Raw genomic sequence first — 72,089 nt, 5'->3', positions numbered from 1 at the left:
GCTTGGGGAGGTATTCGACCGGTATGGACTCAAGCGTGTCCTCGTCTCGTGTGGAGGCGAGTTTTGCGAGTGCATCGACATTGGTGTTCTGCTCCCTTGGGATCTGTTCTATGGTGTATTTTTTGAACTGATATGCTACCATTTTTGGATCACTAGCTTGGTATTCACCCTTCACCTGAAACACTACCAGCTATGAGTCGCTAAAGACATGCAAGTGGGTTACCTTTAACTCCTTAGCTAGCCGCAAGCCGGCCAACATCGCCTCATATTCTGCCTCATTATTGGAAGCTTCGAATGCAAATCTCAAGGCACAATACATCTTGTGCCCTTCAGGTCCAGTCATCACTATGCCAGCACCGGCTCCCCCTTCGTTAGATGCCCCATCTACATGAAGGCTCCATTCTTCAGGGTGCTTTTCCTCTTCATGCGCCGGTTCATTCTCTTTTATTTCTCCCTCCTTTTGGGGTTGGTATGCAAACTCGACTATAAAATCTGCAAGTACCTGCTCGATGATTGAGGTCCTTGGGGGTGTAAGTGATGTCGAACTGACTCAATTCAATCAACCATTTTAACAACCTTCCCAAAGTTTACGACTTGTGCAAGAATTGACGCAGAGGGGTGTTTGTGAGCACCCAATAGGGCCTCAACTTTCGAGATGCCACTATCAAGTCATATGCTAACTTCTCTATTTCTTGGTACTGAGCTTCTGCGTCTATTAACCGTTTTCTCACATAGTACACGAGCTGCTGGTGCTTCTTTTCCACCTTGACCAAGGTGGTGCTTATGGCATGCTCTGATATAGCTAGATACAAATACAACTTTTCCCCTTTTTCTGGCTTGGCCAAAAGGAAGGTGTTCCTTTAGCTTGGTGAAGGCATCCTGACATTCATCATCCTAAGCGAACTTTTTGTTCCCTTTCAGGATGTTGAAGACAGGGAGGCATTTGTCAGTAAACCTGGAGATAAACCTATTGAGGGCTGCTACTCTCCCCGTTAAGCCCTGCCCCTCCTTTTTGCTTTGTGGTGGACTCATTTCCAACAAGGCCTTGATTTTTTCAAGATTAGCCTCGATACCTTGGGAATTCACCATAAAACCCAGGAACTTTCCTAACGAAACTCCGAAGGTGCATTTGAGTGGATTCAACTTCATTCTAAACTTTCGAAGGGTGTCGGACATTTCCATGAGATCTTTGGTGAGCTTTCTCGCCTTCTTTGTCTTTACCAACATATCATCCACATATACTTCCATGTTCCTTCCTATTTGATTTGCAAACATTTTGTTCACCAGCCTTTGATAAGTGACACCTGCATTTTTTAAACCAAAGGGCATCACTTTATTGCAATACAGCCCCTTGTCTATTATGAACGAAGTGTGCTCTTCATCAGTCGGGTTCATGGGTATTTGGTTGTACCCAGAATATGCATCCATGAAGCTAAGTAGTTCGTGTCCTGCTATGGCGTCTACTAACTGGTCTATCCTTGGAAGCGGGAAGCTGTCCTTAGGGCAGGCCTTATTGAGGTTAGTAAAGTCCACACAAGTCCTCCATTTTCCATTGGGCTTCGGGACTAACACTGGGTTTGATACCCATAGTGGGTAAAATGCCTCCCGGATGAACCAATTTGCTTTCAACTTGTCAACTTCCTCTTTTAGGGTCGCGTATCTTTATGGGTCCAGCGCTCTCCTTTTCTTCCTCACCGACCTTGCCTTTGGATCAAAGTTCAAATGGTGGCAAATGACCGCTGGGTCTATTCCTACCATATCCTCGTGACACCAGGCGAATACGTCGAGGTTGGCTTTCAAGAATTCTACTAGCTTCTCCTTCACGTCACCCACATGGTTTTTTTCTACCTTCAACTTTCTCAACGGCTCATTCATGACCGTTACTTCCTCCAACTCCTCTACTGGTTCAGCTCTGGGCTCTTCTGTGACTCATGGGTCTAATTCATGCAGGTTTGCGCCTTCATGCACAACCATTGCCATAGGCGTTGATGCCTTTGTGGCCATGCAGAGGGATGTGTTATAGCATTCCCTCGCTTCCTTATGCTCTCCTTTCATGCATGCTATTCCCTCGGGAGTTGGGAATTTCATAGCTAAGTGGTATACATAAGTTATCGCCTTCAATTCTCTTAGGGAAGGTCTCCCTAATACCGCATTGATGGCTGAGGCACAATCTACCACAACAAAGTTTTCCATTATGGTGGTTTGTCTGGGATGTTCTCCCATAATGAGGGCTAACTCGATTGCCCCTAGGGGCTGTATTGAATCTTCCATAAATCCATACAAAGAGGTACTGCAAGGCTTTAGGTGCCAGATGCTTAGTCCCATCTTCTCCAGAGCTGGGCGATATAAGATGTCCACAGAGCTTCCGTTATCCACCAAGACCCGATGCACCCTCATGTTAGCAAACTGGATAGTCAACACTAGGGGGTCATTATGGGGGAAATGTACACCCCGTGCGTCTTCCTCAGTGAAGGTTATTGAGTCATTTTCACCCTTAAAACTCTTCGGGGGACGTTGCTCCAAACTTAAGACACACGGTGGTGGACTTCATCTGGCCTCCCTGGAATATTTATCTCGTCCCTTCCTTGATTCGCCCTCGAATCCTGGCCCTCCAAAGATGGTCCTAACCTCTCCTTGTACTTTCGGGGCCACCTCTTGCACCCGCGGCGAGGATGCTCCTTCTTTCGGCTTTTGGTTCTCCTTGCGGACATATCTGCCCAAATGTCCCCTGCGGATAAGCTCCTCGATTTCTACCTTCAAATGGTTGCATTCCGCAGTGGTGTGGCTGATATCTTTGTGATACTGGCAATATTTGCTGGGGTGTCTTTTGGACTGGTCTTTTTTCCGAAAGGGACCTGGTTTTCGTTCATAACGAAAATATGCTCTCTTGCATGGGTAAGGTCAGTATAAAAGGTGTAGGGGCCTTGTTTGTGCTCATCAGAGCACTGATGCTTCCGGGGTCGATCATCTCTCGTTCCCTCATATACCCTCTTCTTCTTTGTACCACTTTGGCTTTCTCGGATTGAGGGTTTTGGTGGCGACTGGCCTTTTCTGGCCTTGAGGCTTTCGTGACCATTTTCCACTCAAATATATTCATGCGCCCGCTTGTAGAAATCATTCAAGTTTGTTACCTCGCTCTTGAGCATGTTATCCCATAACTTGCCTCCTGCGCGTACTCTATCTGTGATGGCCATTTTCAGGTCTCTACAGTCCAAACTCCCTACTCTGGGCGCCTCCATATTGAACCTGTGAATGTAGCTCTTTAGACTCTCATTTTCTCCTTGCTTCACATTGGCGAGGCTGTTGCCCGACATCGTGTACTCCCGCACGGCGTGGTGTTGCTGGAGAAACTCATCAGAAAAATGTTGCCATGATCTGATGGACCCTGGTCTAAGTCTCTTGATCCATCTGTACGCAGGTCCTTTCAATGTGACTGCGAAGCAATGGCATCTGGCCCCGCTACTAATCCCCCTTAACTTCATCAGGTCGTTAAATGCATCCAGATGGTATTTAGGATCTGTGTTTCCTTCATATGGGGCTCCTTGAAGTTGGCTGGAAGCCAATGGCTTGGATCTCCTTGATTAAGGGTGACTCATGGTTGAACTCATCCTCTAAGACCCGTCCTCCAGAGGCGTTGATGATTTTGCTCCGTAGGCTTCTCATTTCTGTGTCCAGGTCTTGTCTCCTCTTGTTCAAGGAGTCTCTCAGCGTGGATGGGTTAGGATCCCCCTTTCCTTTGCCTTCCAGGGGTGCCATAGGAGGCGTGATTCTTTTACCCACCCTCTTTTTATTGAGTTCCTCTCGTAAATATGAGGGTGTTCTCCTTGAGGTGACCTCGACATCGTTACCAGGGGCAGCGTTGGTCTTCGGCTCTGGCCCCTGGGGCTGCTTCGGTTGTTCGGGACGTTCGTATTCCTTCGTCCGGGGGGTGTTACTGGTGGAGAGTCGAGTCCTTCCGTCGTCTACTGGGATGGTGGTTTCCACCCCCTCTCGGCCTCTCTCTTTCTACTTAGGGAGTGTTATGTTTGATCTCCCCCACAACAGGCCATTTAGCACCTCTTGCATGTTTTCCAGGGTGGTTTCTAGCCTCTGGTTCTTACGGTGAAGTTCCCGTATCTCGTCTTTGTATAATTGAGACTTAGAACTCGAGCTCACGGAGTGGACCTGAGGATGCTTGTTAGGCCTGCGCGTCGATGGGCCTGGATCTTGCAGACCAAAGTTTGGCACCTTCGGCGGCCTTGGAGGAAGGAACTCACCAGCACCCCTTCCTGGGGTATCCGTTGGCCTTGGACGATCCTCCTCAGGTAGGACCACTGAGGATGAGGCTTCCCTTTCATCTCCATGAACCTCAGGCTCCTTTGGGGCCTCCACGTTTGCGGGTGGAGGAGGATCCTTCATAGAGGATTTTAGCTGATCTTCGTCGAGATGGACTTCCACCTCTCGCGGCTCTCTTAATCGTTTTGAATGTCGTGACATCTTTTTCTTATCGGAATCGATGGAAGAACAGTGGCTTGATACTTATTCTTCCAACAGACGACGCCAAACTGTTGACGGTGAGAACTCGTCAACGAAGTTAAATTAGAAAAATCAAAGTATAGAGGTTACCAATGAAGAACTTCAAAAATTTAAACAGAAACTTAGATAATACTTGCAGAAGGAAAATGGTGAAAAGAACTTGTATTTCTTATGGTATGGTGCTATAGTGTTTTTTCCAACCCCCCTCCATGTGGAAGTAGGATTCCTTTTATAGCGGACTCTAATGGCCCCTGATACATTATGGTCCAGGGGACCAAATGGTACACAGGTACACTGCCAGGAGAGTGGTCTCATGGGTTGTGGTGTCGGCTCTTGTACATGGTCAGCTTCTGTGGGGATGTCTCCACTATTTGCCTAACACTAGTGTCAGAGATGGGCTGGTGAGGACCACAACAGGCACCTCATTTGTATGACCACTACTTGTCTGCTGTGGTCTTTAGGGTCGGTACCCTGGGGAATTCAGACTCATACCCCGTGGGCCACGCGCGTGACATTGGCGCGCTGGTGCGCGGGGGCGGGGCCATTGGCGCGTTGATGCGCAGGGCAGAGGCGCGAGACGCTGGGGGCTCGTGAGGCCATCTGCTGAGGGCCAAGGGCGCGAGGTGCTGGGGGCTCGCGAGGCCATCTGCCTAGGGCTAGGGGCGCGAGGCACTGGGGGCTTGCGAGGCCATCTGCCAAGAGCTAGGGGCGCAAGGCGCTGAGGGCTCGCGAGGCCATCTTTCGAGGGCCAGGGGTGCGAGGCGCTGAGGGATCGCGAGGCTATTGGTGGGCGTATGAGGTGACGCACATTGGTGTGTGAAGCTAATGGATGGAACGCACGCCCGGACAAGACCCTTCGGGCTCTCATCTAGATGAGGTAAGGTGGGGTGCACCGAGAGGAGGCGCGAGGCAAGGGCCTCGCAAGACGCTTCTGCGTGAGAAGTGGCCTCACTGGGGGCGCCCAGAGTAGGCAATCACGAAACAACGATGGCCTAAGGGTTATCACATCTCAATAATGTATTTAGACATTCATGGGCCTACGCATGTATTTTGGGTATTTTACATGCATGAAATTTTGAGCATCCACACCTTCCTTAAAAGGAATTTCGTCTCGAAATTCTTTCTTACAAAATAATTCAAGGTATCTTTCTCTCATGTCTTCCTCCAACTCCCATGTTGCTTCTCATTTCGTACTATTCTTCCACAGGACCTTAACTAGTGGAATCCTTTTGGATCTCAGTTCCTTGATTCTCTTTTCAATAATGCGCTTAGGCTGTTCATCTTAACTCAGGTCCTGCTTCAGCTGTAACAGCTCATAACTCAAAACACGAGAGGGATCTGACACATAATTACCCAACATCGAGATGTGAAAGACGTTATGCGTTTCAGCTAATGCTGGGGGCAGTGCCAAATGGTAAGCAACTTGCCCTACTCTACCCAAAATCTCAAATGGACCTGTAGATCTGGGGCTTAACTTCTCTTTCTTTCTAAAATGCATAACACCCTTCATTGTCGAGACTTTCAAAAAAGCAAACTCTCCCACTGAAAACTCGATGTCCCTTATCTTAAGGTCAGCGTAGCTCTTTTGCCTCCTCTGCTTGGTAAGAATCCTTTGGCGAATCCTTACGATCGCCTCACTAGCTTCTCTAACTGCCTCGGGGCCTAAAATAAGCTTCTCCCCAACTTCTTCCCAGTGTAAAGGAGATCTACACTTGCACCCATAAAGCACCTCATAAGGAGCCATCCCAATAGTAGATTGGAAACTGTTATTATAAGTGAACTCCATAAGGGGTAAGTATCGGTTCCAAGACTCTGAAAAGTCCAAAGCACATCATCTCAACATGTCCTCTAGAATCTATATAGACCTCTCAGACTGCCCATCTGTCTGAAGATGAAATGCAGTGCTAAACTTTGGCCTTAATCCCATAGCTCTCTGTAGTCCCTTCCAAAAGTTTGGTGTGAATATCGACCCTTGATCAGATATTATCGACTTTGGCACCCCATGAAGTCTCACTATCTCACTTACATATAATTCTACATATTGGTACGTCGAGTATGTGGTCTTAACTTGCAGGAAATGGGCAGACGTAGTGAGCCTACCAATTATTGCACACACAGAATCATGCTGCTTGGTGGTCCTGGGTAACCCTACCACAAAATCCATTGCTATATCCTTCCATTTCCATTCAAGAATGTAGAGCAGTTGAAGTAACCCTCCTGGCCTTTTGTGTTCTACCTTTACTTGCTGGCATGTCAAACATCTAGCAACAAACTTAGCGATATCCCTCTTCATTCTATGCCACCAATATAACGCCTTAAGGTCTTGGTACATTTTCGTGGACGCTGGGTGTAAGGAATAAGGTGTTGTATGCTCCTATTTCATAATACTTTCCTTAATCTCAACATTGTCAGGCACACAAATCCTATCCTTGTATTTCAGCAATCCACCGTTGGACATTGTGAAGTCACTGCTCCCATTTTCTTGTACCACAGCCTCTTTCTTAATTAAGGCTTCATCCACCTTCTATCATTCTCGAATTTGTTCTAGTAGGGAGGATTGTTACGTGAGGTTTGCTAGAATTCCTGTCACAAGTTTGATGCCTACATTTTGAATCTCTTTCTGAAGAGGAATCTCTATTGTATGTAGTGCTTAGACAGTACCATGTCCCCCCTTACTCAATGCATCTGCAACCACATTCGCCTTGCCTGGGTGGTATAGAATCTCACAATCGTAGTCCTTCACTAATTCCAACCACCTTTGTTGCCTCATATTCAACTCCTTTTGTGTGAAGAAGTATTTTAGACTTTTGTGGACAGTGTATATTTCGCACTTGTCCCCATATAGGTGATGTCTCCATATCTTTAGTGCGAACACGACTGCTGCCAACTCAAGATCATGAGTGGGATATCATTGTTCAAAGTCCTCGAGTTGTCTGGAAGCATAAGCTACTACCTTCCCATCTTGCATTAACAGACACCCTAAGTCGTTCTTTGATGCACCAGAATACACCAAAAATTTCCCACCCTTTGTGGGAACACAAAGAATAGGCACATAAATCTACTTGTCCTTCGTGGTTTGAAATATTTCTTCACATTTCTCAGTCCATGCAAACTTCTGAGGTTTGTGGGTTAAGTTTGTTAAGGGTATGGCAATCTTTGAGAAACCCTCGACGAACTTCCTGTAATAACCCGCCAATCCTAAGAAACTTCGAACTTCTAAGGCATTCTTCGGCTGGGGCCATCTCTATGGCCTCAATCTTTGATGGGTCTACTGCTATTCCATTCTTGAATACTATATGCCCTAGGAAAGTTACCTGTTCCAGCCAAAAGTCACACTTAGAGAACTTAGTGTAAAGTTGATGTTCACGTAGTCTTTTCAGAATCAACCTCAAATGCTCCTCATGCTCCTCCTTGGTCTTCGAGTAAATAAGGATATCATCTATGAACACTACCACAAAATTTTCCAAATAATCCTTAAATACCCTATTCATCATGTCCATTAATGTTCCTAGGACATTAGTGAGTCCAAAAGACGCACTAACAATTTGTAGTGCCTGTAGCGAGTTCTGAAAGTCGTTTTCGGAATGTCTTCCAATTTCACTTTCATCTTATGGTACCCGGATCGCAGATCAATCATCGATAATAATGCTGCCCCTTGCAGTTGATCAAAAAGATCATCTATCCTAGGCAAAGGATATTTGTTCTTAATGGTGGCCTTATTGAGTTCTCGGTAATCGATGCACATTCTCATGCTCCCGTCCTTCTTTTTCAAAAATAGGACTGATGCTCCCCATGGTGAATGGCTAGGTCTTATGAACCCCTTGTTCAATAACTCCTGTAGCTAGTTTTGAAGTTCCTTCAATTCCATAGGTGCCATTTGATAGGGCGCTTTAGAAATCGGTGTTGTCTCTGGTGCAAGCTCGATCACAAACTCGATTTCTTTGTCCAGGGGTTATCCTGGTGATTCCTCGGGAAACAACTCCGGGAATTCACAAACAATATGCACATTTTCTGGTTTTAGTTCTGACTCCTTGGATTTATCCAACACATTAGCCAAAAATGTCGAACAACCATGTTGCATCATATTCCGTGCTTCTAGTGCCGATATTATGGGTGTTCGAAAAACTGCTGCTTCTCCATTAAAGGAAAAGATCTCTCCTTCCTTTGGTCTAAACCCCACAGTCTTCTTCCGATAGTGTATCGTCGCCCCATGTTTGGATAACCAATCCATGCCAAGTATGACATCATAATCTGGTATACTCAGTTCTATTTGGTCTGATGGGCACTCCCTCCCTTCTATCGTTACAGGCGTTGACAGTAACCATCTAGTTGACAATATCATGTCTCCCGATGGAAACATTGTACTAAAGCTATGCTCAAACAATTTATAAGACATACTCAGCTTATCAATCACATTCATGGAAACATAAGAATGAGTCACTCTAGAATCAATAAGGACTCTACACATCATACCAGATATAGGGAGCTGACCTGTGACTACGGTGTTGCTATTGGTTGCTTCATTCTGAGTTAAGGCAAAAACGCGTGCTGGCACCAGATTACTGTTACTATTCTATCTCGCCTTACATTGTGGGAAATTATTCCTCAGATGTCCTGCCTGACCGCACTTAAAAAATTTATCGGTACCGTCCTGACATTCTCCCGGGTGTCTTTTCGAGTATTTAGGACAGATGGGGTGCTCTACTCAGTTGCCTTGATGATTCCCACGGTTCCGGTCATTAAAGCAATTGTTGCGGTTCTGAGTGTTGTGACTCTTGTTATTCGTGGCCAGAGGTCTGGGTCTCTTATCAGTGCCACTATTTTCCCCTTCATTAGCTTTCCTTTTGTTACCCTCGTTGAAGCCCTTGTTTCTGTAGTTCTCTCTTCTAGCAGCGTTATCCTTCCATATCTGATCTTCCAAATATTCAACTTCAAGTTCTCTATCAAGTACTTTTTCATAACGGACCACTTCAGCACTGGTCATCATAACATCCCTAGCGATCATCGGCTTGAGTCCCCTCACAGACCTTTAGACTCACAGATTTCAGTTGGCACAACTTCCGAAGTAAATTTTTTAACCTATTGAACTTCTGCGCATAATCGATGACAGATAGGCTTCCTTGTAACAGAGTTACAAACTCATCTACCTTGGTTGCTAGCACGGCCGCACTGTATACTTTTTGCTAAAAGCCTAGATGAATTCTGTGCAAGCCATGGTATTCAAGTCACAAGTCTGTTTAATTACATCCCACCAAATTCTTGTATCCATTTTGAGTAAATAAACTACAGATGAAACTCTCTGATGATCATTTAATTTCATATGATTGAAGATGGCCTCGACCGATCTTAACCAATTCTCTGCTGCAATGGGATCAACTTTCCTCTCAAAGGTTGGTGGAGCTTGCTTTCTGAAATGTTCATACACTAGTTCAAACCCATAAGTTATCGGCAGTTGTGGATGCCAAAAATCCACCAAATAAAAAATCTCTAGTCCCTGGTTGGAACATAGGGATAAAGGTCACTTAGTCATGCTATTGGGCTCGAGCCTGTAGGCCTTGTTGAATACAGGAGATCATCTCATGAGAAACAACACGTTATGAACCACAAGGTTTGGCCATGCTAACCTAAGGGGCCACAATGAATACTGCAAGAGGATAGGTGCACAAGGCCCTCACATAGTGAGGTCCGACGTGCCCGCGCAAGGTTGACGTGCTCATGGGTCAAGATGCACTCACACGCGTAAATGCTGCCAAAGACACCCGGGACATACACCTATCAGCATGCAAAGGGCACCAAGTACCCAGGCATCTCACGAGACCCCCCGTCTCGCGAGCCTATCACCCACACTTCACGAAGAGGCACTTGGGGTGCTACGAGTGTCTCGCGCCCATGACCCGCGAACCCACCTTGCACGTCGCAAGGAATAGCCTCGCATTCGGAGGCACACCGCACGCCAAGGGTGTCGCACACCCATGCGTCTCGCGCAAGAAGCGCGCCTCGCGCCCGGCGTCTCGCCCCCAAGCCTCGCATAGCGAGGCCATGCGCCTCGCGCCTGGCGTCTCGCCCCTAAGCCACGCACAACGAGGCCATGCGCCTCGCGCCCGGCGTCTCACCTCCAAGCCTCACACAGCGAGGCCATGCGTCTTGCGAAGCTGTCTCGCGCGCCTAAGGGCCTCGCCCAGGTGCGTCTCGCGTGGGTGTTCCCGTGGCCTCGCTCAGGTGTGTCTCGCGTAGGCATCCCCATGGCCTTGCGCCTCATGCAGCCGTAGTCTCCGTCTCGCGAAGCCGTCTCGCACGCCTAAGGGCCTCGCTCAGGTCCACCTCACGTAGGAGTTCTGAGCGCCTCGCCCAGGTTCACCTCATGTAGACATTCCCATGGCCTCACGTAGCCACAACGTGGGTCTCGCGCTAAGCAGCCCTCTGCCACGCACCTAAAGCCTTACGGCATGGGTCTCGCACCAAGCACCCTATGGCCTCCCACCAAGGGTCTCGCACATGAAGGCTGCAAAGCAATGGTCTCGCAAGGTGAGATCCTAATCACATGCATAAGCGTCATGCCACACCGCAGACGCAGTAGGCCCCATTGAAGAGGCCTAACCTCCTTTCCTGAGAAAAGCGCCACCAATGGGGCACCACTCTCCCTGTGAGTCCCATGAGATGTAAAGTCAGAAAGGGCATCATAGCGATTCGACATGAAGTCAGGAGAGACATGGAGTGAGCCTACAGACCAAGAAGAGTCAGAGTACGGATACGGTGTCCATGCTAGACAGGTAATGGTAGTACAAGAATGGTACATGGTCAGGACTCCCTCAGCACACTTATGAGGTCCGTACCAGACAAGTGGTGGAGGCATAATAAGGCACCAAGACAGGAGCACTTTTGCAGACCTCTGACACGTACTAGAGCAGACCATCACTCTACCAGCACCACTACCACCTGTGGTGTTAACTTTAGCAGTGTACTCGTGTACTAATTGGTCCCAGGGGACCACCATGTATAAGGGGGCCATTAGAGCCCAGCTATAAATATAGCTTGACCCCTCAGAATAAGGGGTTGGAAAATTGATTGTATGTAGAGGCTATTAAGCAATATACATTATTTACTCCATTGTTGATATGTGTTTATACTTCCATAAGTTCATTCTAAGTTCTTATCTAAACATCGCCACACTTACCTTTAAGTTTTCCAATCTAATTTCGTTGATGAGATTTCACCGTCAACAGCAATGGTGCAGGCGGTGGTGTTGGCGGCTGAGGCTGCGCCACTGGCACTTGACGCACTTGGGGCATTTGGGGTGCTTGGCTAGCATGTGCCAATTCCTCATCTCTCAGCCTTAGTTGTTCTCTCAACCTTGCTACTTCCACGACCAGGTCCACAGATTGTGCTGCTGGAGCTACAGGTTGAATTGATGGCATTCCCTTGTCAGGGGTTGTCGTGGTTTTAGACCTTGTGGAGACACCCTTTCCTTGGCCTCCTCCTCCTCTTCCCTTGCCTCCTCTTCCTCTAGTGAACATTATGAGATTCTAAGGCAATCAAAGGAAAATCATAAGGAAGGAACATCGCATAATAGTTTGATAGATATTTGCAAGAATCATACATTCAAGCCACATCATTTAGAGTTTGCAAAAAATTATTAAACCATAGCATTCAAAGTGATCAAATTATTCCAAAATTTTTTAAAAATCCCATAAAATGTTTAATGGCCAATATAAATCCTTTAAGGTCTAAAATAATCCCATCTTATTTATTAGCATCTCATGGGACGATTTACGCGACATACTCTAGTCCTCAACTGTCGATTCATCCCCTGAACTGTAATGAAAGACGTCTTCTGGGATGTGAAAGTAGCCGAGAGTGCTCGCCATTATCCTCATCCTAGTGGTCACATGTGGTATAGCTCGAGTTACTTCCTCAATTGCCAAGGCTCGTTCCACATCGTGTACTGTCTCTAAGCGCTCCTCTATCTCTTCGTCATCCGTCTTCACCAAGACTAGCTCCTAACGACTAAACTTATAGTTGTCCATAAGATCGTAGATTACGTATTCCATGGTACTAAACTCCAGGTCATCTTGAATGACGTCCTGCCATGCTTTGTCCAACTGGAGTAGGGCCTCAGAGTACATTGACAGTGCTTCCCTCAACACCCATTATTGCTCTCTAGGCCAAAGTAAATTTCCTCTTCTGTTCATGATCCTTTGAATACCATCACAAACCACCGTTGTTGTTTTAAATACCGCAATCTGCCAATCGTAGGGTTCCTCCTCAAGCTGGACCTTGGGTATTGCACGGATCTCCTTGAGTAGTCATTTCTTAGTAGTTTTCAAGACGGGAGGCATCTTACTATAATGCAGTTATGAAATTATAAAATTAAATAAAATAAGAAACAAGTAATATCACATAAAACAAATACTTACGACGCGGTGAGGTGAGATTTTCCCCTCTTTAGCATGTATGGGGAGGGTCCTAGGAAACATGGACGTCTTGTCTCTGATACCATTTGTAAAATGCACTAATCTAATACTTTATAAAATATTTGCATGCTCCTAAGTTTATAGAAGAAAAGCCACTGATTATAAAAATCCTAGCGGGGCCTTGCTAACATGCAAGTTGGGTCCAATAGTTTAAAAGAAAATAACAGTTTCCATGTAACATTTTAAAAATAATTAAAGTTCAAGTCCCACTGATATGTTCTGAAAATTTAAAATAAACATAATATTATTTTGTAGAAAATGGCATTTAAACTGATCGTTTCTCGTCCATAGGATGCCCCACGCCATACACACCCTGGAAGGGAAAGTAAGGGGGTGAGCTAAAAGCCCAGTAAGGAAGTACAAATAACACTCAAGTAAAATACGACAAGACATATTCATACTCATACCTCGTCATACATCATAATCATCGTCATTGTAACAATTATCATCATAAACATAAACATAATCATCATAACATAAACATCATATACATAACATCATATCTTTGTGAACATGGCCAGCTAACTTGTCCATGTCACATCTTGAGGTAAACAGGATCTCTGGTCCTTGAATAACCTCGGCGTGTCCGCCCTATGAGTTACGTCTTCTTATCCTTAGTAACTTGGGTTACGCCTTCTCATCCTTAGTAACCCCTTTTTGTTGTGTCGCATTCATCACGCTAACAACCATTACTTAACATACAACAATCAAATGACACATAAATCTAGTCATATCGACACAAAATAGCATTTTATAATTCATATCACAAAAGTATCATCATTCATAAAATTCTTATTCACACAAGCCAACCTTACAATTCATTGCATAAACAAATAGAATTCTATCTAACTTCCTTACCTCAGGTCAAAGCAAAGCACAACTGACAAACTTCACAATGAGTCTATATCATAATCAAATAACATCCATTAGCATCACATAAGACTTTCTTGTGCCCAACTCATATATCACATGTGTGCATGGGCCATGCACAAATGGTGAAAACTACTCATAATTTCCCAATAGGCATAATTACACATAAAATCACCAAAAGAATGATGAAAATTATACCTATGTTACATGCATGGTTTTTAAATAAAAATCATATGGTTGAATATTAGACACATTTTTTAACGTAAAAGTGAATTTGCATGTGACATGCATACGTGAGAACATTGTTAAAAAGTGGTGTTAAAAATGATAATTCCTACTCGCTTATTTCTATCATTTTGAAATAATGATTTAGTAACATATTTTTATTACCATTATTTATCTCTTTAAAATTTCTAAGGTGATTAATCCTCTAAAACATTATTTTTATTTCATAAAAATAATTTATTTAGCCATTTAAAAATATAAAAATTCCATTTATTATTGTTAAATCACATAGAAATAATAAAGGTTAGAAATTATTTAAAATACTTATAATTGGCATGTTTCCTTAGAAAATAACAATTTAATCCAATTTAACAAAATTACAAACTTGGTGTGAGAAAAATATAATTTTTAGGTGTGGAAAAATATATTTTACTTGTATTATTTTAAGACTTAATTTTAGGTAGAATAAATTCATAAGTGATAATCCAATAATTATTTTTAAAATATTTAACTAAATTTTTTACTCCTATTTAATTTATTAAAAAATCACAATTGAATTAATCTCAACATTTTTCTCTATTAAAATAAAGAAAAAAAAAATCATATCTATTAAAATGAACACTTATCGTTATATTAAAAATACCAGGTTTTATTTTCACATAGTTTAGGGTATTAATTTATTTCAACATACACATAAAATTCCTTTTATTTAAAAATACAACTTCTCATTTTTACCAAAATTCCGGCAACAATATATACCCTCAAAATCACCATTTTTATATTTAAAAACTCATATTTTCTCTAAAAAAAACTGTAGGTATTTACTTGAGTAAAAATATCATTTTAATGTATATTAAAATTTCCATTTAATTTCTTAAAACATCATAGCACTTGCAAAGAATATTTAAGCATTCAAAAACATTATTCTCATCATATTTGACACCATCTATACACAAAATCAGCAAGTACTTCAAATCATGAACTTCATCAATTTCATCATGCCTTTCAATATTCACACATTAATCATGCATGCTTAATTAACATAATTAAACACAAACCCTAGCATGCTTCTATCATTCAAGTAATCCAAAAGAAAATACAACTAACATATACTCATTTAAAATCTTACAAACACCCTATCATGTTTCTAATGAATATATACATGACATCATATAAATTAAGAATGACAAACATGCATCAATAACATAAAATATCAATATCTGTTTATTCCTTCACATGAAACCTAGCATGTTCCTACATCCCAAATAACATGACCAAAATCATAGAAACATCAATAGAAACATAAGCAAAAGTTCACATGTATTATCTACATATGCCTTGGTTGAGACCTATATGAGATTTATACTCTTCAATCCAAAAATATATAACCACCTAACATGTTTCTCATCAAGCCATCATAACAATAGTGAAAAACATACACCAAGGCCAAATTATTAAACACATTAGCTTTCTTTCAAAACATGATTTTCAAAAACATCCATCAATATCAAAACAGCACAAACATAATATCCTTACCCAAAACACCAATCCACATTAAAACCATAATGTTTACCCCAAAAATGGCTCCTGATGACGTGGCAAGATTTTCTTACATGTGGCTGGCACATGGCGGTTTTGAGTGAAGGGATCCTGTTCAACCATCGACCAGATAATTATTGATTTGTCAAGTCTCGTGATTAGATGCGACCGGTTTAGTCGCACACTTTCATTCACTTCCTTTAGGATACACAATATTATAATAATTACATTTATTGTGCTTCCGTTTATTACCTTGATATGCTGATCTTAATTGTAATTAAGGCCCATCGGCCCATGTAACCCCCCTTGAGCCTATAAATAAGAATCAAAGGGCTCAAGGGAAGAGACTTTTTGAATTTTTGATCTTTGTACTCAGAGAGAAATAACATATTGTGATTATCCACCGAAATTGTAATCTTCTCAAGGCTTGTGAAACTCATGAACCCTAGTTCATTGATCACAGTGTTGAGATTCAATATCAATAAGAACACTAAGTGGACGTAGGTCATTACCATAAAATTGCGGCTGAACCACTATAAATCATTTGTGTTATTTACTTTCCATTTGATTCTCTTCTTGTTTTCATCTCATTTCCTATCGTTATTTTGACTCCATGTCGTTTGCCAAATCAAGGCTCAATATTTTGGTGCTTTCATTGAGAGAATTATTTCGAGACTTTAGAAATATCAAATGGATAAGACATCTAAGAGAACTGGACAAACTTCTGGCGCTCCATCCACTCAGCCTCCTCCTCCAAATGTAGCTGAAAATGAGCCACACTTTGATTTTGAAGAGGAAGAAATGGATTCTGAAATGATGAGGGCAACACTGGGTGTGTTGCAGAATGAGTTGGCTAATCTTAAGGCCAATCAAGAGAATGCGGCGGAGACGTTGGCACTACAGCAGAGGGAAATCGAGCGTCAGCTTCAGGAATTGAGTGAACGGTAGGCGGACCTAGACCGCCAACAGAGAGATGCCATAGCTGCCTTAGATGCAGCCATTCAGTTGGCCTGGGGACAAGCTGCACCAGCTTCTACCGGATCAGCCACCAAATGCGCCGCCGCAATAGGCCCCAAATCTGAGTCCTTCGCTTCAGCCAGCAAGCCTTCAAAGGCCAGAACAACCGCCTACTTCTCAACAGGACATCCCAATTCAGGATCCTAAGTAGCAGCCACCTTCTCAAGCTGGTCGAGGCAATCCCCAGCGCTAGAGGCAGAATAGGGCCGGGCAGCCTCCCCGAAGCCCTAGACGCCCAGTGGTCGATGAGTCAAATCCACCGAGTAGGGGGCAACGTCCTTCTGCTAACAGAAGGCACAACGAGTCAGGCTCTGCGGTCAGGGGACCCCCACGACATAATAATGCACGGGACCCACTGACCAACGCAGGCCTCCCCTTGACGCTCGGGAGATGCCAGCTAGAGGAGGAAACAACGTGATCAGCCGGTCGCGCTATAGTTGGTCGCAGTTTAGGGACGACCATGATTATAATGAAGCCGACTCCGGCAGAAGAAATGCTTGTCGAGGGCATGAAGGAAGAGGTGGAGATAGGAACCCCCCACCAAGAGAAAATAAGCCTACGAGCCAAAACGCTGGGAGGCAGCCTAGACAGCATAACGTATTTGATCAGTTGGGCACCAACGAGCAAAGGCGCGGAGATGATGACCTGAGGGACGTACTCAACGACAGGCGCGAGAGGCATGATGAGTATGCTCCTCCAGCTCCAGTTGCCCCTGCAATCCTAGACGATGTGCAGGCACATATTGATGCATTAAACCAGGCAGTCCAGTAGCTGGTGGGAAGCTGAACATCCCACATTGACTATGATCGCTGAAGAGGCACTCCGTTCATACAGAGAATAGCTGTGGCGGAAACCCCTAGCAAGTTCAAGATGCCAGTGCTGCCAAACTTCGATGGGTACGAGGACCTGGTATCCCATGTGAACAAGTTTGAAATTCATATGGATATCCAGAAGGTGTGGGATGATGCTTGCTGTAGGATCTTCCTTGCCACCCTATCTGAGACTGCTCAGGAGTGGTTCTTTAAATTCCCTCCTGCTAGTATAGTATCATGGGAATTGTTCGTGAATGAATTTTGCGGACAATTCTACGCTAATCGCATACACCCCACTGAGGCCAACCAGCTGGTCGAGATACGACAGAAGGAGGGAGAGCCCTTAAAGGAATACGTCCAGCGTTTCATGCGAGCATCTGGTGGATCGAAAACAGTGGGCGACAAGGGAAAAATGATGGCCCTAACTGCTAGAGTAAGGCGCCATTCTCCCCTCTGGAACAACCTAAGAAAGAATGGGGTAAAAAGTACCTAGGAGTTTCTATATCGAGATGATCGATACATCAAGCTCGAGGATGCGATTGCCAACGAGGGGAAACCACCTACGAAAGACAAGGGACCAAAGGAAGATCTAGTCAAGGCCGCCAACAGGTCGGATAAACCCAATGGCAATGGCAAAGGCAATGGGAACGGGAATGGAAAAAATGGTGGAAAAAGGGCGAAGAATGAGCCATCAATGTCCAAAAATAAATGACCCAAAGGCAACAGGTATGAGCCAAGGTTCACCAACTATACGGCCTTTGTCGAGAGTAGAGCAAAGGACTACCAGGCGACCAACTCCAATTTCCCTTATAAGCGACTAGCACCTATAAGGAAGGATATCTCCAAGCAAGATACAACAAAATTCTGTCGTTTTCACAACAACTATGGTCATGACACTAATGAGTGTAACCAATTGAAGAACGAGATTGAGTTCCTTATCAGACAAGGACACCTAAGGAGACACGTGCGAGCCACAGGAGGTTCGCAGTGAGAGGCTCAAGGAGGCAATGAGCAGGCGCTTGCACGCCAACGCTCACCACCTTTACAGCCAGCTCTTGTGGCAGGTACGTTACTCAGCATCTATGGCGGCTCAGACCTTGCAGAAGATAGTGGGAAGGAAAGGGAGCGACATGCTTGGACCTTACGCCATGACCAGGACATCAAGATGATGAGTGTGTAGGATCGAGCGTCTAAAAAAGCTCGTACAGAGGAAGAGCTAATAATTTTTTCTGAGGATGATACTCAACATGTCTGATTCCCACACTCAGATCCACTGGTCGTGGACGTCCAGATTGCCAATATGATGGTTAAGAAGGTGTTGGTTGACACAGGGAGCTCAGTCAACATCTTGTACAAGTCCTCGTTAGAAAGGATGAAGTTGTCCGTGAAGGACTTGGAGCCATGCAACCAAACCAAAAATGGTTTTTCCAGCGAAGGGCTCAGGCCAACGGGGTTGATTAGGCTTCCAGTTACAGCAGGAACTGCACCCGCGAACAGGACATTACTCACTACTTTCATTGTAGTTGATTGTCCTTTAGCGTACAATGCTGTAATTAGGAGGCCTATTCTGGTCGACCTGTGTGCTTAGACCTCGGTTTGGCACCTTGCCATGAAATTCCCAACTGACGTAAGAATAGGATGCATATTGGGGAACCAACGAGAAGTGAGGGAGTGCTACAACTCCTCGATATCTAAGGTGAAGAAAGGTGGATCGAGAGAAGCCGTCGGACAAGAGTTGCAAACGGCCAATGAAGTACAAGCCCAATCAGGAGATTGTGTCACCAAATAGGGTGTTGCTCAAAGTGAGGATAGGTATTTGGATCCTCACTTTGGGGATTTTGACGAAGAAGTAAGACCCATCGAGGACCTCAAAGAGGTCCAACTCGATGAAGCAGATCCGACCAAGGTTGTGAAAGTCGGTAAAATCTTAGAAACAACAACAAAACAAAAGGTGGTGGAATTTCTGAAGAAAAACCAGGAAGTCTTTGCTTGGTCGCATAAAGACATGGTTGGGATTGACCCAAAAGTTATCAGCCATGTCCTGAACATAGACAAAAGCTTTCCACCAGTGCAACAAAAGAGAAGGCTCCTCGACAAAGTCAGGTCGAAGGCTTTAAAGGAAGAAGTCAAGAAGCTAAAGGAGAACGGATTCGTCTGGGTAGCCTTTTATCCATCGTGGGTCTCTAATCTCGTACTAGTACCCAAGCCGAATGGAAAATGGAGAACATGCGTGGATTTCACAGACCTTAAAAAAGCCTACCCTAAAGATTGTTTCCCACTCCCTATAATTGATCAGTTGGTCGATGCCACCTCAGGGCACGAGATCCTGTCATTTATGTATGCATACTTTGGGTACAACCAAATCAGTATGCACCCACCTGATGAGGATCACACCAGCTTTCAAACCGATACATGGCTTTACTGTTACAAAGTAATGCCTTTCGGTTTGAAAAATGCTGGTGCGACTTACCAACAACTAGTCAATCATATGTTCAAAGAGTTGATCGGTACAAACATGGAAGTATATGTTGATGACATGTTGGTTAAGTCAAAGAAGGTAGAATAACACATAGGGGACTTGCAAGAGTGCTTCAACATCTTGAACAAGTATCAGATGAATCTGAATCCCCTCAAGTGTTCTTTCAGAGTTGGAACAGGGAAATTTTTGGGATTTATAGTAAACTCACAAGGAATTGAAGCTAATCCTGAGAAGATCAAGGCCCTGATCGATATGAAATCACCAACGCAGATCAAAGATGTTCAAAGTTTAACCAGAAGGATTGCTGCTCTAAGTAGATTTATCTCCAAATCAACGGACAAGTGCGTCCCATTTTTTAATCTACTTAGAGGCAACAAGAAATTCGAATGGACAGAAGAATGCGAACAGGCTTTCCAGGACTTAAAGTCTCACATGTCGTAGCCATCGATTCCATCTAAACTGGTCGAAAATGAGACTCTGTTCATCTACATGGCGATCACAGAATATGCTGCTAGTGCTGTCCTGGTAAGAGAGGAGGAAAATATGCAAAAAGTCATCTATTATGTAAGCAAAAGGCTAATAGGAGCAGAACTGCGGTATCCGCCTATTGAAAAATTAGCCTATTGCTTGATTTTAGCCTCCAGAAAGCTGCAGTCGTACTTCCAAGCTCACCCAATCACAGTTTTAACCGACCAGCCTCTATGGCAAGTTCTGCATAAGCCAGAAGCCGTAGGCCGATTATTGGAATGGGCGGTTGAACTTGGGCAGTTCAAAATCTCTTACCTAACACGAGCAGCAGTAAAAGGACAACCTCTGACCGACTTCATCGCAGAGCTCACTAGGCTTCGAAGCAGCGAATAGACAGAAGAACTTGAACCTCAAAGCCAAACTCCCTCTTGGAAGTTGTTCACAGACGGTTCTTCTAATGAACACCACGCTGGAGACATAGTGATTTTAGTGACGCCTGAAGGACATCGATTCCACTGCGCAATCAGATTTGACATCACTATGTCCAACAACGAAGCAGAGTATGAAGCACTATTCGTCGGGTTACGATTAGCTAGGGACATGAACATAAAGTCACTTGAAATCTATAGTGACTCCCAGTGGGTGGTTAATCAAATTAATGGAGAATATCAGGCTCGAGGTCTGAAGATTGTTGCTTACTTGAATAAAATAAAGTATTTGTTGGCACAGTTTGAAAAGTATACTCTCCAGCAAGTTCCTCGCGACCAGAACTCAAATGCTGATGCCTTGGCCAAACTATCGAATGCAAACGATGTCGACATGCTGAACATAGTGCTCGTTGAACGGCTGTTCGCACCAAGCATCAGTGCAGAAAAAACTTCTTTGGTAATTCAGGCAGCGGATACATGGATGGCACCTTTCGTTGAGTACCTAACACATGGAATGTTGCCTACAAACAGAAACAAAACCATGACTCTTCAACGATAGGATGCCCGGTTTATCCTGGTCGACATAATACTATACTGAAGGGGGTACTCAATGCCGCTCCTTAGATGCATCTCAAAGGAAAAAGCCAAAGAATTGATGCGAGAGGTCCATGAGGGTTTCTGTGGAGATCACGCTAGGAGGCAGAGTCTATCATAAAAGATCCTAAGGCAAGGATACTTCTGGCCAACAATGAATGAAGACTCGATGGAATTTGTTCGAAAATGCGACAAGTGCCAGAGATTCTCCAAGATTCTGCGAGCAGCCCCTAATGAGCTAAAAAAGATGCAAATTCGGTGGCCATTCGCAGTATGGGGTATAGACCTAATTGGATCTTTGCCCACAGGGAAAGGCGGTGTCAAATACGTCGTGGTGGTTGTTGATTACTTCACAAAGTGGGCCGAAGTTGAGCCACTAGCAACCATAACGACCAAGAAAGTACTAGACTTTGTGTTAAAAAACATAGTGTGTCGCTATGGATTACCAAGAAAAATTGTCTCAGACAACAACACGTTGTTTGATAGTGATCTGTTCACGAATTTTTGCGAGCGGCATGGAATTATCAAAAGATTTTCTTTAGTTGCTCACCCATAGGAAAACGGGCAAGTCGAAGCTGTCAATAAAACATTAAAGGATACTCTGAAGAAAAGGCTTGAAGAAGCAAAATGGGCATGGCCAGAATAGTTTCCTGACGTCCTATAGTCGTACAGAACATACCATCGAACAGCAACGGGCCATACTCCATTTTCCCTAGCTTATGGATATGAGGCTATGTTGCCTGTGGAATTAGATCCACCATCGCATCGATAGATAACATACGATCAAGACGCTAACAGTCAGTTATTGATGGAATCGCTAGACTTGATCGATGAGAAGCGTGAGGAAGCCCAACTCCAAGTAGCAGCTTACCAGCAAAAGGTCACTCGGTATTTCAACTCTAAAGTACGTGAAAGAAAATTTAACGTGGGAGATCAGGTAGTTAGAAGAGTTTTCCTTAACACTTGCGACCAAGCTGCTGGAGTACTTGGACCTAACTGGGAAGGAACCTACCAAATCGAAGAAGTCCTCCATCCAGGCACTTACAAACTTGCTCGCTTAAATGGAGATCTCGTTCCTCATTATTGGAATGGAGAACACCTGCGCAAGTACTATCAACGAACAATTCTTCTTAAATAATTGGCTTGTATTAAATTTACTTTTTACAAGTTTATGAACAAGGGTTGGTCATTTTTGTGGCTGATCGCTTATAAGTGTAAGATCATATTTTTGATAACTCGTACAGACACGATTTGTCCATCTATTATGAGAAATAAAAGGGATTGTGCGTAGGCAGTCAATCTTTCCAACTATTGTATTTATTATAAGTATTTGCTCATTACGTGTGTTGTTTTGCTATATTTTCATTTTTTATGCGTGTCTTTATTACGAGCAGAAATGTTCGAACTGATCTTAGTCAAGGCAAGTGACCGAGGACCTGAAGCTCCTCAATCACTTGGGGGCATATAGGGTATCTAGCAAGCAAAGAATATCAAAAGGAATGTAAACACACGAGCAAAATAAGTGAAAGCATGCTACGGTAGTTAGAGTATTTTTCAAAATTTTGTTATTTTGTGAAATCAAACCAAAGTACTATGCTAAGTTCTGTCATGCGAACAAATGTTATAATAAAATGCAATTATTATAATATCAAAAATGAAATCCTTTACACCGCGAGCAGTTACTGCTTAGATGTAATTGTCTATTAAGAGGAAAGCTGCTCGCGCAGCAATAAAAATAAAATTGTTTTGACATCACGAACCATGGTTCGTTTGTCTTAAATTAAAAAGTTAAAAAAAAAAAAATTATGAGGCAGGAGGGTCCTGGGGAGTTGGCTGGTCAGTAGAGGCCCCAGCTTCCACTTCCGCGCCTTTAATGTCCGTGGCTAAGGAGATCTCAGGGGAGGCTAGGATTTTTGCTCTCTCCTCTTCCTCTAGGCGAGCAGTGCACCGGACTATTTCAATTCGCCTAATGCACTCAGAAAGATAATTGAAGTCGGCCCCACGGCTGTGCTTCCAGAATTCATAAAAGCAATGGAAGGTGGCTCCCCTATACCTCTCCAAGTTGCTGGCATTGGTCTCCTCGAGCTCCTTAATACGCCCCCCCAGCTCCTCAGTCTCCTTTTTGCTAGCGACCAGCTCAGCCTCAAGCTGTTTGGCCTCCTGAAAGTTAAGTTTTGCACACTCCCTAAACTTCTCTTTTTCTTCATTGACTTTGGTTAGGGCAGCCTGAAACTGTTGAAGCTCTTTGGCCAGCTTATAGTTCTGCTCGAGTAGTTCTACGTTTTTCCCCTCAATCACCTTGACCTCCTCAGCATGCGTGGCGTCAGATTCTTTGGACTGAGTAATCAAAGCCCCTGGACGGCGCTAGTCGGCGATCATAGTCAACATTCCCTACGCTCAGATAAAGAGATAAGATGATGGCAGAAAATGACAAGGTAAAATAAATAAAGCTCAGCAATAGAAAGCAGCTTACACTGGCTATCTCGTTTAGCACTCGGTTTATTATCTGGTCGACCTCCATGGAGTCTGTCCCAATAATGGCATCTCGATTGTGTTTGTGCCATGAGAGTTTGAATATCCTCTCTTTGGCCGAGCTGACTACGGTGTTTGTCAGGACATCTCCAGGTTGCTCATGAGGTGTCTGGTCAGCAGGTGCTGATGGAGTAGGGTTCTGGTCGACTGGTGCGGGGGAGATGTGTGGTCGGGGGGGAGGGTCGGAGTAGGCATTGTTTCCCTTAAAGGAACAACTGCTGGAGGATCCCCAATCTGAGCCTTTTTAGTAGAAGGAACTTTGTTACTCTCTCCATGGTGACACTTGCTCTCCTTCTTCTTGTTCGAAGGAGCAGCAGGTGCGTTGTAGAGATCGAACATATCTCTAGATGACATATTTGCAAGTAAGGAAACATTGCGAGTAGTTTGACAAAATGTATATGTGTATTTACTATGTCAAAAAAGTTAAGAGCAAGGAAATTATAAGTAAAATACCTGAGCTATAACTACTGGTCGCTACATTATTTACTGTACTACTGCTACACTCACTCACTGCCTGGAAGAAATCTGAATTTAAATTGGGTGTGTACTAAAAGTTTCCATCCCCGTCAAATAAATGAAAAGAAATAGGCAAACTGTCTAAGAGTGAGAAGACAGTACCGTTCTCATCTAAAACTTCTTCAATGGGCGCAAGGTGTTCGGAAAGTTTCTTTTTTCCTTTTCCCAAAGGGGCAGAGGGAGCGGCTACTCATGTGGTGCTGGGAGGTTCCTTGATTGTCACCCCAGTTGTCCTCCCGAAGGTTTTGACGCGTCATTGTGCTGCTCGGGAACTTCTCCACCAGTAGCACTCCCCGTCGTTGATTCCCTCACATCCTGGAGAGGTGCCAGAAGACCGACCAGCCTTAGGTTGGCCTCAGTGACAAGTTCTTCGACGCTTTTCTCTACGTCGGTCATGCTAGCCAGGGATGTTGCTCGAATCTCCATTTCAGGAGTACGAGCTAGTTGTGGCCATGTTCCTGAAGAGTAATAATTTTCAAAGGAGGATGCATAAAAAATAAAGAGAAATAAATGACTAGAGAATAAAAAAATTACCTCCTTGGGCAAAGGCTAGGTTTTTGGCTACCAGATCAGTGGTTAAAAAGTACTCCTGAAAGTACTTTCCTACATTGGACTTGTAAGTAATCTCACTCAGGAAGATGCGAGTCAATTTCTGGTAACAGAAATGAAAAAACCTCGTGTTGTCTTGGTTAGGGTTGGATTTAAGATCGTACAGGTAGTTGATCTCATGTGGCTTAGGAACAGGCCACTTTTTATGGCTATAATGGATATAGAGAGCAGAGAGCATTCTATATCCATTTGGAGTTATTTGGAAGGGAGCGACCCCCAAATAATTGGCCACTCCCTGGAAAAAAGGATGGAGAGGAAAGATTCCTCCTGCCTCATTATGGTATCTCGACCAGGCGCTGAAGGCGCCACCAGATAGGTTTGCCCGATGGTCGGTGGTGGGTTTGAATAAAGTTACCCCAGGAAGTTCGTACTTCTTGAGGTTATTGGTTATCATCCTAGCAGTAATGTTGCTAGGAGGAGCAACATACCATTCGACGTTTGGTCGAAGGACAACCTGAGGATGAGCCTGTGTTTGGATCTCTGATTGAGTGTTTCAGCTCGACCGCTGGTCGAAGGAATTTCAGCCCGAGGAGCAGGCTGATTTGTAGAAGGGTTGGTTGATTTCTTTTTCTGGGCAGTCGATTTTACTCGGCCCATGTTTTGCGGTCTGGTCGAGGGATTATTTGAAGGGTTGCGAGAGAAAGGAATTTCTCGGATTAGCAATGACGACTGTTCTTCGTCTTCGAGAAGTTGAGCCAGCAGGTCGTCGTTGATTGACCTCTCATCTCTCCATGGATCTTGCATGAAAATCTGCAGCGCAGAGAAAGGGAGATGAGAATCTACGACCAAAAGACCAAGAAGTATGAAAGTTGGAATAACGTTGCTCGTGTATAAAAGTTAAGCTTTTATACGACCAGCAGCATTCTAACAAAAACACTACATTCTATGCGAACAATTTGGAAAATGGATTAAAAAGCAGAAGTGAAAAGTTTTCCAGGAAAAACTTTTCGATTCTAAAGGGGCGGGAAAAACCCATTTTTTTCTACAAGCTTAAAAATCGAATTTTTACTTCGATTTTACGCCCTAAATTAATAATCCAAACTACCAAACTGATTCCTAACCCCTGCAAAGTGTTATTTTCCTACCATGTTATACTCAGATCAGCATACCCATTTACCCCAAAAGAAATTTTTTTCAAAAAACACTCAAGAACACCAGACATGAAACAGGTAGTGCATGGCATATCAAAGAATGAAAGGTTTTGAGGAACTTACTTGGATGAATGTCGAAGTAAATGTCTGAAATGTTAAGTCAAGTCTTCGACTAGAAGCTTCGCAAATCGTGTAGGATTGTTTGAATTCCTGAACTTTCGTGTCTTGTTCTTTAGAGTTCTTGAGGAAAGGGCAAAAGGTAAAAAGTAATTTTGAGGGGGTACTTATATTGAGTATGGGGCAGTTACCTAGGCAATCATGGTGGGTAACTTCCCAAGGCATGGGTAAATGTAATAGCCATCAGACAACTTTTGGGAAACTGCAATGATGTGATTGGTTGCTTTTGTCGAGAAGGCATGGACGCCTCTGACAGATTTGGTTGGGCATACGAAACGTCGATCGCTTAAGTTTACTTTATGCTAGTCGCAGTAAAATAAACTTAGGGGGCAAATGTTTACCCCAAAAATTGCTCCTGATGATGTGGCAAGATTTTCTTACACGTGGTTGACATGTGGCGGTTATGAGTGAAGGTTCGACCATAGACCAGATAATTATTGATTCGTCAAGTCTCGCGATTAGATGCGACTGGTCTAGTTGCACATTTTCATTTACTTCCTTTGGGATACGCAATCTTGTAATAATTACATTTATTATGTTTCCATTTATTACCTTGATATGCTGATCTTAATTGTAATTAAGGCCCATCGGCCCATGTAACCCCCTTGAGCCTATAAATAAAAATCAAAGGGCTCAAGGGAAGGGACTTTTTGAATTTTTGATCTTTGTACTCAGAGAGAAAGAACATAGTGTGAATATCCACCAAAATTGTAATCTTCTCAAGGCTTGTGAAACTCGTGAACCCTAGTTCATTGGTCACAGTGTTGAGATTCAATATCAATAAGAAAACTAAGTGGACGTAGGTCATTACCATACAATTGGGGCCGAACCACTATAAATCGTTTGTGTTATTTACTTTCCATTTGATTCTCTTCTTGTTTTCATCTCATTTCTTGTCGTTATTTTAACTCCGTGTCGTTAGCCAAATCAAGGGTCAACATATAATCTCTCCAAAATAAAATAAATAAAATAAAACAACAACGACCATAGAGTGAGGGAGGAATCCAATATCTCTCTTAATAGTAATCAAGAACCCAAACTAGAGTCACCACCTTGCTCAAATCCTAGGGATTTTCGAACAACATACAACCAAAGAAAAAAATCACAAAATATTCTTAGATTAAAGAAGAAGACTCTTAACCATAGCTTTAAAACACTAATAGTGGAGTACATACCTAGGCGTTTCGAAACCCTTTCCTTCTTCTCCTTCTCCTTCTTTCTTTCCTCCTTTCTCTCTCTAGCTCGCATGCACTCTCTCTTGTTCTCTCCTTCTATGGTCGGCTGGCTCTTCAAGCAAATGAGGCCAAAAAAAGGGTTTCCTTCCCCCTTTTATTCCCTCATGGCTGAATACCCTAGCTCCCAACAAGAAAAGACAACTAATTTCTTTTCCTTTTTATTTTATTTTATTTAATCCCTTGATTCCTATATTTCTAATAAAGGGTGGTGGACCTCCCTTTTTCCCATCCAATTTCTTATTAATGTGGGATTTAAAAAAAAAAAAGAAACAACCCTCCTAGCTTGTGTTCACACTCCACACTCCACACGCCACACTCCTCGTTTCCTCTTCCTTTGTTTATTATTTTTTTTCTCTTAATTAAATAAAATAAATCTAATAAAAGAAAAAAATGTGTAGGAAATCTATACAAGTGCACCATACAACCATCCACATGCACACATTCAATGACTAGGGTGCATCACTACCTAGCATGCACCTTAGTGCATTCAACCAAAACTCAATTATTCACATTTTTTTAAAAGAAATAAATAAATAACAATTAAATTCACAAAATTCTACCAAACAATTCTAACAATTAATTTAAACAAATAAATAAAATAAATCACAACACTTAACAATTAAATAAAATAAAGCACAAAATTTAAATAAAATAAATAAATAAAATTTGGTGCGCTACACTTTGTTCAAGTTGGCGATCCCCAATGCTCTTCACTTTATTGTGTGAGTGAGGGTGTTTGTTTATTGTTCTTATTGTTCTTTTCTTCTATTGTTTTTTTTTATCTTCCTCTCTTTATTTGTCTATTTACTTATTTAGTTGTATCTTTACGCTGCAGAGTTGTACATCCATCTATATCTCTTGTTCTTCATCATTTAGTTTATTTGTATCCTTTTATTATAGAGTTGTATTTTCTCTTACTCTCTTCATCTACATCTTTCTATATTTACAATTATTTTTTGCAATAGAATTGTAACTTATTTAATTAATCACCTTATCATTTGTATTATTTTACTTAGAGTTGTAAGAGTCTTACTATTTTCCATTAAGACTATATATATATATCTAACATATCAAACCCTTAATTTGATTGGATTAGTTAACATTAAAAATGTTGGATCAGATCGAATGAGTACAACTAGAAAATCCGTCTCTACCCTTACCACATCATGGGTTAAATAACAAACATAACCATCAAGTAGTTAGGAAGTATAGACTTAAAATATTTAATTGACAAATACAGTTTCGGTGATAATCTAGTACAACCTAGTTAAGTAATCTAATTATTAGACCCTAGAAGCATCTATTGTTTTGTAACGTGCAATTACCAACACACTAGAGTAAATAGAGTTAATTAGATTTTAATTAACCTAACATATAAAAAAAAAGTGGAAACTAAAACAAAATATGATTTTTTTTTTAAACTTTAAAAAACATCACAGTTTTTTTCTTAAGTTTCTTATTGCATATTTTTTTTGTTTACATTTTTATGGGAGTTTTTTTCCAATATGTTTGTAATATTTTATTTGTATACCGTATTCTAATTTTATACAATTTTAGTAGCTAGTTTTTATATGTCATTACTACAAAATTAGGCTTTCTCCGCTGTTTTTTTCCTTAATACATTGCGGTTATTGAGAGCAATGGGAACCACAATGCAATCAACCGTAGAGAAAAGTCTACGAAAAAACTCGTAGAGAAAAGTAAGACTTTGTAATATTTTAATAAATTTGTAATATTTTTTTTTATCATTCATATTTTATAAAACATTTTTTTACATTATTTTTTTAACAACAAAAACTAAGACCTTATTCCCTATGCTTTTTATCCCATTTTTTCTTCTTATTTTCTTCCATTTTTTATCATCTTCAACATTTTATCCACAGTAACCTGTTACCACTATTGAAATAATTTTGAATTTTTTTTATTTGATGTGGTAGTAATTGTATGCAACTGTCAATTTTTTTAGTCATGTATGGTAATAGGTTACCACTATTAAAATTCTTTTTATTTTTTAAGTAATGTGGTGGTAACTGGTTACAACTATAAAAATCATTTTGATTTTATAGTAATGTATCTCTATCAAAATATCAAATGAATTGTAACTGGTTACTTTGTTAGATCTGGAAAAAAAAAAAAGATTTGAAAAGTATAAATTAAATTGATCGTGAAGGTAACTGGTGATAGCTAGGTTTGGAAAAAAAATGTAAACAAAAAGGAACTAGCTCCGATGGTAATCGATAACTTATCCAGACCAGGAAGAAAAAAAAATCAAATCCTAACAAAAAATATAAACTGATCATAATTGTAGCTCGTTACAACTATGTTTGAAAAGAATCAGATCTGAAAAAAAAACCAGCCACCATGATACCTTTTTACTTAGTTAAGTGTGAAAAGAAAATCAAATCTAAACAAATAAATCTAAATTGATTGTTATCGTAACTGGTTATTGCTAGGTCTTAAAAAAAATCAAATATGAATAATAAGAATCAGTTGACATGGTACCTAGTTACAATTTGAACAAAAAAAAATCAAATTTGAACCAAAAAAAATCTAAACAAATCATGAATGTAACCGGTTACAATTAGGGCTGGAAGAAAAAAAAGGGATCAAAAGTGCAAAATCAGATTTAAAATACAAAATCAAATGTGAAAAAGAAGAAGAACAACAAAAAGAATAACATTAAAACTAGAAGAAGAAGAAGAAGAAGAACCAAATGGGGGTGGAGCTACATCATCGTCGGGGAGGTGGGGGGTTGCGTTGCTGGCAGAGGGCGGAGGTGGTGTTTTGTGCTGGCGGAGGGTTGAGAAGAAGGAATCAAGTGGGGGAGGAGAGAGGGAGAAATGAGAAAATAAAGAGAGATATCGTGAGGGAGAGAGGAGAGGATGAGAAAGTGTTAAAGAGTTTAAATATGGTAATTCGTTTTTTATATTTTATGGAATTCCCATGTTTTAAACATTTTTTTTTGCAAAATTCACCATATTTTTTGGCATTTCTGTTTTATTCATAAATATAGAAACTCATCTAATTTTTCTCATATTTATGTAAACTTCTCATTAAAAAAATATATTATAGAGTTATGGCCTCCAAGAATAATCATTCATACTAGAGCTCATCTCCTCATCTCCATCAGTGAAAGAGAACTCATTAAGCATATAAAAATTAGTCTGTGAAAGACCTTTAACTCCCTTGCCTCTCACTATTGTAACGCCCTAAACTCCAGGGATCGTTACGGTGTGCCTTGTAAGCAGTGCTAAACTCGCTAATCGAGTCATTTGGCCAAAATCGTGTAACTAAGTATGATTAGCAGTTTAGGGATTAAAAATTTTGGTTAAGATATAATGTTTCATTAGAACTTTTATTATATACATTGGGATCCCAAAAATATAATTTAAAAGTCTATTACAAGAAAATATTTACAACCAGCCGATCTAAGCGGCAAAACAGGGTTTAACCCTAGTTCCTCTTCAAACCTCGGTCGTGGTAGTCGAGCAGCTGCATATGTACACATCATCACCTAAGCTCTCCAACTCAAGGATGGTTCAACTTTCTTTTGCCTTTACCTGCACCACATAGCACCCGTGAACCGAAGCCCAGCAACAAAACTCAATATGCTCATGAACAGTTATAACATGTCATCAAATCATAAGACACACGCTTAGCAAATATAGCCCTACTTAAGCAAGCAAACGAGTTCACATAATGTTTAGTATGACATGTCAACCGATGATCATAATAATCATCTAGGGTTTTTAGTCCAAAATAGAAGAGTGACAGTTGTAATAGTCACTGAGGTGGGTTTATTCCCAATAGCCATGTGACGATAGGGTCATCGAGGCTTTATAGATAAGTGAACCTTTCACTAGCTTAAGCAGGATAGGTGCATGATGACTAGTCACCAACATAACCTTCCTCATGACCATAGAGTCATAACCATGGAGTACTACTTCCTAGCCGTGTGACAAGCTGTCACCTAGGCCTTTGGCCCTGACTCTGAGTAACTAGCTTAGACTAGTCAAGCGCTTATAAGATTCATCGACCTTAGGGTCAGTCCAACATTAATTCCTTAGGGTCATTCAACGCTGATATCGATTAGATCTAATCTTTTAATCGGTCATCCATTCATGACGTTATGCCGTTCTCGGCCCTTAGGTCTGTGATACTCGACCAATGCCAACCCTGACTAATCAGTGCCATACACAAATAAGCAATGCTACGAAACATATATCTTATGTCAAACATCCAAATATAGGGCATTCAGCATGCTTACCCAACAATTACTAGCATAATTAGGACCATGCATAAACACAGAGGCTCAAGCTCTGAACAATCTGATATTCAATATTCATAACATGCCCTAATCACATGTTTCTCATGCAACACATGCATCACATTTAATTACTTGACATGCCTCAACAATAACCATTCATGTCACATTTAAACATCCAACATGCATCAAGAATAACCATGCATGTCATATATACACAGGGTGCAGTTTTCTTACCTTTGGTCCAAGCACAGGTTACCAATAAACGAGCCACAAGCACGACCCCGATTCCAAGCCTTTAGTGATAACCTAGTCACAACAACAAATGGTGATCCAATGAGTTCAAATTCTAAAACCAATCCCAGAACCAAAATCTAGCCTCCAAGACATCAAACCCCACTAATCTGGGTAGTAGGAATGATCCCGAAGCCTAAAACCATGTTCCCGAGGTCAAAACACCCAAACAGGCTTAACACCCTGCCTGAGCCGCGGCCCTAACACCTTGAGTCGCGGCCCCTAGCCACATCAGGAGCAAGGGCCACAGCGCCCCTCTCACAGGGCCGCGGCGCCCAACAAGGCTAAAGTGCCTCCTCCTGCTTCTTCGAACTAGGGCCGCGACCCCCCACCCAGAACCATCCATAACCCCGATTTTAACCTTTTAGAACCTCCCAAAAACATACCTAAACACCTCCAAATCAAAAAATCAAAGTTCCCAAACATCCCCATGATCCAAAACCCATAAAACCCAAGCTTCAAATCTAACAAAAACTCATCAAAACACAAAGTCCAATTCAAGCGTAAAAACTTTAAAAACTTAAAACTTGAATTACCTCCAATTAAGTTGTTCCAACTAAATCCTCCGGCTAGTAAGCTTCTAATCTTTCCTAGGATCTCTATGCCTCGATCCTCGCTTGAATCCGAGTCCTAGAACTCAAGTTATCTTCGAAAATACGATCGGGAGACGAAAATGGAACATTGAGGGAGAGAGAACGTACAGAACGTTCTTTTATTCTTTTAAAATGTTACTTCAAGCTTAAGTAGCCTCAACCAAATCCTAACGCTCGGGGTCCCGAAAACATTCCCGGGGACAAAATAGTCAAAACCTCCAGAATTTCCCCGTGATCTTACTAACTCCCAATTTATCACCAAATATTTATTCCCATTACCCAATAACCCGGTAATGCTCTAAATACCCTTTGACTCACTCCGAGTCAAGAATAAATCCCGTTGTGACTTTCCCACTAGCTTACCTCCTAGGATCGTCTTGTGCTGGGTAACCCTGACATAACCAAATAATAATAAAGTACCACACACATATCACATATATTGTAAATATGCCCGAAATGGCCAAAATATGAAAATCACCCGATTACTCATTTATGAGTTCACATGCATATTATCATTTGATAACATAATAAATCAATTATGGCCCTCCCAGCCTCCTAATCAAGGTCTTAAACCTCATTAAGAAATTTGGGGCATTACAACTATGGTCTGGTATGCTCCCTTATTATAATTTTCTTGATAGTTTGTACATGATGTTTTTGGGGCTGTGTAATAGATTAATTGTAATAGGATTCTTGACAATCTAATTAGGAATTAAGATATAGCAAGAGATATTAGTAGTCTATTTGTTGAATTATTAGATATCATAATGCTTTTCTGTTACAATTACATGGTTTAGATTTTCACTTTGTTGCCATTTAGATATTTAGGGTTAAATTTAGAAAAGTTTACAATGGGCATGGATTTTTTTACATTTTATTTACAATTTTAATCAACAAAATTTTATTTACGAAACTACAAAATTACACATATTTAATTTTGAAAAAAATTACGAATCACAATAGTTTCTTTTCACATTGAACTATCAAGCTAGCTGTGTCGACCACCAGTGCTCCATTTGCTATACGTGTTGTATCGAAAGAAAGAGGACTTGTCAACGACATCACAACCAAAATGTCACTGCTAAATGTTGCTAGACGATATCGCACACACTGGTCAAAGGTGACATCAACGATATTTTGGTTGAGTATTTAGGCTAGATCTAGCCACTTTGAGGCGGGGGTGATACCATTAGAATGAGCTCTTCAAGAGGTCTATAATGTGCCATCCATTGTCCTTATATCGTTAGTGTTTTCTGGTGAGTTTGTGGATATATCTGCAACATTAGAAGCTTATTCTGGTGACAACACCAACTATTTGGGTTCAAGGGTGGTACCATCATGACAGATGGACCCAAAACGGGTATGTTTAAAAATTTATATATCGCAAGCGCACGAATCGTCCATATAGAATAGTGATCGTAAGCAAGGATGTCGAACCCAAAGGAGTTGTCTAAAATCGAAAATGAAACTATTTTAAATCAAAAGTAATAAATTCTAACCTAGTTCCAAAGATTGATAAGTTTTAATATTATGAACATAAAATAAAAGATTGAAAAATAAAGCTATTTAAGATAATGAAAATAAACCAATAATGAGTTGAAAATAAGTGTTAAAAGAAAAGATTATTAAGATACTAGAATCCACAAAATGTAAGTTTAATAATATTTATTAGTATATTGATTCCCAAGTGTTAGTGATAGTTAAAATAATTTAAACTATCCTTTTTCAAAAAGATTTATAATTTTAAACACAAATTTCTTATAAAAAGATAGGATTTTTCTTCACTTTTCAAAATTATAATTTCAAAGCATTTAGTGTAAATCAATCTAATGAAATAACAAATAAATCAATGAACATTATTTATAAGGCAAAACATAATATTTTTGTTCTAAGCATTGATGTGTACAATTTAATGACACATCTTACACAAAGAATATTATGTTTATGCACTAATGAAGTACAAAGTGTAAATATGTTCTAACAATCTAAAATACAAGATATTTAAGATGAAAGAAATATATGAAGAAGAAAAATCCATAGACTTTGTTGCATTACAAGGGAAATCAACATACAACATAAATATTACTTAGTTACAAGTTGCTTCATCATCATCTTAATAATCTTATGAAAAAGATTAGAAGCACATAACTAGAATAGAAATTACAAAATAAAAGACATACATACTTGCAAAATGCTCTTGAAAAACCCAAATGGAAGAGAGAATGGTAGATAGAAAATGAGAGAAAAAGATGGTAACCAAAACATTAAGCACCCCAAAATGGTCTTCAAAACCCTTATTTATAGCCAAAATGAGATTATTAAAATAATCAATTTAAATTAAGTAAATTGATTAAATTAATAATAATATGGTAAATAGGGGTAAATTATAGGAGTGATGATGATTTTGGGTGAAAAATGTGTAGAAAAGTGGGTAAAAAGGTGGTATTTTTAGACAAGGGGACAAATGGTACACTTGAGTTATTTATGGGCTCAAGAAAATAAAGGGGCTGGTGGCAGGCACACGGTTGGAGAGTGTCTTTCGGATTGGGCCTTGGGCAGGCGCAGGTGGAGTTGGGCCCAAAATCTGGGCTGGCGTGGAGGAGGAAATGGTGGCTGCTGGTTGATGTAGAAGCCAAAAGCTGAGAAGTTGAAGGCTGAATGTTGAGAGAAAATGGGACAGGTGGCGGCTGGGCAGTGAGTCTCGGCTGCAGGGAGCAGGCGGGCTGGGCCAGGAGTGGGCCTTGGGGCAGGCGGACTGGGCCTGGGCGCTGGCTGCTTGGGCTGGCGTTTGTGGGAGTGTGATGATGGCTGGGATGATGGCATTTGTTGGAGTTGAATGCTGAGGAGAAGTGGCATCTGATCACAGCTGGGCGTGGAGGAGAGGCTTGGGGACAGCTGGCGAAGCTTGAGGCAGCTGGAGCATTGATGTTGAGGCTGAACCGAGTGGAAGTGCACAATGACGTGGCTGGGCGTTTGGGCCGTGGTGTGGGCCTGGGCCAGAGGACAGGCGGGCTGGGCCTGGGCCACGGCTGGGCTGAGTGGAGCAAATGGCCTTGTGCCAATTTTTCTAATTCCTTTTCACAAAAGCCACTCTTCTATCTTCCTTTTTCCCAAAACTATAATATAATTCCTACAAGATAAAAATAAATTAAATAACAATCAAATATTTTCAAATATAAATAAATCATATTAATTATTTTAAAAATATTGATTATAACTTAATTTAATATAGCATTTAAGTTCACAAGAATTACACTTTTACTTCTAACTTAACAATACAAATTAAATTACAACATATTATAATAAAATATCTATAAAAACATATAAAAATCTAGAAAACTACAATAAGACTAATAAATTAAAAATTACATAAAAACTTAATAAGTTAATTAAAAACTCAAGAACTAAGCAACAATTATCATATAAAATATGGTAAAATAACTCTATTTTGTAGAGTTATCACACCCCCAAACTTAAAGTTTTGCTAGTCCTCAAGCAAAAGAAAAATTAAAATACACATATCTATATATATATATTTTATTGGTGATATAAAAATTATGTTCTCAAAAATTGCACAATGAAAATAAATCTCAGAAATTATTATGAATAAAATTTAAGCTTATGTAATTAATTAAATTGTCAATTTTGCTTTTAGAAAATAGGTTTTCATTAAAATTATTTTTCACTTAAACTTATAGGAAATAAGAATGTTTTTGTTATGAAAAATGTAATTTTTGTTACAAGCAAAATTGACCCTATAATTAAAAACAAAGCTTAAAAATTATTCATATTTTTAAGAGAATTAAATTCAAACTCAATCAGGATTTTTATCATTGAAAATTAAAAATATCACCAAAATTATTATTATTATTTTTTTTTTTGAATTTTTATGAAAATGAACAAATAAAAAAAAAAAAATTAACAAATCAACAACATATAAATAAATAAATTTTTTTTTTCCAAACAAACATAAATAACATAAATAAAACACAAAACATACACAATAAAACATAAATAACATAAATAAAACACAAACATACACAATAAAACTCGATACCCCCAAACTTAATTTAAGCATTGTCCTCAATGTGTCAAAATATAAATATAAATTTAAAATTGACAAGAGTGTAAGGTTTAGAATGGTCGTACCTCGATATTGTGCAATGCGAAGAGAGAACAAGATACAACTAACAAAAATTAAATCACACATAAAACAACAATACAAATAAAACACAAGTTATCAAGATCACATAGGAATTAAAGAGCATGGTAAACAGGGTCCTCAAGGAGTATCTCATCCACTTCATCAGATTTTAATTCTAAAAATGGTTTTAATTTTTGTCCATTAACTTTAAATATATCACCATTTTTAGGATTTTCAATTTCAATAGCTCCATGTGGAAAAACAATACGAACAATGTAAGGACCGGACCACTTAGAGCGTAACTTCCCCGGGAATAAATGCAAACGAGAGTTGTATAAAAGGACTTTCTGACCTGGATGAAAATCTTTTCTCAAAATATTTTTATCATGGTAAAATTTCATGCGATCCTTATACTTTTTTGAATAGTCATATGCATCATTCCTAATTTCGTCTAGTTCATTTAGTTGAAGTTTTCGTTTTTCACCTGCCTTGTCTAAAGAAAAGTTTAACTGCTTAATTGCCCAAAAGGCTCTATGTTCTAACTCAACAGGTAAATGACACGCCTTCCCATACACAAGTCTGTAGGGTGACATGCCAATGGGCGTTTTGTACGCGGTACGATACGCCCATAATGCATCAGTGAGTCTTAAGGACCAATCTTTCCTAGTTGGATTCACAGTTTTTTCTAAAATGTGCTTAACTTCCCTATTAGACACTTCAACTTGACCACTAGTTTGTGGGTGATATGGTGTTGAGAATTTATGTGTAATGCCATATTGTTTCATCAAATGTTCAAATGGCTTATTACAAAAGTGAGTACCGTTATCACTAATTATAGCACGTGGTGAACCAAAACGGGAAAATATATTTTCTTTTAAAAACCGAAGCACAACTTTGTGGTCATTAGTGTGGCATGCAATAGCTTCAACCCATTTAGACACATAATCAACTCCAACAAGAATATAAAGATTACCAAAAGAGTTAGGAAATGGTCCCATAAAATCAATGCCCCAAACATCAAATATGTCAATAATAAGAATAGGATTTAAAGGCATCATGTTTCTTTTAGTTAAACTTCCTAACTTTTGGCAACGTTCACAAGCTTTACAATAAACATATGTATCATGAAAGATAGTAGGCCAATAAAAACCACATTGTAAAACTTTAGCAGCTGTTTTCTTACCACTAAAATGTCCTCCACATGCATGATCATGACAAAAAGATATGATTTTAGATTGATCACAGTTTGGAATGCATCTTCTAATTATTTGATCAGGGCAGTATTTAAACAAGTAAGGATCATCCCAAATAAAGTTTTTCACCTCAGAATAAAATTTAGATTTATCATGCTTAGACCAATGAGATGGTATTTCATTAGTGACCAAATAATTAACAATATCAGCATACCAAGGCAATGAAGAAATGTACATCAATTGTTCATCAGGAAAAGTTTCAGTGATAGGGGTGGAATCATGTATAGTTTCAACAACTAGTCTAGATAAATGATCAGCAACAACATTTTCAGATCCTTTTTTATCACGTATTTCTAAGTCAAATTCTTGTAAAAGCAGGATCCAACGGATCAAACGAGACTTAGCATCTTTTTTTGACAAGAGATATTTTAATGCAGCATGATCAGAATAGACAATAATTTTAGACCCTAACAGATAAGATCTAAATTTCTCCAATGCAAAAACAACAGCAAGCAATTATTTTTCGGTTGTGGAGTAATTTAATTGAGCATCATTTAAAGTTTTGCTAGCATAGTAAATTACATGAGGTATTTTTTCAAGTCTTTGTCCTAAGACAGCACCTATAGCATAATCAGAAGCATCACACATTATTTCAAAAGGTATTTTCCAATCAGGAGGTCGAATAATGGGTGCAGTAGTCAACAAATTTTTTAATTTTTCAAAGGCAACATGGCAATTATTATCAAAGACAAAAGCATTTTCTTTTCCAAGTAAATGGCATAAAGGCCGAGAAATTTTGCTAAAGTCTTTTATAAATCTTCTATACAAACCGGCATGGCCTAAGAATGATCTAATTTCTTTCACAGTTTTAGGTGGGGGAAGTTTTGAAATAAGGTCAACTTTAGCTTTATCAACTTCTATTCCATCAGATGAGATTACATGACCTAAAACAATTCCTTTTTTAACCATAAAATGACATTTTTCCCAGTTAAGCACAAGGTTTTTCTCTTTGCAACGAATTAAAACAAGTGAAAGATGATGCAGACATTCATCAAAGGAAGAACCAAACACAGAAAAATCATCCATAAATACTTCAAGAAATCTTTCAACCATGTCAGAAAAAATCGAAATCATACACCTTTGAAAAGTCGCAGGTGCATTGCATAATCCAAAGGGCATGCGACGATATGCAAAAGTTCCAAAAGGGCATGTAAAAGTAGTCTTTTCTTGATCTTCTGGGGCGATGGGGATTTGGTTATATCCCGAATACCCATCAAGAAAACAATAATATGCATGGCCAGCTAATCGTTCAAGCATTTGATCAATAAAAGGTAATGGAAAATGGTCTTTTCTAGTAACATTATTCAACTTTCTATAATCTATGCACACTCTCCACCCCGTTTGTACTCTAGTAGGGATTAATTCATTTTTCTCATTTTCAACAACTGTGATCCCAGACTTCTTAGGCACAACTTGAACTGGACTAACCCATTGACTATCAGAAATAGGGTAAATGATACCTACGTCTAACAATTTTATGACCTCTTCTCTAACTACTTCTTTCATATTTGGATTTAATCTTCTTTGACATTCCCGAGAGGTTTTAGCATTCTCTTCTAGATGGATTCTATGCATACATATGGATGGGCTAATTCCTTTAATGTCTCCAATGGTCCAACCTATGGCTTCTTTATGTTTTCTAAGGACATCTAACAATTTACCTTCTTGTTCTTTATCTAAAGCGGATGCTATGATAACAGGTAAGGTTTCAGACTCTCCTAGAAAAGCATATTTTAAATTTTTTGGCAAAGGTTTAAGGTCTAACTTTGGAGACTTAGAAATTGATTGAACATGACCTAAGGGTGAAAAAGGTTCAACTTTGGTTTCATTTAAGGGTATAGGCTCTACCAAAGAATTCACATCATCATTAGAGTCATCAACATGCAAGTTCATACCAAAGTATTTTTCACAAAAATCAAATAAGTCATTTCCATCATTTTCACAAATATTATCTATCATGTTAACTTCATGCACTTCTTCACACTCAACAGATTTAACCACATTAAAAACATTCAATTCAACAGTCATATTTCCAAAAGATAATTTCAAAACACCACTATGACAATTTATGATTGCATTAGATGTAGCTAAGAATGGTCTACCTAAAATGATAGGAATTTGAGCATGCATATTTTCCACAGGTTGAGTATCAAGAACAATGAAGTCAACAGGAAAATAAAATTTATCAACTTTTATCAAAACATCCTCTATAATGCCTCTAGGAATTTTCACAGAACGATCGGCTAATTGAAGGGTTATAGAGGTAGGTTTTAGCTCACCAAGACCAAGTTGCTTATAAACAGAATAAGGCAATAAATTCACACTAGCACCCAAATCAAGTAAAGCTTTGTTAATAAAATGATCACCAATAATGCATGAAATTGTGGGACACCCAGGATCTTTATATTTAACAAGACTCTTATATTGAATAATGGAACTAGCTTGTTCAGTTAAAAACACCTTTTTAGGAACATTAGTGTTTCTCTTAACAGTACAAAGATCCTTTAAAAATTTGGAGTAGGCAGGAATTTGTTTAATGGCATCTAAGAAAGGGATGTTGATACTAACTTGCTTAAAAACTTCTAAGATGTCATTATATTGGCTGCCTTTTTTAATTGGGAGCAATCTTTGTGGGAATGGGGCTTTTGGAATGAAAGGATGGATTGGAATTTCTTTGTTTGATGAGTCATTGAGATTAGAACTAGAAGGCTGACTCTTTTCTTTTTCTTTTTCGTTTTCAACCTCGGGTATGTAATCGGGTTTGACAATTTTCTTTCCAGACCTAAGAGTTGAAATTGATTTGACTTCTCCATTATGACTAGACTTTCCTATCTCATATTGACCTTTTGGATTAGGGATAGGTTGACTAGGGAATGTTCCTTTTTCTCTATCAGCTAAAGCAGTGGCGAGTTGTCCTACTTGTGTCTCGAGTTTGGTAATAGATTGAGATTGATTTTGTAGGATTTGTTGGGTGGATTGCATAAATTGTTGTAAAGTATCTTCTAAGGAAGGTTTTCTTTGTTGCGGATATGGTTGATTTTGTGGGGCATGAGCTTGGTTTTGTGTGTTGTATTGATGCCCTTGATTCATTTGGGGTTGGTTTTGTCTCCATGAAAAGTTCGGATGGTTTCTCCAATTTGGATTGTAGGTGGATGAAAATGGGCTATCATTTGGTTTCCCATAAGTATGAAGTGCATTGGCCTCCTCAGAAAAGGCTTCTTGGTAGGAAGGGCATGATTGGGCATTATGGAAAGGACTAGAACATATAGAACAAACATCTTTTCTAGGTTGAATTGGAGAGTTTATAGTTTGGCTTATGGCTAAAGCTTCTACTTTTCTCGCTAATTTATCTAAGGATGTTCTTAAGTCTAATTCTTCTTTTACTTCATACCTTCCTCCTCTTTTTGGTGAATTAGTTGACCTTGACCTAGGATCAAAATAATTCCATTGTTGTGAATTGACAGATAAATCTTCAAGGGCGTCCCACGCCTCTTGTCCTTGAAATTTTAAAAAATTTCCAGTATGCATAGATTGAATCATTTGACGATTAGAGGGAGTCAAACCATCATAAAAATATTTTACAAGTCTCCATTTTTCAAAACCATGATGAGGACATTTTAATAATAAATCTTTAAATCTTTCCCAACATTCATAAAACTCTTCATTATCTTTTTGAAAAAACTCGGAGATTTCTCTCCTTAGACTATCAGTTTTAGACATAGGAAAAAATTTCAGTAAGAATTTATTATAAAGTTGATCCCATGTAGTTATAGACCCCGTGGGAAGGGAATTTAACCAGGCTTTTGATTTGTCTTTTAATGAAAAAGGGAACAATCTTAGTTTGACCGACTCATTAGAAAATTTTTGAAATTTAAATGTTGAGCAAATTTCTAAGAAATCTTTGACATGCATGTAAGGCTCTTCTCTATATAACCCATAAAAAGATGGCAATAATTGAATGATTGCGGGTTTAAGCTCAAAATGAGTAGCAGAAGTAGTAGGTAAAACAATGCATGAAGGAGCATTAGATGAAATAGGTGCAAAATATTCAAGCAAAGTTTTTTCAGGCACAACATTTTCATCAACAGGATTAGCAATAGGTTCCATGATGCTCAAATTTTTACTAACACTTTCAATTTCGAATAGAGATAAACGTCTTTTTACTAATCGTTTTTTCGAGTTACGTTCCCAATGATGCATACAATTTTCACAAACAAGGCAACAATGATAATCTCAAACAAGCAATTTTTCTGATGTGGAAGATCAGTTAAAACCGCAACCACAGAGCATACTTAGAATTTTTAGAGATTTCACAACAATAATTCTTATGGTTTACTTGTCCCCAGGCCTATTTGATTCCACTTACTCGCGCACTACTAACAACTCCCCGAGGTTAATTAGTAGAGGCGGATGGGAATTTTGGTCAAATTTCCTTTAAGCAAGAATTGCTTATGGTGAAAGGACAAGATTTAGGTTTCTCATTTTTTTTTTTTCAAGTATTTTTCACAATATTACACTAAAATATTAAAGAAGACAAAGAAAAATAAGGCAAAAATTAAAAAAGACTAAAATTTAGGCAAGAGTAGGGAGGCATAGAATGCCATCAACCATAACAAAATTAAGGTAAAAAATAGGAGGCACAAGTGCCATCAACTTAAACATAAGATAGAGGACTAGGAGGCAAAAATTGCCATCAACTAGCTAGGAGGCAAAATTGCCATCAACTAGTAATTTGCGGAAATTAAATAAAATAAAAATTACAACAATATAAATAAAGAAAATTACAACAAATGTCAAGAGGCACAAGTGCCATCAATTAACAAAGATATAAAAGAAATAAAATTACAACAAAATTATAACAAAATTAGGAGGCACAAGTGCCATCGACTATAAAAATGAAAAGGATAGATAGGAGGCACAAGTGCCGTCAACTAAAAAAACAATAAATATAAATATAAGTATATATATATATATTTTTATGGGTGGTTGAACCGTCCCAAATTTCTTTTTATCTTTTTTTTTTTTAGATTTTATAGATATATATTTTTTAGTTTTTTTTTTTTTAAGTGTAAAAAAAATTAAAATAACTAGTAGAAGAATTCACTAACCTTGAGATAAATTCGTTTCTTTTCTCTTGCAACTCCCCGGCAACGGCGCCAAAAACTTGATGGACCCAAAACGGGTATGTTTAAAAATTTATATATCGCAAGCGCACGAATCGTCCATATAGAATAGTGATCGTAAGCAAGGATGTCGAACCCAAAGGAGTTGTCTAAAATCGAAAATGAAACTATTTTAAATCAAAAGTAATAAATTCTAACCTAGTTCCAAAGATTGATAAGTTTTAATATTATGAACATAAAATAAAAGATTGAAAAATAAAGCTATTTAAGATAATGAAAATAAACCAATAATGAGTTGAAAATAAGTGTTAAAAGAAAAGATTATTAAGATACTAGAATCCACAAAATGTAAGTTTAATAATATTTATTAGTATATTGATTCCCAAGTGTTAGTGATAGTTAAAATAATTTAAACTATCCTTTTTCAAAAAGATTTATAATTTTAAACACAAATTTCTTATAAAAAGATAGGATTTTTCTTCACTTTTCAAAATTATAATTTCAAAGCATTTAGTGTAAATCAATCTAATGAAATAACAAATAAATCAATGAACATTATTTATAAGGCAAAACATAATATTTTTGTTCTAAGCATTGATGTGTACAATTTAATGACACATCTTACACAAAGAATATTATGTTTATGCACTAATGAAGTACAAAGTGTAAATATGTTCTAACAATCTAAAATACAAGATATTTAAGATGAAAGAAATATATGAAGAAGAAAAATCCATAGACTTTGTTGCATTACAAGGGAAATCAACATACAACATAAATATTACTTAGTTACAAGTTGCTTCATCATCATCTTAATAATCTTATGAAAAAGATTAGAAGCACATAACTAGAATAGAAATTACAAAATAAAAGACATACATACTTGCAAAATGCTCTTGAAAACCCCAAATGGAAGAGAGAATGGTAGATAGAAAATGAGAGAAAAAGATGGTAACCAAAACATTAAGCACCCCAAAATGGTCTTCAAAACCCTTATTTATAGCCAAAATGAGATTATTAAAATAATCAATTTAAATTAAGTAAATTGATTAAATTAATAATAATATGGTAAATAGGGGTAAATTATAGGAGTGATGATGATTTTGGGTGAAAAATGTGTAGAAAAGTGGGTAAAAAGGTGGTATTTTTAGACAAGGGGACAAATGGTACACTTGAGTTATTTATGGGCTCAAGAAAATAAAGGGGCTGGTGGCAGGCACACGGTTGGAGAGTGTCTTTCGGATTGGGCCTTGGGCAGGCGCAGGTGGAGTTGGGCCCAAAATCTGGGCTGGCATGGAGGAGGAAATGGTGGCTGCTGGTTGATGTAGAAGCCAAAAGCTGAGAAGGAGAAGGCTGAATGTTGAGAGAAAATGGGACAGGTGGCGGCTGGGCAGTGAGTCTCGGCTGCAGGGAGCAGGCGGGCTGGGCCAGGAGTGGGCCTTGGGGCAGGCGGACTGGGCCTGGGCGCTGGCTGCTTGGGCTGGCGTTTGTGGGAGTGTGATGATGGCTGGGATGATGGCATTTGTTGGAGTTGAATGCTGAGGAGAAGTGGCATCTGATCACAGCTGGGCGTGGAGGAGAGGCTTGGGGACAGCTGGCGAAGCTTGAGGCAGCTGGAGCATTGATGTTGAGGCTGAACCGAGTGGAAGTGCACAATGACGTGGCTGGGCGTTTGGGCCGTGGTGTGGGCCTGGGCCAGAGGACAGGCGGGCTGGGCCTGGGCCACGGCTGGGCTGAGTGGAGCAAATGGCCTTGTGCCAATTTTTCTAATTCCTTTTCACAAAAGCCACTCTTCTATCTTCCTTTTTCCCAAAACTATAATATAATTCCTACAAGATAAAAATAAATTAAATAACAATCAAATATTTTCAAATATAAATAAATCATATTAATTATTTTAAAAATATTGATTATAACTTAATTTAATATAGCATTTAAGTTCACAAGAATTACACTTTTACTTCTAACTTAACAATACAAATTAAATTACAACATATTATAATAAAATATCTATAAAAACATATAAAAATCTAGAAAACTACAATAAGACTAATAAATTAAAAATTACATAAAAACTTAATAAGTTAATTAAAAACTCAAGAACTAAGCAACAATTATCATATAAAATATGGTAAAATAACTCTATTTTGTATAGTTATCAATGACCTACTCTTTGACAGGATCATTTTGGTATATGGCAAGCATAGGTTCTTGTCGTCATTGAAGAAAGTGATTTGAATGGGTCAGTTTTGTATTGTGTTATAAAAGTAGCACTTTAGTTACTTTTTAATTTCGTTAGTCAAAAAGTAACTTCAATGAGTCACCAAAATGTGTATTCTTACTAATGATTCAAAAGTGACTTGTAAGTTACTTTTTTGTTTGGTTAATGATAATTCACATGTAAATCCCATCAATTACCAAAAAAATGTATTTTAATTTTACATGTAAAAGTTCTACATAGTATGCTAAGTAACTTTTACTAATAAACTATATGGTAACTTGTTATACTATGTGGTAAGTTATTAGTTTCTAAAATACACTTGAAGGCAACCTAAATGTATCTTAAATAATAATACATTACAATATAATCTAAAAATTGAAGTCATGCTTTAAAATATAACTAATTGGTATCTTAAGGTAACCAAAACTTATCTTAAATAATAAAATATCATAATATAACCTAAAAATGAAGTAATTTATAGAAAAGGTAATCAATCTGTATCTTAAGAAACTAAAATGTTACTTTTGAGAAACCTAGAAAAAAATGGAAGAATCTGGTAACAACCTTACTCCATCTTTTAATAGAAAATTCCACCTTTTGTAAGATTTAGCCCACAAAAGTATCTCATGGTACGCATTACTTTGGATTTGGTATAAGAATGGTGAGGTCGCGCGGTAGAGTTGTAATACAACTTACTATTATTTGTTATCATATGAATACATAAAAATACACCTTACATTTAAGTTTGAATATATTTTTTATGGGAAATTTTAAAAAATATGAGTTTTATGCCATCACTGTGCAAAGATATGGGAATTATACTTTTCCTAATTTGTATCGGAAAATTAATTAAAGAAAAAAAAATATGAGAAACATAATTACAAACTAACTAAAATATGGAAGCTAAATTTAAAACCAAAGCACATCAGCCAAACATGAGTATTATTGTAAATTAGCATTCCACTATTATCTCTCTCAAACCCCAGCCACACAAACCTTTTCTCTTTCCTTTTTCCACCCGCCACCCTCATTGTCTTCCACTTGCGTGCTTCACCATCTCCACCATCATCTTCGTCTACCCACCCTCACCACCCGCGATTCACCTTAGGTGTGCACCTCCATGATACCCAGCCCAAAACACCCAGCTGTGCCCTCGACAAACCCAGCCCCAATCCACTCATCTCTACGCGGTTCCATTCGCAAGCCCCCAAATCCAAAAGGACAGGGCTAGGCTTAGGCGAGGGATGTGCTAGTGTTGGTTGGAGGCGAGGGAGAAGGGTGGTGCATGGGCTGAGTGCGATTCGTGGTGCTCGGAGTTGTACAAAACGACGGGGATGGCTGGGGTTGCGATGAGGTTCTGCGCGCAGGGGATGGGGGGTTCTGGTGGAGGTCGGAGGCTAGGCAGGAGGGTGGTTCGTGGTTAGATCTTTTTTTTTTCTTTCTATCTTCAGGTCTATGGTAATGGGTTACCTTTACGTTCTTTGTGTGTATATTTATGGGGGTAAGTGGTTACCTTCACATTCTGATATGTGTGTATATTTTTGGGTTCCGTATTGTAACTGGTAACATATGTTACTAAAATCGTACTTACTACTTATTCATTTTTCGATGAAGTTATCTTCCTCTTTTTCCTTCAAATTTGATGTTTCTTTTCATTTCTAATATTAGTTACCCATCACCCCTCTTATGCTAACTGGTTACTCCTCTTATGGAAGAATGTTACTCCTCTGAGGGTAATTGGTTACCTCTCCTGATACATGTTATTTAATCTAGCTCTAGGATTTTTTTTACATAACTGTGAAAAATCAATCAAGTAAATAGTTACCTTACCCATCCTTTAAAAAAAATGTACAATCTAAAAAAAGGAAAAAATGTTTATAATAAATAAAAATAATAATATACACAATTCATTTACAAAAAAATAAATAAATAAAAAATTTGCAAAACAACTAAAGAAAAATTTAATATAAAAATAGTTATATAAAAAATTCAAATAAGCTAAAAAAATAATCAAATTTTAAAGATACCCTTCAAAATTAATAAAACTTGATTAAGAGTAAAACTATGGCATAAACAAACATTTATACAAAAATAGGTGAAACTAAACCCATAAAATTGAAAATTCTTAAAAATAGCCATAGATTATCTTTTATTGAAAAAAGTCATATTTTTGCAAGCTCTATTAAAAATTCCATATAAAATGTAATTTCTTCTTTTTTTATTTACCTTAATTTCATGAATATGATGGCATGATAGTTAACGATTTTAAAGTTTCATACTCATGACATTTATTTTGGCATAATTTAAAGCTTTCTTGAAAGTTTATGATCTTATAGTTGGTTAAATATAAAACAATACAGAAATAGGTGTAAAATATGAGAATTTTTTTTTAACACTTAATGATGTACAAATGAGTGTTTATACACATCTAATAATGTTAGAAGTAATTTGGCGTTGTTTTTAGAGTGATCTTGACATTATTTTTGTTGGGAATTTATGGCTTACACACTTTAAAATCAACAATGAATAATAGAAAATAAACTCAATAATCATGATTCACATGCATAGTATGAAGGCAAATCTTGAAAATTTAAAGATTAAAATAAGATATAGAAAATGATGTCAAATAGAGAGTGCAATTACACTCCTAGATAAATGAAATCCTCACATAAAATATAATAGATATATCAAAGGTTAAAACACAAACTATAATAGGAAATTGAAGAAAAAAAAATCAAAATAGTGTATCTCAGATAGTTAAGGTTTTAGAGAGATACAATATTTGAATTAAACAACTGAGTCTTCAAACTTGGGGGAACATCAAAAGGCTTATATATGAGGAGTATCGTTGTCCAAAATCTCTATTCCAGCCTTTCCCAAAGTTTCTTGAAGCTTCACCAAGATGGAATGAGAATTGAGATTTCACATGCCTTTGAAACTCACACAAGTCAAGCAATTCCTGGAGAAAATGAATGTTCTTAGGGAACTAGAGAGAGAGAGAGAGAGAGTTGAAAAGTGTGATGAAGACTTAACAACTCTAAATGACCCATTTTATAGTGTAGGCATTGTCATTATGACTATCCAATAGGATAACACATTTTAAACACACATTTTTTTGAGCCAAAATGCACATTAATTTCTCAGAACTAGACGATACGACGCCTTTTAAAGCTAAAGGCAACATGTCGCCATACCACTGCTTAAGGTGTCCAAAAACTCCCTTAAATACCTCCAAGCGACTCCAAAATCTTAGGGGAAGATTGGATACCTCATTGTATCACACTTTAGACAAAAAATAATCAATTATAAATGCCCACAATAAAAACTCACGTTTTCACTTCTACTTAATTGAAACTGTTAAGTATTTTACACCACGTTGTGTAAGACTACTTAACTATTATATTTAACAAATCTAAACAAATTTTACCTTCAAGTCAGGGTAGTGGTGATATATTGCCAATTTTTAGGCGACATATCGCCTACAGTAGTAATATTGGCTGAAGGCAAGTAGAAACATGTTGTCATCTACAAGACGACATTCCACCGGTTGTTGACGTGTCACCACTTCTTAATTTTTGACTCCAACATGATTTTGTATTCGTGCTAATGGGGAACCTTGCCTTGGTTGCTGCTAACACTATTTAAAATGTTTTTTAAGAGCTAAAAGGAATTGATCCCACACCTAAACCTTTCTCTAGCTTTAAAAGAACAACCATTTTCTTTAAGAATCCTCATTAGAAATTGCCTACTACAAGGATTGGAAGGTTTGATGTGACGCCCCGTGTTTTGAACAAATGTTAGTATCCGGTGAAGAATTATGTGGAATATTGTTTTGATAAATGATATTATATTAATTTGTGAGGATTCGTGAATTTTTATAGCCACTGTGATGATCCGGTAAATGATATAGCTTTATTCAAAGAAAGATTGGTCTTGGACCAAGGGATAAACACTAATGGGAGAAAAACGTCGAATTAAATAAAATAGGAAATACTATGGCATAAAAATCATAATTTTGGTTTGACAACTGGGAATTTATTGTTGAGCCAATAAATTTTAAGAGAGTTGATTTAGGTTTGAATCCAATCAACTGGGCTTAAGAATGAAAATTTCTTGCTCGGGCCTTTAAGGGCATTTTGATCAATATGTGATAAATTGCAAAAATTATGTGATATTGTGAAATTTTTATTTTTTTGGTCAGATATTAATTTAATTAATTATGTTAGGAGCTTTAAAAACTATAGGATAAAAGTTAAGGGAAATTTAGAGCACAAAATTCCTAAAGGGCCATTGGATTCCTTAAATGTGAGGTAAAATAAGCAAGAGCATAAAAGTAATTTCCAAGGGAAGAGAGAGAGAGAGAGAGGGGTGGGTGGCAAGGCTATTGCCTAGGGCTCTCAAGATCCCAAGACACCTACCCTACGGGAAGATTAAGAGCCTTTGTAACGTCCCAGATTTGATATTAAGGCTGAGTGCCTTGACTATAGTTCTTGGAGGGTCGAATTGGGATTATTGAGCGAGTTATGGATTGTATGTGTGATGATGTGTTATAAATGAATTATGTTGTAATGTGATTAGAAATGCATGTGTTGTGTGTATTAAATATGCATATGGGCACATTTATGTGAAAAAGGGCTTGTTTGTAATTTTGGCCCGTTGAGGGCATAAACGTAATTATGCATGGGTTATGAGTGAGACCCTAGTGTTACGGGGATATATTTGAGATGTGTGGTCCGAGATGATCCCAGGGAGAAGATTAGCAGGATAGTCACAACGAGGTCGAATACCCGGCTCGGGGTGAGCCTAGGGGTATTTTAAGAACTTGGCATGTGCCTGGGGTTTATAGGGTAACGAGAAAACATTAGTAATGATTTGGGTATGTTAGGATTAAATGGGGTTTTGTAGGAACACTCAAAGAATTAGCGGGATGTGGCGAATGACGAGATTTCCCTTGGTGGCATTAAAGGATTAAGGTTTGACCTTAGGGGTAAATGGGTCATTTTATAGTAAGGGATAGCTTAGAGCATGCTGGGAAGCTGTGAGAAACCATTAGAACTAAGGAAACAACAAAAAACATAAATTCCCAGCCCTTATCTCCCTCTCCCTCACGTCTCTCCCTCTTTCTCAAGGATAAGGAGGGATTTTGCTGGATTCAAGGGGAGGAGGCTCATAATTCAAAGGGATAAGACTTGTTAGTGATTGAAGTTAGCTTAAGGTTCAAAGCAACATATAGGTAAGGATTAGAGCAATATTTTTGTTTAATTTCTCTGTCTTTTAAGTGCTCTAGAGGTTTTGAACTCAAGAGATTAAGTTGAATTATGATGAAGTTTTAGTTCAGTTTCTTTGGATTTATGTACTGCTCTGAGTATAGTGAAAATATGTTAGCACTCAATTCAGGCATTTGAATATATTTGGGTTGATTTGCAGGAGGTTTAGAAGTCTGAAAATGGTGGATTTTTTGGTTTCGGAGGCCTGAGCCGCGACCTTATTCTTCAGGTGTCACGGCCCGCGTGTTTGAAGAGGCTGAGAAGCCTCTAGTTTGCCCAGGCATTGCAGCCCTAGGGCCAGTGTCCTTCAGCAGAGAGAGCTCTGCTCTCTGACTTCTAGGCACACCGCGACCCTAAGGGCCATGCCGCGGTTCAAATTAGGGAAAGTGATTAAATTGGAGTTTTAAGCTCAAGAAATCAGATGTTAAGGCTTGGGAAGGATTCTACTACTTGGTTTAGTAGAATTCATGGTCCCGGAGGCTAGTATGTTATTCCAAATGCTTTTAATTGATTTAGATCATGATGGATATTTATTGATACGTTGTGACTAGGTTTTACCACTCAGGCTCGGGATTAGGAGTCATGCCTGGGATCCCTTTGGATATTCAGCTGGGGACACAAGGTAAGGGAACTGTTTGTACCCGTAGAGCAATGTGGTGTATAGAGTTGTATGTATTTTTTATGTTTGTTATGTCATACATGTGATTATGACTGATCAGCAGAAGTCGGGATCGACAAGAGACAGAAGTGGCAAGAGCTGAAAGCGGCAAGAGCCGAAAGCAGCAAGAACCAGAAGGGACAAGAGTTGGGAGCCGCTAGGGGCCGACATCGGCGTTAAGCATGCTAAATGCAGGTCACCAGGGCGAGACCCTCAAGGGTACTATACACCCCCATTCGGTTAGGACTGTGAACTTGGTGCCTGATAGCGCACTCTGATCGATGAAGGCTGTTGTTGTGTTATTGTACTGTCATGTTATTATACTGCTCTATTATGGTACTATTGTGTTTATGTATTGATGTACTATATTGTTGTTATGCCATTGTGCTATTGAGTTGTTCTACTGCTGTATTGTCATGCATTCCAATAGGAACTGGTAGCTATTAAGTATGTTTTGTGAGGTATATTATTATTGTATGTCGTGCTTGAAGTCCTCTTGTTGGGCCTCGACTCACAGGTGCTCTGTGGTGCAGGTAAAAGCAAGGAAAATGGGTCAAACAACCATGAGTTGGAGGGCATGGAGTTGTGTGCACATGTTTGGCCAACCTGGCTGCCACGACTGGGGTTGTTTAAAGGAACACGTGGAAAATGTTCGCTTTTGTCGCTTAGGTCAACTGTACTATAACTTTGGATTGTAAATGTATTTTAAAATGGTATTTTGGGAACCCAATGTAACATTTTTTATAAATTTTAATGAATGACCAACTCTTTTTTACCTAATATTCGTTAAACGTGTCTTTAATTCAATTTAATCATGCTTTTTAACCTAAAACCTTTATTAGCGAGCTAATGGCACATTTATAAATCACATGGAAAAGACTCTAAGGAAGCAGGGCGTTACAACTTGGTTAGAGAGTGCCAAGGTCTATAGTTTCTGGAGATTGATCAAACATGTACGCTCGCTGCTAGAGACAAGCTCGACTCATGGTTGGTTGGTATTAGATACAATATTAGTTTAAATTGTTTATGTGAGTAGCCTTATCTACTAGAATAGGGAGCATGATAGATATGTTTGTATTTAGGTTTGATGAGTGTTGCATGAGCATTTTGGATTTATGTCTTGATATGTGTATTATATGACTATTGTGTTGTTTAGCCTTGCTTTGGTTTAGTGCTGGATTAGAGTATCAGGGCTGGTAGGCCAGGTTTTTGACTGCAAATAGATTTTGAAGTTTTGTATCCAATGCAGTCAATATGATCTGGTAGTGTGAATGATTGCTGCTGAGACCAGAATCATCTGTCGGTCCTGAGATTGGTGACAAGTGTTTGTTAGGAAGCAAGCAGAATTGTAAAGGCAAGAAGAAGAGGTTAGGTGATTGAGACAGCTGGTTCTATTAGGGAATGCTGCCTTGTGAGAGTTGGCAATAATGGCACCAGTTACGACTTAACCTGAGGGTGGAAATAGACGAGAATTATTATATGAAAGATTCCAGAAGTTTAATCCTCCAGTTTTTTGAGGGAGGGCTGGACCCGTACAGAATTGAACAATGGATGGGCATGGTTAGCTCTGTCCTAGGTTATATGGGAGTGAAATGCAATGATAGAGTGGCCTGTGTCGCATACGTGTTGCGGGAGGATGCCCGAACCTGGTGGGAAGATGTATCCCATATCCAGAATGTTTTCATGGTAGGTTGGAAGGAACCTCAGACAATAGTTCAACGAGTGGCCTCACTGTGATGCAGTTTAAATTGCGAAGACCGATGAGTTTATGAATTTGGTTCAGGAGAGCAAGGTACTGACCGAGTTTGTCAGTGAGCTTTGTAGATCGGCCAAATTTCATTTGATTTGGTACCAATAGATGTGGCCCGAAAGAAGTAGGCCACTCGAGGATTGAATCCTGGGATGGCCTAGAGTGTTAGGATCGGTCTAGTGTAGGAGATAATTACCTACACTTGGGCAATAGGGAGGGCCCTTATTGTAGAGGACGTAGGAGATGGGACATTGAATAAGAATGTCGTTGGGAAGAAATCTCAGGCAAGGGTATCCCCATTTGTTGGATCAGGTAGGGGGGAGGCCCAGAAACTAGGAAAGAAAGACTCTAATGGTTCTATTACTCCTGGTCCTGACAGGGAGGTTCATGGTGTTCAGGGTGGCTGCTGGGACGGTGATGAGGTCTGGAGGGGTTACTTAGTATGTGCTAGGCACAGGAGACATCATGTGGGTGAATGACGAGCAAAGGCATGTTATTGTTGAAGAATCATAGGGCATATCAAGGGGAATTGCCCAAAGATAAAGACGGAAGAACTATAGAATATAGATAACCCTACCCCAGCTCGAGTGATCGACTCGATATGGTTAGAGCCCGAGGCTATCCCTCGGAGGTGACCAATTGGCTTTATAGTTCTTGCTCTTGTTTATAAATTGAGTTGATTGAGTTTGGTGCTATGTACCTCTCAAGAGAGACATCTATGTGTGGCATATGCTATATGGTTGTCACGCTGTGGGGCATGGGATTTTAGCATCTGTATGGGAAAAAATTGGTTGTGATTGATTAAGCTGGCTCTATGGGATATTCAAGGTGATGCTGAGTGTGGATTTTCCTGTCAAATAAAGGACGACCATGGACTGTAAGGTGTGATGGTGACTTCTGAGGTTAAACAGAAAACACCCGGTTGTGGTTACGGGGTGCCTAGCTGTGAGGGAGATACCATTTGGGTTATTTCAGTGAGACTAGATAAATTATGGATCGGTCGATAAGGTTTCAGATGAGCTCACGAGGATTCGTTGAGATTATTGTCACATCTAGGGAATTTATCATGCTACAAGATTAAGGCAGAGATAGAATCAGTATCCGATACATTATGAATAATGGCACTAGTTCAGTGGGAGGAATTAAGGTTCAGTTGAAGATGTGTTCGATTTAAGGGTCGATCAGACAGAAAATCTTATCTCAAGAGATGTCAGCACCGTTTGTCAAGAAGAGGGCCCAGTCTGTGAGGTTATGTACCGCATATGGATAGTCAAAGGAAGTAATTGTTAAGAATGGGTACCCATTATCAAGAACAAAGGTTTAATTACTCGATTGTAAGGATAGGACAATGTTTTCAAGAATTACACAATTGAGGATCAATGCAAGAGACATTTCAAGAATTGACTCTTGCACTAAGTAGGATGTGATGGATTATCAGTGAAGACTTTTAAACTGACCAATGTTTCAGTGGACCAGGTAAGTTCAACAAGTAGAGAGTACGTGGATGGTAAGGACAAGTCATATTCAGATTGATCAAGGATTTTTCAGGTTACTCCCTATTAGAACAGAACGTGAATGAAAAGCATAGTGAAACTAGAGGGACACATCGACTACTACTTGAGGCATCTTCGAGGACAACCATAATTTGATTGAAGTAACATGAGAACATAAAGTTTGTCTGAATGGATAGTTGCGTACCAGATTTTTAGAAATTGGTATGAGGATTGATTCACACGTTATGGTATTAGACGTTGTACGTATGGACTGGTACAGGAGAATTATGTGAGAGACATTGTCCTTGCTTACAATGTGGAATTATGGTGCATTATGTTATAAATTAGGATGCGCCCGTGTATAGATTGGAAACAGAAGTTGTTCATGCTTCATGATAGAAAGAGGAATAAGAACATAGATGCTTGGCATGGGGCTCAGATGTTCTACATTGGATGTTGAGTTGATAGTAATGTAGTCAACCACAATTAGAATGAAGTAATGACTGAAATTGGTTTGGAACCTGTAATTGATATTTGGTGGATGTACTCCTATGAATGATTAGTGAAACATAGGAAGAAGATCGTGTAGGAAATGTTAAGAATCCTACCACTCTGGAATAGATGGGTTAAGATATGTAGATCGGATGGGTGATCCGAAGGATACTGGCATTGAGGGGAAGATACATGATGAGCCTTAAATCATCCCTTACGGTTAATGCGTCCAAGAAGTTTGAATGGATGTTGAGACTACAATTTGTATATCGAGAGGCGCACGACCTAATTGTTTATTAAACAAGAGATGATAATTAGTGGCCAGAAGGGCTATCATGGCGCTAGTGTATCCTGGATTTAGTATAAAGGGATATAATTATGAACCCTAGGGGTGGACCACCTTGGGTTACAGATGAGGTCACTAAATGCGAATGTTGTGATTTGACCTATTGGGTTGGCACACCATGGTTGGTGTGAGTGAGGTATCAAAATAGGGAGTGGGTGCAAAAGGAGACCGTGCGTCTCCATTGGACACCGAGGGTGATAGTGGCAGATTGGGATCCATGGACTCCCAGGTTCTAGAAAAAGGGGTCGTACAGTGACTCTGAGTAGAATAATGTGAGACAAGGAATGAGAAGTACTTACTCCGAAAAGTGAACCTAGGGATGGGAAGTACCCTCGTTCAGAGATGACTCAGAGGACCAGCGAAATTATTAAAACATTGAGGGCAGGAGTGTATGCATTATTGCAAGGACATAAGAGTTCATAAGTCTAGATATGGGAACGTGGAGTTCTAGGATTGAGGACTATGTGTCCCCCGTGTATTATGAACTATCAAGGATACGATGGTTCGGATAGGAAAGAGAAGTTTTACTCTAGAGTTGACATATGATTGTGTTATCCTAATAGGGATTAGGCCAGGGGCCTACAGTTTGGCCTTACCCCAGTATGAGTAGAGGCTCACGTGCTAGTGTTGAAGAAAGGGGTGACGAGTACAACCCCTGATTGGTTGTGGAGACCTTGGAAATTTAGTAAAATTTACTGTGTAATTGTAATGACCCAACTATTCTAGACTTTTGGACCATTAACGAAAACTATACATACCAATCCTTAATAAAACTTACAAGTGAAAATACCATAACTTTATTAAGAAACTTGTAAAAATAAGAGTTAAACTAACATAAAATCTCAAGTAGGATATGGGATCCCATTGTTTTAAAATCAAAACATGACATAATTAAAAAGAGTTTTACATAACAAAATGCGGAAAGATACATGTAAAAACCATAAGAAACAAAACTACATCCTCGAATCGAAACGCTCGGCTCTTGAATCCATTCCGCCTCAATACACATTCTCTAAGCTTCCAAGAACCTTCCCCGCCACTAAGACCTATTTTCCGGCACATATAAACAAAAAGGAATGAGCCTAATGCCAAGCAAGGAAAATCTAACATATAGCCATATACATAAAAATTCATAGTGCAACATAAAAAAAACATACCATAACACATATACCACATACATACTATAATGGCCATTATTACTTGGGGTCCCATAGACTAAACAAGTCATATGCCCATTAGATTAGTGGGGTCCTACTAGCTAAGCAGGTCATATGCCCATAATCTATTTGGGGTCCTACTAGCTAAGCAAGTCATATGCCCATAATCTATTTGGGGCTTGTTAGTCATATGGGTCATATGCCCAAGCATACAAACATACATATCATAACACTTATTATAACATAAGAAACATAAGATAACATATAAAACATATAACATATGAATTTCTATCCTATTTTCCTTACCAAAATTACCGGGATATGAGGACGGAATAGGGACTTTGGAACACTCCTAAAAACCATTTGTGAAAGGGTGAGTCTATTGAAGAAAAGGGAAATGAAAGGAATGGGAGGACTATACCATTGAGAAAAATACTTACAAAAAACTTATGTGCAAATTCTTAGATTTCCTAACCAAAATAAAGAATAGGTTAGAAGGCTGAGTAGAAGACTATGAGAACTTTAAAGAAAATAAAATAATACCAATGAACTAGAGTGTGGAAATACCTTGAACACTTGTAAGACCAATCTAAACCTTGAACCGAAATGCTATAAGACCTTACTTCCCAAGTGTTTGGTAAGCTTATAATGATCAAGCTTATAATCCCCAACCCAAGTGTTTACACTCTCACAATAACCTAGCAACTTGCAGCCTCTGAACTTATCTTGATGAATGAATGAAAAAATGCTTGGTGCTAGGTCCTATTTATAGAGTTCTAGGAATAAAAATCTTCTTTTTGGCTTTGAATAAAAATAATAAATTTAATTGAAAATATTTGAATATCCTTCAGCCAAAGGCTTAGGAATTGTTCAAAATTTTCAGAGAGATTTAAGGATTCAAAGCTTGATTTTAAAATAATAAAAACAAATAAATCCTAACTTCTAACTCCCTAAATCTCGTAACTCTAAACTCCCCTTCAGTAAAATCAACATATCTGGAGTTGTAGAACTCCGATTTGGACTCTATTTATACCGTTAGAAAGCTCATTAAATTATCTACAACGTTTAAGAAATACTATTTTTCGAAATTCCTAATATAGCTGGGTCAAAAACAGGTCGGAAGTTACAGTACCCTAAAGTTACGAAAAATCTATTTAATTATCTAAATATCAACTTAATCCACAAATAAATAAAATTGTGATAAATGTCATGCTCCTATCAGATTTTGGTGAAGACTAAGTCTTATATATCTCTTATTTTATCATTAAAATAATAATTTCTTAATAATCATACATATGATAAGTGTTACTATCTTATTGGGTCTATCTAAACCTTATAATATAATAAATATCACCATCAATATCAGTCATATTAATCAAACCTTAGGTTAAAATTAATATTCTTAAACAATAGGTTAAACTTAGAAAATCTACAAGTGTTACTATGAGTGTCCAATTAAATCCCGGTCTGAACCAAAATCCACAGTTATAAACATACTACAACTAATACTAGCTATTATTACTACTACTACTATCTAATTAGCTAAGTAAATTCTGGGACTCTACAGTAAGGAAAGGCCAGTGGAATTCTGGATAAAAGAGACAAGGTTTTACATGTTAAGACTATTATTCTTGTGAGGATGTTGCAAGTAGGGACAAAGTAAAGGACTTGATTTTGGGGTTATAGTCAGGTTTGCGGGATTGGTATTCCGAGGTATGTGAATAAAATTCGAGGATGACATTTTAATAAGGAGGGGATAGTTGTAACATCCTAAATTTGATATTAAGGCTGAGTGCCTTGACTACAGTGCCTGGACGACCTAATTGGGATTATTGAGCGAGTAATGGATTGTATGCGTGATGATATGTTGTAAATGAATTATCTGGTAATGTGATTAGACATGCAAGTTTGTGTGTATTAAATATGCATATGGGCCCATTTTGGTGAATAAGGGGTGTTTGTAATTTTGGCCCATTAAGGGCATAAACGTAATTATGCATGTGTTAAGAGTGAGACCCCAGTGTTACATGGATATATTTGAGATGTCTAGTCCGAGACGATCCTAGGGAGCAGATTAGCAGAATAGTCACAACGGGGTCGGATACCCGGCTCGGGGTGAGCCTAGGGTTATTTTGAGAACTTGGCATGTGCCTGAGGTTTATCGGGTAATAGGCAATTATTAGTAATGATCTGGGTATGTCGGGATTAAATGAGGATTTGTAGGAACACTCGAGGAATTAGCGGGATGGGGAAAATGACGAGATTGCCCTTGGTGGCATTAAAGGATTAAGGTTTGACCTTAGGGGTAAATGGGTCTTTTTGTACTAAGGCATAGCTTAGACCAGGCTGGGAAGCTGTGAGAAACCATTAGAACTAAGGAAAAAAAACAGAAATTCCCAGCCCTTATCTCCCTCTCCCTCTCCCTCACGTCTCTCTCTCTTTGTCAAGGCTAAGGAGGGATTTTGCTGGATTCAATGGGAGGAGGTTCAAAATTCATAGGGATTGGAGCTAGAAGTGATTGAAGTTAGCTTAAGGTTGGAAGCAAACATATAGATAAGGATTAGAGCAAGCTTTTTGTTGAATTTCTCTGTCTTTTTAGTGTTCTAGAGGTTTTTGAACTCAAGAGATTAAGTTGAATTATGATGAAGTTTTGGTTCAGTTTCTTTGGATTTAAGTACTGCTCTGAGTATAGTGAAAGTATTTTAGGACTCAATTCAGGCATTGGAATATGTTTGAGTCGATTTGTAGGAGGATTAGAAGTCTAAACATGGTGGATTTCTAGATTTCGGAGGCCCGAGCCGTGGCCCTGCTCTTCAGGTGCCGCGTCCCTCGTGTTTGAAGAGGCTGAGAAGCCTCTAGTTTTCCTAGGCGCCGTGACCCGCGTCCTTCAAAGGAGAGAGCTCTGCTCTCTGACCTGTAGAGACGTCGTGGCCTTAAGGGGTATCACACGTCTAAAATTAGGGAAAGTGACCAAATTGGAGTTTTAAGCTCGGGAACTCAGATGTTAAGGCTCGAGAAGGATTCTACTACCCGGTTTAGAATATTTCGAGGTCCCAGAGGCTAGTATGTTATTCCAAATGCTTTTAATTGATTTAGATCATGATGGATATTTATTGATACGTTGTGACTAGGTCTTACCGCTCAGGCTTGGGATCGCTTTTGATTGTCAGCTCTGGACACCAAGTAAGAGAACTATTTGTACCCGTAGAGCTATGTGACGTATAGCATTGTATGTATTGTTTATGTTTGTTATGTCATACATGTGATTGATCGTCAAGAGCCAGGAGCGGCAAGGGGCTAAGATCGACGTTAAGCATGCTGAATGCAGGCTGCCAGGGCCAAACCCTCAGGGGTGCTGTGCACACCCATTCGGTTAGGACGACGAACTTTGTGCCTGATAGCGCACCCCGATCGGTGAAGGCCACTATTGTGTTATTGTAACGTCGTGTTATTATACTGCTGGATTATGTTACTGTTGTGTTATTATATTTATGTACTATTATGCTATTATGCCATTGTTCTATTGAGCTGTTCTATGTATCGTCGTACATTCCAATAGGAACTGGTAGCTATCCGTTGTCCTGATTAAGTATGTTTTGTGAGGTATATTATTATTGTATGTTGTGCTTGAAGTTCTCTTGCTGGGCCTCGGTTCACGGGTGCTCTATGGTGCAGGTAAGAGCAAGGAAAATTGGTCGAACAGCCATGAGTTGGAGGGCATGGAGTGGTGTGTACATGTTTGGACAACCTGGTCGCCACAGTTTATGTTGTTTAAAGGAAGACGTGGTAAATGTTCGCTTTTTTCGATTAGGTTAACTGTACTATATTTTTGGATTGTAAATGTATTTTAAAACGGTATTTTAGGATCCCAATGTAACATTTTTTATAAATTTTAATGAAGGACCAACTCCTTTTACCTAATATTTGTTAACAAGTCTTTAATTCAATTTATTCATGCTTTTTAACCTCAAAGCTTGATTTGCGAGCTAATGACACATTTATATATCACATGGTAACGAATCTAAGGAATTAGGGCGTTAGAGCCTTACCCCAGTCACAAGTTAAACCATAATAATTTTTTCTCTTACAATTTTAATCATTTTCTCACAAAATTATTTTCTCTCAAGAAAACAGTCTCTTGTCGAGTCCCTCTCCCAAACCTGAAACCCTAAAGCCCTCTACCCCTCCACTGCTGCAATCTTTTCTCTCCATAAGCTAAGCACACTCATACCCCATTGAAGAAGGGAGAAGCTCAAGAGAATATTTGCGTAGAGTAAGTTTTGAAATCCCATTCATCTTTCCTCCCATTTTCTTCTTCAAACCCGAAACCCTAAGGGTGTATTATGCATGCATGTGATCTAATAGCCATGCATGACAATGATCTTGTGTTCTAGGGTTCAAGGGAATCTTGTACTTGTTGGATCTCAAACGGTGAGCTCGTTGGTGATCATGTAAAAGCAAGGGAAGAGGTCTTGGTAGTTTGTATGTTTTGTCCCTCATCTAATTCATGTATACCCTAACTCTATATTAAAAATCAGCATGTGGGACTTTGGGGCTTGGTATAAGAGTGTAGAGCACAAGGGGGAGTTTGAGAAGCTACAAAAAACACATCTAAGCTAGAACTATCAATAGGTAGAAATTTATGGTTGTTATTGAGTCTTATGATTTATATTGGTAGATCTGGTTGTATAGGTTATTTTATTGGTTTTTGGAGTTTATTTTATGCTTAAGGTTGAGATTGTGTGCTTTGATGATTTGCATGCATGCATGTTGGTAGGTTTATGCTAGAATATTGCCAAAATTTCGTGGTCTGGCTTCCAACGGGTCAGATTACACTCTACTACCTCTTTTTGTGAAAATAAATTGTGTAGTTGCATAGTTCTTTGTGAGTACTTGAGGTTAGGCTTTGGAAAATTGTAAATGAGTATTTTTATACCCAAGTTATGCACTTTTTGGCATTTTAATGTAAATCTGGAAATTTTCTGGGCGGCATGCACTGCCGAGATTGTTTTGACTTTGGAATAGGATTTCCTAATTTAAAAGCTATGCAATTTGGTAGAATGCTAGTTTAGACTTTTATAAGGGTCAATATTAAATTTTTAAGGAAAATGCATTATGGTTTAAGAGAAACATATTTTCAAAATTTGCCCATAAATCTGGAAATAAAACTTTTGGGCAACAAGCACTGCCCAAATTGCTTCAATTGGTTGAGTGAGTTTTATTACTCCAAAAATTATTAAATTTTTAAGGAAACTAATTAGACATGTATAAAGATCCTTGTAAAATTTTAGAAAGAATTGGGCTACGGTGTAAGAGAAATAATTTTTTAATGTTACATTAAATTCTAGGAAAAACTTTTGGGCAGCAAGCACTGCCCAGATTACTTTAAATAGGGTTTTTAGCACCACTGCTCCCTAAGTTTTACACATATTGTCACTTTAGTACTTGAGTTATTTGTTTTAGCAATCAACATTTTATATTAATAAAATAGTGGCAATTAGCCCCATTTAGGCAACTCCTGTTTATTTTTTAACGGAACACAAATCTAATCAAACAAAACAAATATGAGGCTGTTTGGTAACACTTAAAAAAATAGTTTTTTATTTAATTAATTAGAAATTTGAAAATTAAATATAAAATGTGTTTGATAACTCTATTTCTATTTATTATTTTTTTAAATTTTAACTAAAATTTATTAAATTTTGAAAATAAAAAATTTTCACTTTCAAATTTTTTTGAAACAGTTTTCATTTTTTCCTTTCATTTTTTCTTCTCTTCTTCAAATCAACACCTTATATTGTTAAACAAAAAATAAAAATAAAAGTTATCAAACACGTTTATTATTTTTTGTTTTTAAAAATAAAAAACAAAAATAGTTACCGAACATATTTTTATTTTTTAAAAATAAAAAAACAAAAATAAAATAATATTTTCATTTTTGTGTTTAAAAAATTCAAAAACAAAATTTTTACCAAACACAACCTATATCTTTTAGTTTTAAATAAATTAATTGAATTAAAATTACTAAAAAACATTTTAAATAAACAAATAATATTTTATCTTTCTTCCCCCTCTTCTTTTCTTATTCTACGTCTCAACTGCTCCACCTCAGATGATTCTAAGGTCTTTTACCTCAAGAAGAAAGGAGACTTACATTGATACCTCGCCGAGTTCATGACCGCTGGAAGTAAACTTGCCGCTAAGGTATCATATAAAAAATCACTTACTACTTACCCATTCCTATTTGTGAATTGATATTGTTCTTGCTTATATATTGCTTTCCTTGGTTAATTGTTATGCTTATTTATAATATTTTTGGTTTGATTTCGTGCATTTGATTAGTTTTGACATCTGGTTTCATTTACTGCTTAAAAGTGTGAATCTATGTGTGTCGTTTGTAAGCTAAAACCAAATTCACAATTTATTATTGCAAATCATTGATCTCTCGTGACTTTTGGGTCATTGTACATGTGTGGTGGTTTATTTGTATAATATGATATGCTATGAAGCACTGCCGTATAACTTGTATAAGTTATATCTACAGTTGCGAACGCTGAGTTGGTTCCCAGACATCCAATTCACGGCTGGAAAAGAGACGGATTTTGGAACGGTGAAAAAAAAGAAAAAAAAAAGAAAAGCAGAACAGTTTAGAAGAAGAAGAGGGGAAAAGAGAGAAAATATTATTTGTTATTAAAAAAAAAAATTTTGTGGTAATTTTAAATCAATTATTTATTTAAAAATAAAAGATAAACTTATTTTATTTGCCCAAATTTGTGTTCGGATAAAAAATAATCGGGAGTTACATAAATGGGGCTAATTGCTACTATTTTATTAATATAAGGGGTTGATTTCTAAAAAAAAATAACTCAAGGACCAGAATGATAATTTGTGTATAACTTAGGGGGAAATGGTGCTAAGAACCCCTTTAAATATTTGAATGGGTTTTCCATCTCAAAAATTATGAAATTTTGAAGAAAATTAGTAAAATTGTAGAGAAAACTGTGTCACAGTTTAAAAGAAATGATTTTTCTAAGTTTGTCCTAAAAACGGAAAAGTAGCAATTTCAAACCTTAACCAAAGTTAATTTTTGGGAGGTTAGTTCTCTTAACCTAAAACAAGTTTTGACTCGAGGCTTTCGCCTAGTTCCCGTCCTTATGACATAGAATACATGAACGATAATTTAATAGTTTTTGCCAAATACTCAACTTAGGGCAAAAGTTTAAAAATAAGACTTTACTACTTTAAATTGAAATAGTTCCTTGCAAAGGTAACTAAGGATTTGGAGATTTTACCACTCTCCAAATAAGCTTAAGTTACTTAAAGTTGATTTTTTACCATTTTATAAGTTATGGGTCCAATTGCCCTTCTTTTAAAAAATAACAAAAAATGAGATCATAGGTTATAGATAAAAATAGTAAAAATGAGAGTTGAGTTTTGTAGAACCTTTAAGAGAAAGGGGTAACATTGTCAGACATTGTAAGTTAAAGGGTGGAAGAGTGATATTTTGGTAAATGATAGAAAACGAAATTTTTTCGTAAGAGAGCGAAAAATTGGTATTTTCTAAAGATATGAGTTGAGTAGAACTCATTTTTCCTAAAAACCAAAATACGAGTTATCCGATAAGAGGATTCTTTATTTAAGGAATATTAAAATGCACAGCATGGAGAGCACGTTGCGATGAGGCCGATTTTCTTATGATACCATAAAGATTGAAACAAAATCTGGCCTTATACATTGTGAAGTGTATAAGAGGCTATAGTATAGAGTCTCTAAGAATTTATTTCATATAGCAATCGTAGAATATTATCCATAAGAATATGTCATAGTTTAATCCGAGTACACTGTATTAATTACAGTAACTGCAAAAGGGAAAAAGAATAGCAGTGTTAAAGATCCAGCTGGGAACAAATGACTCCAAGTAAGCTAGCCTTTCTCTTTTCTAGATACAACATGAATATATATTAGTGTGTGATTGTATTAGTAGATTACACTACTTTTGTTTGGGTCATTAAGACCAGGGTATGCTTAATACCTACTCTTGTAATGCTTTTGCATTCTGCGGCTAAATGGTAAGTAGGTTTGAGTTGGAGCCAGATCCTTAGCATAATACAGTCCAGATTGGAGCCAAGACACGGTAAACTAAAGTCTAGATTGGAGCCAGAAAATGGTAAAATTATAGTCCGGGTTTGAGCCAGGACATGGTAACAATATAGTCCGGGTTGGAGCCAAGACGTGATAAGAGTATATACTCCCGGTTGGGGCCAGGACATGATAAAAGTATAAAGTCCGGGTTGGAGCCAGGACGATGGTAATATAGTCTGGATTGGAGTCAGGATGTGATAAAAGTATATAGACCTGGTTGGAGCCAGGACAATGGTAATATAGTTCGGGTTGGAGCCAAGACATTAATGCTGGAACCGGGTTGAGGCCCAAATCCCTTGCTGTTAATCTATTGATTAGTTATGATATGTGTTATATATGTTGAATATTCTGAGAATCTTCTGAGTGCAGGATATTACGATATGAGTGATATATTATAAGTTCTAAGAATTTTCTGAGTACAAGTTATTTATGTTATGCAACAAATCGGTTGTTGAGTGCAACCCAAGTGTTGATATCTATTATGTTTAGTACTTGCAAAATTATATGGTAGGGTTGGGACTTATCCCATAACCTAGTGATCAATAGCGATATCTACCTTAGGTTGACCCGTTACTGGGTTTAGTATGCTTGTGTTGTAAGGATATGATGAGGACACCAAGACTAAAGATCCAAGTCTAGTTCCAGTTGGTCTGGTGACGAGGGCGCGAGCCAAAATACTCAGTTTAGGAGCTTGATGAGTCTTATTGTATTTTGTCATCTTGTATTTTTTATTTAGTCTTTGTTTATTTTGTGAAAAGTCAAACACTTGACTTGTGTGAGTCCAAGAGTCCTTTTGTCCTTAATATTCGGTTTTCATTAGGAAGACAAAGGGTTGTCTTTAAATTTCAGTTTTCATTAGGAAGACAAAGGGTTGTCTTTATTTGTCGGTTTTCATTAGGAAGACAAAAGGTTGTCTTTATTTTTTCGGTTTTTAGGAAGACAAAGGGGCTTGTCTTGATGTATTTTTCGGCTATATAAGGCCTTGAAAACATTTGGAAAAAAATCAGATTATGATGAAATGAAATTTGTGAGTTTTTTCTTCTTGAGTTCTTGAAGAAACTATTGAACTTATCAAGGGGTTCCTTGTGGCGTTCTACCTAACTTATCAAACGGATTCCCATCCCCGTTTGTGGCGTCTTCCTCATACCAAGGTTCGTGCTTTGTTAAGCATAGGGTCGCGGTTTACCATTCCAATTTCGTGTGTTCTTGGTGGCTGCCATATTTGGTGTCGGGTTTCACCACAATCGTTGGTGTGGTTCGTATCAGTTGGTATCAAAGCTTAGGATCATTCGGTTTGGCCTATCCTTTTTTTTTTATTCTTTCATTTGTGTTTCTATTCTATTCGTATTTCAATTTTAGGGTTTCTGAAATAAAAAAAAAAAAAATCTATCTATTCGTGTTCTTGATTTTCTTAGTCTTTGTTCTTGTTTTCCTTCTAAAAATCTGAAACCATTATAGTTAATCTCTTTATTCCAGATTGTTTCTTTGTTCAAATCGTGTTCTTATTTCCTTGTTTACATTAGTTCTTTGTGAAATCCCTTGAAATCTGAAACTAATCAACTGAAATTGTTATTGAGTTTGTGAAAATCCTTGTTTCCTTTGTGAAAAATCTGAGATTGTTATTGAGTCAATTGTTTACTTTGTGATAGTGCCACGGATTGATTGGTCCTTTTCTATTTTGGGTTGTTATTTTTGGGAATATTTGTTCTCTGTTATTGGAGTGTACCACCGATTGTTATAGTGCCACTGATTGAAATTTTGTTTCCCTTTATTTGGGAGAAATTCGAGATTGTTATAGTGCTACAAGTCTATTTGGGTTTTCTGTAATTGGGATTGTTTTTGGTATTCTGTTTTGGGTGAATCACCGATTGATTTTTATGTTATTGGGGAAGTGTTCTTGAATCACAGATTGTATTGGGAGTATTGGTTTTCACAGATTGGTTTGTTCTTGAATCTGTGTTAGTAACTCAGATTGTTTGATTTCGGGTTGGCTCTTTGGTATTCATTTTTTTTTTCTCCTTTTCAGAAATTCGTATCTGGTTTCTCAAATTTGAGAGGTTAAAAAAAAAAAAAAAAGGAAAGGAAAGGAAAGGAAAAGGGAAGGGGATCCGACAGCAAAAAAAAAAAAAAAAAAAAAAAAATTTTGTTGGAAACCCTTCTTAAAAATTTTTGTTCTATTCTTGTTCCCCATGGTCTAGAGGCCTTTTTGCCAAAACCCCACACAAGTGTTCCAAAAATCACCAGTTTTCGCCACTTTTTCATCGGTTTTCGTTTGGTTTGTTTGGTAGGATTGACTGCTTGAACCTCCATATCACCGTTTCATTAGTTTTCAAAGAGCTTAAAGAAGAATAGAGTGGAAAAAGGCAGTGGTGTGAGCTTATTTGAGGGTAAAAGCCATCATTGAGTGAAACACGAGTGTACTTGAGTGACCATTTTCTTTGAGTGAAACACGGGAGGGAGTGTGGTGAGGTCTTTTCTCCATATTATTCTAACCTTATTTTGCAGATTTCCATCATGGCACAAAATCCAGAGAAAGATGCAAGCAATGATATTCCGCCACCTGAGGTTCCGAATCTACAAATGCAAGCATTAATTGGGGAGATGCGAAGGATGTTGAGGGAGGAGTGTGAGCAGATACATGAGAGGTTGGATAAGGTAGAAGAGGGAACACAACGGAGGCCACGGAGGAATAGGGTGTACCAAAGGGAGGATGAGAATGAAGGGGATTTGGAAGGGGTAGTTTATGATGAAGACTTTGATAGGATGTCGGCGGGTAACCATAGGAGGTATGGTCGGGATAGAGAAGCTAGGAACCAGGTAGATAATTATTTAGGAAATATCAAGATGAGAATTCCAGCATTTCAGGGGAAGAGCGATCATGAAGCATACCTTGAGTGGGAGAAGAATATGGAGTTGGTTTTCGATTGTCACAACTACTCTGACATGAAGAAGGTAAAACTAGCTGTCATTGAATTTACTGATTATGCTATTGTTTGGTGGGATCAGTTGTGCATCAATAGGAGGCGAAATGGAGATCGTGCCATTGACACTTGGGAGGCTATGAAGAGGGTGATGAGGCGACGATTTGTACCATCTCATTATTATCGAGATCTATACCTTAAGTTGCAGGGTCTTCGTCAAGGTTCCAAGAGTGTTGATGAGTATTACAAGGAGATGGAGATGGCTATGATTAGAGCCAATGTGGAAGAGGATCGGGAGGCAACAATGGCAAGGTTTTTGAATGGGTTGAACCGAGAGATTGCTAATCCAATTGAGCTACACCATTATGTGGAATTGGAAGATTTGGTGCATATGGCAATCAAAGTTGAGAGGCAGCTCAAGAGGGGTAGTACAAGTTCAAATCCGAGACAAATCCCACAAAATTCAAGTGCAACACCTTGGCGGTCGAACTATCCAAAGAAGGAAGAAGACCAACCTACTTCATCCTTTACACCAAAACCAGCCACGACCTCTCAAGGTAAAACAGCCCCTACTTCGTCCCATTCTAGTGAGATAAAGTGTTTCAAATGTCAGGGGCGAGGACACATAGCTAGCCAATGTCCAAATAAGAGAGTTATGGTGATTCGAGAAAGTGGCGAGCTCGATTCTAAAGATGAAGATGATCTTGCTGACATGCCACCATTGGAAGATGCTTCTATCGATGATGAAGAGTATGGGCCAGAATCTGGTAAAATGCTTGCACTAGTCACAAGACGAGCCTTAAACTTGCAAGCAAAAGAAGAGAAAGAAGAGGTGCAGCGAGAGAACATCTTTCACACTCGTTGTCATGTGAAAGGCAAGGTATGTAGTGTGATTATTGATGGAGGTAGTTGTACTAACGTTGCTAGTTCTTCCATGGTTGAGAAGCTAGGGCTCTCAACGCTTAGACATCCTTGTCCATACAAGTTGCAGTGGTTGAATGATAGTGGTGAAGTGAGGATTACAAAACAGGTGTTGGTATCATTTCGAATTGGCAAGTATGAGGATGAGGTATTGTGTGATGTGGTTCCCATGCAAGCTGGACACCTCCTTCTAGGAAGGCCTTGGCTATTTGATCGGCGAGTCCAGCATGATGGCTTCACCAACAAGTACTCATTCACGTTCCATCAACAAACAATCACTCTAGCTCCATTGACGCCAAAGCAAGTATATGAAGACCAAGTGAGGTTGCAAAAATTGAGAGATCAAAAAATATTGAGTGAGCAAAAGAAGGAGAGTGAAAAGACGAATGAGAGTGAGAAAAAAGAGAGACAAAGAGAGAAAAGGGTCGAATCAAGTGAGAGATTAAAGAAAGAGAAGAGTTCGATCAATGAGGGAAAATTAGAGAGAAAACAAAATAATTTTTATGCAAAAAAAAGTGAGGTTAAGGAGGCTCTTTTAAACACTAACCAACTTGATGCTAACAAGGGTCGTCACAAGCAGGTTTTTGACCCCGGTGATTGGGTATGGGTACACATGAGGAAAGAGTGATTCCCAGCACAAAGACGTTCCAAATTGCTACCTCGAGGAGATGGTCCATTTCAAGTGCTAGAAAGGATCAATGACAATGCCTACAGACTCGATTTACCAGGTGAGTATACTGTTAGTGCTACTTTTAATGTTTCTGATTTGAGTCCTTTTGATGCAGGTGAAGATTTGAGGACAAATCCTTCTCAAGAGGGGGGGAATGATGAGGACACCAAGACTAAAGATCCAATTCTAGTTCCAGTTGGTCTGGTGACGAGGGCGCGAGCCAAAATACTCAGTTTAGGAGCTTGATGAGTCTTATTGTATTTTGTCATCTTGTATTTTTTATTTAGTCTTTGTTTATTTTGTGAAAAGTCAAACACTTGACTTGTGTGAGTCCAAGAGTCCTTTTGTCCTTAATATTCGGTTTTCATTAGGAAGACAAAGGGTTGTCTTTAAATTTCAGTTTTCATTAGGAAGACAAAGGGTTGTCTTTATTTGTCGGTTTTCATTAGGAAGACAAAAGGTTGTCTTTATTTTTTCGGTTTTTAGGAAGACAAAGGGGCTTGTCTTGATGTATTTTTCGGCTATATAAGGCCTTGAAAACATTTGGAAAAAAATCAGATTATGATGAAATGAAATTTGTGAGTTTTTTCTTCTTGAGTTCTTGAAGAAACTATTGAACTTATCAAGGGGTTCCTTGTGGCGTTCTACCTAACTTATCAAACGGATTCCCATCCCCGTTTGTGGCGTCTTCCTCATACCAAGGTTCGTGCTTTGTTAAGCATAGGGTCGCGGTTTACCATTCCAATTTCGTGTGTTCTTGGTGGCTGCCATATTTGGTGTTGGGTTTCACCACAATCGTTGGTGTGGTTCGTATCAGGATATTCTTACTAAGTGTTTTCGCTTATCTAGTTGTTTGATGTTGTAGGTAAGTGAAAAAGCAAAGTGGAGCAGTGAGCACTGGAGTTTGCTTGCGAATATGTACATGTGGCCTGACTTGGAGAGGTTTTTGATGGAACACCATTTTGAAAAGAAAAGCTGGGAGCTTGTTATTTGTTTTATGACATTTGTTTTGCTATAACTCTATGGAAGAGTAGTTGTAATTCCGTTTGCCAAACTAAAAGTGTGCGCACACAATATTTTCTAAAAAGTTTTTTTTATATGGATTTTCGGTACAACGATTTAAAGTAAAAGTTTAAATTTCCGCATGTTTTTAAAAATATATTTTGTGGGTGATTACACTTGATTCATCCCAATTCTAATTTCATTCCATAATAACCATTAGGCATTACTCAAGTAGGTGGAAATATAGAATTTGGACTAAGTTTTCTTCACTTATTCAAACCCCATTGTTGTTTTTTATTGTTTTCTTGGTGTGATTCTCCATTGGTGTTCACATCCTCCTTCTCCAATGTTCAAATTATATATTCCTCATCTTCAACTCATCAATGGAGAAGGATCTTCATTATTCTCTACAATCAAGTTCAAGAGTCAAGATCCCGTTCGCTTGGATCGCTTTGATGGTTCTAACTTTATGAGATGGTAAGAAAAGATAAAATTCTTCTTCACCGATCTCCACATCTCCTATAACATGGGTTTGGATCTAGAGCCATTGTCTACACAACCAAAGGCTCATCCTTTTGTTGGTATTGATTGTGTAAATAAAAGCGTGCAAAATTTAACCAATATCAAAGCCAAGGTCACATACATACCCATACATTAAATCAAGATTCACAAAAGATAGAATCATACATTTCATAGCCTATCGAGAATCCTTCCCATCTTTTCGTAAAACAATAACAATAATCCAATCCAATGAGACAACTTTGAGATTCATGCCAAAATCTTTCAAGCCAATCCTCAACACACAAGGACGTGTGTGGGGACGTAGGATACTATGAGAAAAATTAAGGCTTTCTTGACGTACTCAACACATGAGATCAAGAGAGTTTGGGAGAGTATCGTAGTTTTTTAGGTTTTTTCTAAAAACTGAAATTCAATTGCTTCTTTTTACAATACATTATTACACTTTTTTATAAACCTAAAGTAATCTAACAAATTAGACTTAGTACAAATTGATTAAGTTTAGGATATAATTATTTAATCAATATTTTAAAATAAATATTTAATAAATAAACAAAAAATTTAAATTCTTAACAATTAAAATTTGAAACAAAAAAATGGACAGTGACACATGTGACACGCCGGTACAGTAATTAATAATTAATGTGCTTCCCAATTTTGTCTAATTTATTTATTTAATTAAGAAGACAAAATATCTATGTATTAAAATAATATAATATTTGATAAGTGCATATATATCAGTTAGTTCAAAATTAACTGTCATATAATTTAAACGATTTTTTATCATATAATTAATTTTTAATACAACTAATATATAGTATTAAAACAAAACATATTAGTTAGTTAATAATTAATTAATTTCACATAATTAAAACTTAGCCCTGGACAATTAATTCATTAATAAGTAAGTCATTTTCTCCTTTTAATTTTGTCAATTAGATCCACTACCTTGACAGAGTAGTATAGAGGTGACTTGGTGACCATTGACTTATAATACTTATGTAACATCCCAAATTTGCTAATAAGGCTCAGTACCTTGATTAGTGTGCCAAAATGGCATAATTTGATTTATTTGCGAATTATGTGAGATTGATTGAATATATGTGTGATTATGTGGCATATGTGAATTATATTGGGATGTGAATACCTATGCATGTTTATGTGTGCAATAGTTTTTGAGAGAATTATGTTATTGTTTAAGTGTTTTTTTTTAGGTTTAAACTTTAGTTTTGATTTTGAGTCTTGGTAAGGATGTGGTTTAGTTTTTGTGGTAATTGTGTT

General features: G+C 38.3%; 1 non-coding gene across 1 annotated transcript; it reads left to right on the top strand.

Moving 5' to 3' along the window:
• Nucleotides 1-41,724: 41,724 nt before the first annotated feature.
• LOC133787297 (small nucleolar RNA R71) lies at nt 41,725-41,831 on the top strand. Its single transcript, XR_009872326.1, has one exon. It is a non-coding gene; the product is annotated as a small nucleolar RNA R71 (small nucleolar RNA).
• The last annotated feature ends 30,258 nt before the right edge of the window (nt 41,832-72,089 follow it).

Source organism: Humulus lupulus, chromosome 6, assembly GCF_963169125.1.
Source record: "Humulus lupulus chromosome 6, drHumLupu1.1, whole genome shotgun sequence".
NCBI classification, from domain to species: Eukaryota; Viridiplantae; Streptophyta; class Magnoliopsida; order Rosales; family Cannabaceae; genus Humulus; species Humulus lupulus.
The sequence above is the reverse complement of the archived record's forward strand: the minus strand, read 5'-3'. Positions and strand labels throughout refer to the sequence as shown.